Source organism: Falco peregrinus, chromosome 3, assembly GCF_023634155.1.
Source record: "Falco peregrinus isolate bFalPer1 chromosome 3, bFalPer1.pri, whole genome shotgun sequence".
NCBI classification, from domain to species: domain Eukaryota; kingdom Metazoa; phylum Chordata; class Aves; order Falconiformes; family Falconidae; genus Falco; species Falco peregrinus.
This window is the reverse complement of record NC_073723.1, coordinates 82,279,358-82,351,446: the sequence shown is the minus strand read 5'-3', so window position 1 is coordinate 82,351,446 and position 72,089 is coordinate 82,279,358. Positions and strand designations below refer to the sequence as shown.

The 72,089-nt window shown below is 42.9% G+C and overlaps 2 protein-coding genes across 3 annotated transcripts; one reads left to right on the top strand and one right to left on the bottom strand.

Moving 5' to 3' along the window:
* Window positions 1-21,843: 21,843 nt before the first annotated feature.
* UBE2QL1 (ubiquitin conjugating enzyme E2 Q family like 1) lies at window positions 21,844-39,662 on the bottom strand. Of its 2 annotated transcripts, XM_055800593.1 has the most exons (3): window positions 39,336-39,662; window positions 38,077-38,936; window positions 21,844-23,169 (listed from the first exon to the last, which is right to left on the bottom strand). In XM_055800593.1, the coding sequence occupies exons 2-3, from the start codon at window positions 38,905-38,907 to the stop codon at window positions 23,038-23,040; spliced, it is 963 nt and encodes a 320-aa protein (XP_055656568.1). In that variant the 5' UTR covers window positions 38,908-38,936; window positions 39,336-39,662; the 3' UTR covers window positions 21,844-23,037. The 2 variants fall into 2 exon arrangements, with proteins under 2 accessions (XP_055656568.1, XP_005239790.2); XM_005239733.2 differs by having other exon boundaries at window positions 38,077-39,662.
* Window positions 39,663-52,192: 12,530 nt separating this feature from the next.
* On the top strand, window positions 52,193-62,702 carry MED10 (mediator complex subunit 10). Its single transcript, XM_055799886.1, has 6 exons — window positions 52,193-52,258; window positions 53,403-53,473; window positions 58,420-58,881; window positions 59,153-59,236; window positions 60,478-60,580; window positions 61,804-62,702. Exons 1-6 carry the CDS (start codon window positions 52,193-52,195, stop codon window positions 61,897-61,899), a joined length of 882 nt encoding a protein of 293 aa, XP_055655861.1. The 3' UTR covers window positions 61,900-62,702.
* The last annotated feature ends 9,387 nt before the right edge of the window (window positions 62,703-72,089 follow it).

Below are 72,089 nucleotides of genomic sequence, written 5' to 3'. Positions count from 1 at the left end.
GGAATTAAAATGATAGAGTGGTTTGGGTTGGAAGGGACCTTTAAAGATCATGTAGTTCCAATCTTCTGTCATAATCTCATGATCACGTTCTGAGCAACAGTTAAGAACCTGTTGTTCTACATATGATGTTAGCATTATTTTTCCCCACATAAATCGCTTTTATCTGTATTGAATTTCATTTGCTGTTCTATCACCCAGTTGCTCAGTCTTGTAAGGTCCTTCTGCAGTTCTTTGTAGCTGGACCTAAACAGATAGCTGCTGATTGCGTTGTGTCCCAGCCAGAATAGTTTTCTGGAAGTCTGCAGGTTCTTGGCAGCTCTGAAGGGATCCTGAGCTATTTGTTTCATTACAGCAAGATCATAGGAGCAGAATTTCACATCAAAATGCTGATGAGCAGGATGACTAAGCACCAAAGAGTCTAGTGTTTTCTTTCTGATATTTAAAAAATTAAATATCTGTCCACACAACCTCACAGAATGCTTTTCATCTGGAAGATATCAGCTTATTGGAGGGGAAAAGAAGTGTCCTTAGGAACATAGCGGTCAGACTTGCGGCAGCCTCCCCTGAATCTTTTCCAGGGCTCCTCAACCTAGAAGTCTATCTGTGAGGCTCTTGAGAACCACACCCTAAACTCCCATTTCCTATGGCTTCTCAGCCTTCAAATTCACCAGCTAACTTGTTGTGCAACAAGGTGATACCCTGAACACTGTATTGCCAGGATTTCTGAGCCTTGAAGGTCTGAATGTCTCTCTGGCCAGCTGTCTGCCCATATCTTCAGCTGACGCTCTAGAGCAGTGAAGTAGGAGTTGGGGAAACAGGGAACAGCCTGAAATACTAAAAATGTTGGTCTGAGATGTCCCAAGTGATGTTTAAAAGCCATTTTACCCTGTAGAAAACTTTGCTTTTTCAACTCTTCGTTCTCCATCATCTGAACTTTTACAAATGCAAAATCTCCTGGGGAATGAAATTCCAGGTCCTGCACAGTAGCAAACAGCATCATGAACTGAACCTAACGCTGTTATAACATGGTGGCATCTCCCAATAAGAAATGCAGATGTAATGAGAACCAGCATAATTAAAATGTTCTGAAATTTTTTTGAAACCCAGTTGCTAATGTATCAGTATTTGGTTAGTTTCCTCAGCTAAAGAAAAAGGCTGAAGTAATGGAGAGAAGGGAGGGCAAAACAGAAACTGTAAAGTAACACTCATGGTGCTCGATGCAGACATGTAGGACATAAAGCCAGGTGGTGGGTATCTTAACCACCTTAAATGATTCAAGGTGAGCTAGCTGAAGGATGGTTCTCAGCAGCTATTTCCGAAATGCTACAGGAATTGTACGTGAAATTAGGTGGCCTTGTAGGTTCCGCGTACTGACCATGGAGAGGTGAGCCAGTCAGAGCTTGCAGAGAAGACATGCTACAGACAGCAGCTAAGGACAGCACATTAGGAAACAGTCAGTCACAGAGGTTTTTTTATTATAAAACTACAGAAACACAGAAAGATTTAGGTTGGAAGTGGCCTCTGGAGGTCATCTAGTGCAAGCTCCTTCAAGACTGGGCCAGTTTGCTGGCTTTTGAACAAGGGCTAACTTCAAGATTGGGCCACTTTGCTCTGAGCTTTGTCCAGATCAGCCTTGAAAATCTTTAAGGATGGCACTTGCACCACCTCTCTGGTCAAGTTCTTCTAATCCTTAACCATTGTTGTGGGGAAGAAGTTCTTCTGTATGTCCAGCTGGAGTTTCCCCTGCTGCAGCTTCTGCCTGTTGCACCTTGTTTTATCACTGTGCGCACTTGTCAAGTTTGGCTCCATCATCTCTGCAGCTACCTGGCAGAGCTGAAACCCCTGTAACAGTCTTTTCTCTAGGCTGCACGAACCCAGCACGCTCTTTTCCTTGTCATTTGTTGTACACTGTAGCCTCCTAACCATCTTGGTGGGCCTTCACTATGGGCCTCTCCGGTCCATCAGCAGATTTAGCGGGGGCCCTGTGCCGGACACGTGACTGCAGGTGGACCTTCACAAGCAACAAGTAGAGGGGAACAATGATCACTACCCTCAAACCCCTGGCTACTTCATGACTGTTTTATATTTCAAGAAGTTAATGCTGCTGCATTTATTCTGGAATATTCTTGGTGGGTTTCCGTGCCTTGTAACTTCATTTTCATATTTTAATTTTTCAAATTGCTTTTCTCTTGCTGACAGAAAAAAATCTGTGCAGCTGTGCAAAATGTGCTGATTTACTGAACAACAAGAAGTTACAACTGGCTTTGTGCAAATTTCTCTTGGATTCAAGAAGAAAATGAAATGCAGAGATTTTTCAGTAATCGTTGCTTAAGGGCTTTTTAAGTAGTGACACACTCATAAATTATTTTGAATGACAATTTAAAAAAATATTTAATTTGTGGATAGTCTTTAATGCAAAGATACATACCTTCTTCTCTGACTCAAAATACGTACCTCCTAATGCAGAAAAGGACTGGACCTCATGGGAGTGCCTCGTGATCTCCACTCAGTGAAACAATGCATTGGTCTAGAAATATGGGCTATGGAGGCAGAAAACATGTTTCTCAGCACTGCCTGCAGTACGGAATGGAGCCACAGGGCATGACTACATTGTCGTAAAAAAAGTAACAGCCAGTAGCTCCCGGCTTCGTCCGCTGCCTACACACATATGTGCTGCAGGCAGAGTGTTCCGGTGCTTTCAGTCTTGTGGCCTGGGTTGGTGTATAATGGATCTGCTCTTGGGGACAGTCTCAAAGTGCTGGTGACACAGCACCACAGACTGCTGCTCGTCCCCTTATCTGAGGTCCTGTCGGGATTTCTCCGCCTCCGTTTGAAATCCTTTTAAACCTGCAGGTTAGGATTTTAGACAGCGGAGTTTCTGATCCCGAGGGGGGTTGAATCCAACAAACTTCTCTCTCCTAGCAAAAAAAAAAAAAAAAAAAAAGTTAACTGAAAGGATAACTGTGATAGAAGGGCAGATGGAAGATAATGTGTTTTCTTAGGTTTGGTCTGTTGCAAAGACACCTCCAGATAGCCAGGGTGGCCAGAGTACGGACACCATTTGGTGTATGGCCCTCACAGTGCCAACGAGTCTCTCTGGTGTCAACAGGTTACCTATCACACTGGTGAAAAAACTCTCCAGGCTGCAGAGAAAGAGGATATCTTACTTTTTTGAGTTTTCACCTTTTCCTGCAGAAAACGGGTGGAGGTGGATGTTAGTGGCCCATAATCAGATATCCACCTTTTCTGAAGAAACCTCCCTCTGTCTTCTGCAATGTAATTTCTTAGTGCCTATGGGATCTTCAGCGTGAATCCACAGAAACAATGAGTTGACACCTTCTCCTGAGTGGCCGTTGACAAGGACAAGAAGAAAACAACCCTCTGCTTTCCAGTATGGTTCAACACTGCTACTTCTCTTGTGCAACTTTAATTGCTCCTATGGACTTTTTAATACCACCTTGAGTTTTGCAGTCTCAGTCAGTCTGTTCTCCGTTTTTAAGCCTGTCATTTGGATAGGCACAGGCCTTGTGTTGTTTATAGTGAACTTATTTTTTATATAAGTTTCTATAGCCTATCATTTCCTAGCTTTGAATCTGAGGGAGTTTTTAGAAGTGTAAAGGGACAGGTGCACTCAGCTGCTCTGAAGTGGTCTACACCTTAGAACTATGTGTTCTTTTACACCTTAGTAATATATTTTCATGGGAAGTGAGGGGGGTTTTAAATTGATTGCTGAAAAATCAGCTTAGGTTATCTGGATTTCTATTTTATTGTTATGGTAAAAATAATTTAGAGCTTGTGAAAGGTGCCAGACTGACAGCCTTGAAGTTAAGCTGATTTTTCCATTATATCCCAGCTCCTCTCTTTCAGCCTTTCAAAGACATCTGCTCTTTTCTAATCTCCTGTAACTCAGTTTTCAGATGACTGCTAAGGCTTCTGAGACAGTGAGAGCTGCTTCTCTAGGTATTCTTAGATGATGCTTATCAGGCTTGTCTAATTTATTTCATTAGGTCTAACTTATTTCATTACCCTCTCACTTGTTCTTTCTCTGGTGCCTGAGACCTTTTCATCGATACTATGGGCATGAACAGCCTAATCTTTTTAAAGGGCTAGTTCATCTTTTTAGATACATTAATTACTATTTAGAGAGGACAGATTCAAAAGAAGTAATAGGCAATCCAGCTTGAAATCATCTACTGATTCTGTTCCCTTGAATTTATCAGTGTTTTCTTTAGGCCATTCAACAAGGTAAGAACAAACCACAGAGAATGATTTCTTGTTATTCTCTAATTCTTTTGCTAGATTGAATCTCACTGTGCACATACTTCTTCGTTACATGCATGTGTTCTCTTACCTTCACTTTAGCAAACAGAAAAAGTTTCCACTCTTTTTATGAGTCCTTTTTCTGCTTAAAAGGCCACCAGTGAAAGACCACCAACGTGGTTAGGAGGCTGGAGCACGTGCCTTTTGAGGACAGGCTGGGAGCAACGGCTTTGTTCAGCCTGGAGAAGAAATGGTAGGCGAGATCTAATTGCTGTCTTCCAGTAAATGACAGGTGGCTATAGAAAAGACAAAGCTATTTCTCAGGGCAAAGTGACGGGACTCGCCGCAAAGGCTACAAGATACAGCAAGGGAGACTTCAGTTGGACATGAGGAAAATACTATTCCCTGCAAGAGGAGCACTGCGGCAGGTTGCCCAGAGAGGTGGTGGGTCTCCATTCTTGGAGATCTTCAGAACTTGGCTGAGTGAAGCCCTGAGTAAGCTGACCTAGCCAGGAAGCAAGCCCTGCTTTGAGCAGGGGGTTGGAACAGCTTAACCTCCAGCGCCAACTCAAGCCTTAGTCCTTTTCTGATTCTAGGATGGCTCTCCAGGTGAATGCCTTCAGTGATGTATGGGCACTCACAGCCCTCTGAGGCTCCTGTGCTCACCTCTGCTCAATACACCCTGCTTCAGCCACCCTCTGGCTGTTCAGACATCAAAGTATTGCATCTAGCAATTAGGGAAGCATGTGCACATGTTTAACGCAAGTTAAACCAGAGTGCAATGGTTTAATGACGCAGTCGCTGGATCCCCTACTGACTATGTACAGTGGTGTAGTATTGCAAGTGCTTTTCATTTACTGTAATTCAAGTTAATTCAGTGGAACCTGCCAAAATGCAGTAGCAATAACTTTATTGTTAATTCAACTACATCATAAATCAGAGGATAAAAGAGGACTGATTTGAAACTGTTGATGAAATGGTTAATGTTAGATTGCTATGGTAGAGACGAGCCTCCACCTTGGTTTTTTTGTACACTACAGAAGGTACAAGGCTGGTGAATTGGGTCCTGTGTCTCACAATGTTGCATTCCTAGCTGAAGGAAGCTGCGGTACTGCAGTAATGCAAGGCATCTACAGATCTGAATTGTTCCTGTTTTTGTTAAGTCATATGTTCAGCTGTAAATGTTACATTGTCTCTGGAGGCAGAGGATGAGTTGTACATAATGACTATGAATTTCAGATAGAAAGGGCAGATCTGAGCAATTTTAGAACATCTTCATCTCCTGCAAGAAAAACTGAAATGAGGGCAGGATTATCTGGTTATTAGGCAGCATAGGAAAGCCCATGCTCCCTTCGACTTTGGCCAAGAGATGGCCACCCACCCTAACAAGCACCACAGCAGTACTGTGCCCCAGCCTGAGCTTTGACCAGAGGGGATGTAAGACTTTGCCGGCTGGCATGCAGTAAAATCAGGAGGCGCAGGAGATACAGTTTCTCAGTCATTTCAGAAAGGAAGTGTCGATATGAAAGGAACGACAGCCTGTGAGTCACTCACTGATCCTGATGGGACTGACTACAGTATGTTTCAAGGAGATTGGGAAGTTCCTGTCTAGGCAGGAAATAATGGTGGAAAGTGTTGATAGCAAGCAAGTTGTTTGCTCTAGATGGCTCATGAGACCATCTCTAAAACAAATGGCCTGTAGAGAGAAGTAATACATGAGTGGGCTGACGGGCCTCCAGTCAGTCCCATGTGATGTCAACCAGTCCCGGTGGAGATGTTTCTGATGCTCTAGAACATATTAAAGGCTGTTGAAGATGACATTAAGGCAACTGAATCTTACTTCCCTGTGGGTGGGAGTTCAGTGTTTGGCTAATATCAGAATCAATTCAGTTAATCTTGGGGTTTTTTTCGGGAAAAAAAAGGGTGTTTGGTGTTTTTTTTTTTTTATAGCAAAGCCTTTTCAAGCAGCACTGGTATACCTTGCACTGGAAAAATGTGAGCTAGAGAAAAACCTAGAGAAAGCGCATCAAATAACAAAAGGAGTGATCACAACTGACAATTTATTTGCTTCCTATGGATAATCCAGTTGTCCTTCTTTTTACATTCAAATGTTATTTGAATCCACATCCAGTGTTCAGGAAAACTCACGATACCTCACTGAAATCCCTCAAATAAGAACTAACTCTCTAATATTTCATGTGACAAGTTGCAACAGGTCATGGAAGTGGCATGCTTAAAAACTTAAGGTTTTTCAGGGTTAAAATAACATGAAATCTCTGACCATGCTATTAAAGAGACTGTGCTGTTCTCTCTGAGAAGAAATAGGAAGGCTAATGTAATACTAATGGTGAAAAATACATTTTTTTTCTGAGGAGTCTGAGGGCAGAACATTAACATTTTGTACTCCAGTCTGTCTTGGTACAGTGCTCCCAGTAACAGGGTAATGCTGTTGACCTCTGTGAACTACACTAAAGGGAGAGCCGAACTCAGCCCAATTCTTTCCTGAAGTTCATAGAAAAACATTTTAAATCGGATTTAATCTGAAAAGGTAAACATCATGAAACTGGGTATTTTCCTGATACATTCTTTGTAGTATGTCAGCCATCTACAAAAAGCTGACATAACTTTCCGTCTCTAGATTTCTTTCCAGGCAAACGAGGCTGTGTTTCAAATCAACTCTGTCCACTGAACCAAGACCACAGGTCCACAGAAACAGTCTTAACAAGTTGGGTTTGGAAGGGAGGTTGCGCAGTGTGGTCCCTGCACCTCAGAGGGCCAGCTTCCACACGGGAGCTGGCTGCTCAGGGTCCAGGTGGGTCTTGGGAATGTCCTGGGGAAGAGAGTCCACCGCCTCCCTGGGCAGCTGCTCCAGGGTTTACCCACTCCTGCAGGGAAGGCGTTCAGCAAAGCGCAGCTTAACAAAAATCAGCTAGCTCTTTACACAGCTGTACTGAAATACAGTATTTTCCTGAAGTACAGTATATGTGTTTAACACACACACATGCACACAAAAAAAAAAAAAAAAAAGACAGTACATGGACGAACAGAGAGGTCTCGTAGGAAATGAGTGATTACCAACAAATTACCATTGATTTACAGACAGAATGTACAGAGATGTATATGGATGATACCTTTTGTCAGGCTGACTGCTAAAACTGCCAGTGGAGGAGTCTTACTGTGCAAAAATGAGCAGCAGATGCTGATCCTAAAAAGAAGATAAAAAGCCTCAAACAACTGGTAAGCACGACACGAATTTATGGCTGGTAGCACCAAGCAAAGCTGTCAACTGTTGTTACCAAACAAGGTCTGGGGCAGGAGTCTAACAAATATGTTACAATTACAGGAAACCCACTGTATTTGCCTCCAGACCCCTGACGCAGCTTGAAGGTCACAGATAGAAAGGCTGGCCCTAGCTCTCGAGCTGCTCACCCCTCACATTTAGAAGATGCGTGCCGCCAGCCACAAATCACTCTTACGTATGGCGCACATAAGAGATGGCCCAGAAACAACCTGTCAAAAGAAGCTGAAGCATATGCAGCGCATGATAACAGCTCTGCAAGTTATTATGTAAATGTTCCTCAGAGGGGGGGTGACCTTGTTCAACAAACTGTTCAAGAGCACTGTCTCCTCGTCCCCCTGGAGGATGGGACTGGAGGAGCCCAGGATGCTGAAAACCCGCTTGAGTGGAGCAGTGTGCACGAGCAAGGCTTCCTCAGAGGTGGGCAAGCAGAACTATTGCAAACACCGAGTGGAAGCCGCTCCCTCCGAGGGGTGCCCCGGCAGTGCTCTCCTGGCGCAGGGGCAACGCTTGTCTGGCCTTGCTGTGAATATGCTCTTAAGTGGTGTGCCTGCTGCTCCTCACGCCGATGTGTCCGTTCACAAACGGCTCTGGGCTTCCTCGCAGGGAAGCGAAATGAGCTGTGAGTCCCCTGGGGAGGCTGCAAGGGAGAGGAAGCTTCGGGGAGAAGTGATGAACTGGATGGCCAAGGGATAAGCGCTAGGAGAAACTTGGGAGGCGGGGAGAGCTTGCTGGGAGGAACAGGAGCACTGCAACATTTGGACTAACAGCAAATGGAGAAATTGTGGCTGGCTGTGGATCAGAGGAATATTGGAAGGATTCTGAAGGTCAGATATCCAATGTTAAAAGGAAGATATGCACCTGGGGCATCATGTGTATGCATAGCACTAAAGCTGGCTTTCCAGGAGCGAACAACACATTTAAGCACCGATGCACTTACTGGATCCAGCTCCTGAGGGAGATGTGTCCATGCAAGCGCTGATCTCCTGAGTGCTTAAAGGGAGCAATTAAGGGCATTGCTAGCAAGCTGCATCGTTTCTTAATGGCAACTGCCTCTGCAGGCGGTGTTGAACACATGCCAGTTCTGGGCTTGGGAGTGATGATGAAGTCTTGTAAGGACGGGAAGTACCAGAACAAACTGGTGAACAAAAAAGAGTAGCTTCTTCCAATCGGCCCGGTCAGGGTGTGTTCAAGAGCTTGGAAAGGACAAAAGCCTGACACCAAAGAGCTGCAAATGGAATCATAAACATTAATGCATACTTTTTATTCAATGTTTTTATTAAACAGATGTACAAAAAATAAATTTATGGATTTAAATTTATGTTAAATCCTTATGTTTCATTTATACTTCAAATCTATTATTTTAAAATATAACTTATTTATAAACTGTGCATTATATATGATGAATTATATTACATACGCTATATATTCTGTATGTATACTGTTATAGATTTATATGACTCAGCATATAACAGATGTATATGTTAATATTCATAGGTTATGTACTATTAAATTATATAATAGCATCTATTATTTAATATTATTGTATTTCATTTATTATATAATGTAAACATGTTTTCTATATATTTACATATATTACATCATAAATTATATCTATATAAATATGTATTACATAATTATCAAATAATATATATAACACATTTAAAAATTCATTTCTCACTGAGACCTGATTTCGTGCTAGAGGGTTAAAGGCTAAGTGTCTGTTTTGTTCTTGGTTTTTTTTAGATTAAAGAAAAAGCTTTCTGGGTGATCCAGAGCCAGTAAACCTTGTGCCTGCAGCTGGCAAATAGGTTTAATTGATCATTTGAATTAACCCCCCCCAAAAATTAAAAAAAGAACAGATAAAGGACAACATAATGTAATTAATCATTCAAAAACCTTTGAGGAAGTCTTTTCTTAGCATCTATAAAAATGCAGAATCTTCTTATGGCTACAAATCTGGCCATGACACAGGAAACAGTAGGACTAAGAAATCTATTTTCAGGATGGCAAAAGATTAGAAACATCAAAATATTTAAAAACTTTAAGCTTCATGAGTGGATCTGCATAACATATTACATACTTGAAAATCTGGAAAAATGATGTGAGCAGTAAATTAGCAAAATCTGTGGAGTCGACATGGCTATTTGTTTTAGTTAAAACCTGAGAATATTACAAGGCAAGTCAAATGAAGAAGAACCTAATGAAAGACAAGTAACTGGAGGACACTGTGACAAACAGCTCTCCATAGTGGATACAAAGGAAAGAGCATTGGAGGGAAAAGATAGAACTCTTCACTTTTTTGAATTTTAGATGGACAGTACCAACATGGTGGTGAGATCTGGGCGCCACTGTACGCAGCTCAGGGGAGACCTCTGTCTGGTGGGTGATTCCAGGTGGATAAAGCACTGAGATGCCATGTTGAGACAAAAACTGGGAACATGTAACAATTATTTTCTCTTTTTGAACTGGTTTTATTTTCTTCTCCCAAATGCATGCTCCTCTTAGAGGTGCTCATGAAAGAAGAAAACAGCCGGCAGCCATGATACTAGTTAGGAAGAAAAGGTGAATATCCCAGAGGGTGGCTAAGCACTGGAAGAGGCTGCCCAAAGAGGTGGTGGAATGTCCACCTTTTGAGATATCTGGGACTTGCATGGACAATGCCCTAAGCAACCTGATCTAACCTTGAAGCTGGACTTTTTGGAGCAAAGGGTTGAACAAGGTCATCTCCATTCCAGCGTGAATCATTCTGATCCCCAGGACAAGAGTCTGATGCTCCCCTCTGAGCCATCAGAATACAGAATTAGATGACTGTCTCATCCAGCTGGACAATTTATTTGTACTGATCTCGACATGTCTATGTTATGTCAGAAATACAAACCAGGTGCCTGTTTCAAATCTTGCCTAACACAACGTAAACCAGTTGTTTTTATTGCACTTCATGATCACAGAATGGAATTTGCAAGTAATTTTGAAAGATTTTGAGATATAATATATAAATATCATCAGGCATTGTTTAGGAAAAGCCTGTATGTTTGTATAGCATATTCAGAGTCTTCAAATGCCCTAGCAATAAAGTTGCCAACTAGCCAAAGCTGCCCCACACATAACAATATGAAAACTAAGATTCCTCTTTAATCAGCTTTGAGCATGCTGAAGTTTCCAATGGGATCAGGTGCAGTAATAGACAAAATCAGAACTCACTGCAAACTGTAAAGATTCGGTGGATGAAAAGCTGGACAGGCGCCAGCAATGTGCATTTGCAGCCCAGAAAACCAACCGTATCCTGAGCTGCCTCAAAAGAACCGTCACCAGCAGGACAAGGGAGGTGATTCAGCCCCTCTGCTCTGCTCTTGTGAGATCCCACCTGGAGTAATGTGTTCAGCTCTGGGGTCCTCAGAACAGAAAGGACTTGGACCTGTTGGAGTGGGTCCACAGAAGGGCCACAAAAGTCATCAGAGGGATGGAGCACCTCTCCTATGAAGACAGGCTGAGAGAGTTGGGGTTTGTCAGCCTGGAGAAGAGAAGGCTCTGGGGACACCTTACAGCGGCCTTTCAGTACTTAAAGGGGGCTTAAAGAAAGATGGGGACAGACTTTTTAGAAGCACCTGTAGCAACAGGACAAGGGGTAATGGTTTTAAAGTAAAAAAGGGTAGATTTCAGACTAGATATTAGAAAGAAATTTTTTACAATGAGAGTGGTGAAACACCAGCACAGGTTTCTCAGGGAGGTGGCAAATGCCCCTGGGAACATTCAAGGTCAGGTTGGATGGGGCTCTGAGCTCATTGCAGGGGAGCTTGGAGTAGATGACCTTTAAGGGTCCCTTCCAACCCAAGCCATTCTATGATTACCATCCCCTTCAGTTGCTCCCTGAGGGTATGAACAGCTCTGAGGCAGCTCAAGTGCCTTCTGGCATCCTTCAATCCAACACCCCCAGTGCTGTGGCATTCAGAGCAATCTGGAGAAGCCATCACGTCATCCAAATGATACACAGGGCCCGTTGAAGTCCACAATTAAAGCTCACTGATTTCCACAAGGCCACTTTCCACTTTCTGAAATAGTTGGGTCCCTTTACACTACATAAAAGGTTATTTTTGAGCAAAAGGCATGCCTCTGACTAGTGCTGACAAAATGGACTATTTTTTTGTTGTTTTTTAAAAATTACTTCCCTGAAAATGGATTATAAGGTGAATCTTTCTTTTAAGTAATTTTTCAAGTTCAGTCCAAAGTGTTACATTGCTCAGGAAGGAAAAGACTGATGGAAGAGAGGGTGAAGTATTTCCTATGAGCTGAGATTTAAATGGACTTTTGCCTTGCTGATAGAAAGTGGCAAACAGAGTACAGGAGTGACATGAAGGTGGCTCTCTGTCTCAGCTGAGTTCATTTTCTCACCAGCTGATCTTCTGCCTTTGCTCCCTTTGGCTAGATTGGTAACACCTTTGCTAGTTGTTTGGTGCTAACTTTGTTTTCCTTTCCTTTCCTCTCACCCTGCCCTACTCTCCTCCCTCCATTTCCACCCCACCACAAGGAATTCGGTAGGCTTATCTGTTAGGCAGCAGCAGATGATTCTGTTGGAGAAAGCAAGGGAAAAAACATGAAGAAAAAATAAATCTTTTTGATATGTGGCCCATAGACAAAGAGATCTCTCTGGTCAAGGAGCTGTGAAATAAAAAGCAGTCTGCTATCACTTATTTCGTCCTGACGTCAAGAAGGTAAGACAACTTTGTATTTTCTTACAAGTGGGTGTATTTCATCAAAAATAACTAAATGCTTCTCTGCTAGATTGAAAGAATTTAATTTAATTGAAATAATGCCTACAAAAGATTACATTTTTACTAGCTGCTTGAATCAAGGAGGATAATCTCTTACATTACTGATGTTGACTAACTGCCAGTGTTGTCATCTGCTGAGCAATGGTAGTCCTGGCTTGGCTGAGTCTATCAGGGAACCGCAGGCAGGACAGGTCTGTGGGAGCTGGAAGCAGGGCATAGGGGCAGGGGATTCTGTTTGAAAGGCTGTTTGTCCTTAGTGTAAATCTAGCTTCCCTAAGAAGGACATTCCTAAGATCCTTTGAAGACATTTTTCAATTGGAAACAGGGAGGTCCTCTGAGCCTTTTACTCTTTTTTCTTTTTTTTTTTTTTTTCTGTTACATAGAGAAAAATCTGGCCAAACATTTAAAAAACCTTTGGTGCTTTGCCCTGTTCAGTTGAAACTGGATATGCCAGCTGTTTAACTTCATAAGCTAATGAGCATACTTCAGCTTTCATCATTTGTTTTATAGCGTCAGTATTAGAGGACAAGGGGATGTAGGCATTGGGAAATAGAATGCTGCTTCAACTTCTCCATTACATTAGAGCTATTGTTACATGTCATGTGACAAAAATCTCAGATCACTTGAAAAAGTGTCCTGAAGAGAGAATTTATTTCTTGAAATTGGTTTCAGAGACAGAGATGGCATGACCATGTGATAAACCAGGGCTGTATACACTTGGATTCATACATCAGCTGTAACAGGAGGTAGCTGTCACTATTGCCCTGACCCCGCAGATGATAACTTTAAACCACACAAAGGCAGCAACAATGTTTATTTGTGCTTATTAAGCTAAGCACATCAATTTACTTGTTACACTGGCAACTTCCCACTTTCTTTGCAGCTGGTACTGCACAAAACTTACCTTAAAATGTATCAAATCAGATAAAGCCCCACAAAGGAGACGGGAGTCCTGCGAGTTACAGATGCCTGCTGGCTGAGGATGGAGGGATCACACAAATATTTGTGAGGGCTTTCCCTCCCACTAGCACTTACACCTTTTCATTTAAACAAAGGCCACGCTGCCCCATGGTGGTGTCAGTGACCAGGCCTCTTGGATATGATCCACATGTGCCCCAAATCTTTTGGGAAAACACTGGGAAGGTGGAAAGGTGCGTTTAACTGAACGGCTGCTCCAGGCATGTGAAGTAATGTAGGAGGAAAAGGTATGAAGGAGAATTTTCTGGTAGTCTTTCCAATTTCTAGGTACCCTCTGATTTCTCATCTTTCCCAGTCTGGCTTTCTTTACCAACAGGAACTTAGGGTTTTCTCTGTCAAAAGTAGATTACAAGAGAAATCAACACCATAAACTGGAGCTTCTCCTTCAGGAGGCTGCAATAACTTCTGCTTATTTTCTTTCCAAAAACCTCTTAAGTTCTTCCAGGAGCATGCTGACCGTAAGTTATGGTAGGTAACCATGTATACTGGTGGGGACTGTTGCTGACTTTTCCTTTGCCACGTTCTCCATGGTGGATCCTCACCACTCATAAGGAGTTTTTTTCCCACAGGTGCTACGAGCAGTGCCCAGCTGTCTCCTCCTGTCATCTGTCAGTGAAAATCTTGTCAAGAAATACATTCTCTCTTCAGGTTATTTCTAATGGGCAGGAACATTTGAATTTATTACTGCCAGTACAGAAAGAAGAGCATAAATGGCCCGGAGATAAAGTTGTCATGTGTAAGCCAAGTGCCGTAGAAGATGTATATGTAGTTACAGGCCTGGTTTGAAAGCCTTATGGGTGTTACGGTGGAAAGAATACCAGAAGAGTCTGTTTCAGCTTTAGTCTTGATTTGGGTCCAAGCTTCCCTCTCGTATATACACACACACACATATGTGTGTATGTGTATATATACATATATATGTAAATATAAAAATATATATACAAAATTAAAAATACATCAAGAATAACTGAGTGCCTGTAGGGTAACTGTCCAGAAGGTCAGACCAAGAGTCAGATTTTTTCCTACTTGATGGAAAGGTGACAGGCAACTCAACATAGATACACCTTGTTTGCAAGAGACCCTGTAGAGGCTGGGCACCACTTGGATGCACAGAAAGCAGCAAAACTGTGCTTGCAGTGCTTAACATTCAAGCCCACCGCACTTCCAGTGTTACTCCATTTTGCGCCGTGCAGAGGATAAACGAGCTGAATCACAACACTGTTCGCTGTTGCAACGTTAACAGCTGTGCTCTAGGGCTAGTCACTTCGAATACATTGGTCCTTTGTTCGAGCCTTTTGTTTTTCCAAGTGCTCTGACTGCTCTTGCGAGGGAGGGGTACTTGAGAACACAACTTTATCTCAGAAACAGGGTCAAAATAAGGGCAATCAGAGAAGCCTTTCCTGTCCAGGAACAGTGATGCAAAGGGTATCGGGGAGCAGGAAGGAAAGAGAAACCCAGGTCCGTGCAAAGCGCATCAGGGAGCAGGAAAAGAAAGACAGATCCAGGTCCTTACGCTGGCCATCTTTGACTCTACAAGGTGCACAGGGCAAGTATGTGTATCAACCAGATTAGGGTCTACTGTGCATCACAATGGGGACATCAGACGCAAGCAGATAAACTGCACTGTGGTATAGTCCAGGTGAAAGTCCCTGTCAGAAACGCCACCAAAATCCTTTTTGCCTCAGATGTTAATTTGCAAAATGTTTAGAGAATGCAGGTAAAACCAGGGCAAGACTGAGAACTGGGGCTCTGGCCCTAGGAATTCAAGAATAGCTCACCTTAGCAATCATGAAAGCCTCGCAATGTGAGACAACTTCAACTACAGTAACTTGTTTTCCAGAATGTAGAGAATTTTCCTGCAGAAGATCCCATCTGTAAGCTCCAGGCTTGCTTTACGTGGTTTCCTTCCTGTTGTCTCTACTAAAGGAAGTATTTTTCAGTTTTGCATCACAGAGGAACAGACAACATGAAAAACCTGTTAAAGTTCTTCAGGGAAAACAGAATTAAAAGTTCTCTCAAAACACCTGTTTACTTGGAAAATATTTATACCAGTGGACTGGTAGCTGGTGTACATATGCAAAAATTTTAGTGTGGGTATGCTAATCAATGACACCTTCCACAGGTGTTTGCACAACTTCATGCACCTACATCCATGCAGTTAAGTTAGAGCATAGGGGCTTGGAAGGGGTACTTCACACTAAGCAGGGAGTCCTGATTAGCTGGCCCTTCCTGGAGGTTAGCAGCCCTACGAATCAGGTAGAGCTTCACAAGCATATTTTTGGCCATAAAATTTGTTTTCCTGATACCTCCAAATAGCAAAAATTATAATATAAAAAATATAATAGAATCAAAGAAACACTAAGTTTGGAAGAGACCTAAGGAAAGATCTAGTCCAAACTCCTGCTTCAAGCAGGAATAACATCAAAGCTGGATCAGGTTACTCAGGGCATTATCAAGCTGAGTTTCAAAAATCTCCTGTGATGTAGATGCCATTAATTCTGTGCAACTTAAATAATGCTTGCCTGTTCGCACAGTGAAAAGGTTCTTCCCACCACCCAGCTGGGGACCTTGCTTGCTGCAACTTGTATCTGCTGTCTCTTGCTTTTTGGCTCTTCATTTTAGAGGAGAGTATGGCTCCATCTCCTCTATAATCCCTTTCTAGGTAGCAGAAGACTGCAGTCAGCCCCTTCTCAGCCTTCTCTTTCCAGGCTGAGCAGAACCTGCTCTCTCAGCCTCTTCCCCCACATCACAGGCTCCAGACCCCTAACCGTCTTGGTGCCCCTCTGCTGGATTCCCTCCAATTTCTCAAAAAGGGCTGTGTTCTGGGGGGCCAAAACTGGACACAGTACTCCAGATGTCAACTACAAGTGATGAACAGAGGAAAAGAATTGCTTTCCTTTATGAGTTGGCTATGCTTTTGCCAGTGCAGCCCAGTATGTGGCTAGTCTCCATTAAGACAAGGGCACACTGTTGAGCTCTTGTAAATCTGCTGTCCACCCAGGCCTCCAAGTCCTTTCCTGCAGAGCTGCACACTAGCCAGACATCCCCCAGCCCGCACTGATGAACTGGATGCCTCCACTCAAAGTACAGGGTTTAGCAGTGGTCATTGCCAAACTTCGTGAAGTTCCCGTTGGCCCGTTCCTTCAGCTTGTCCAGGTCCCTCTGAATGTGAGCCCTGCCTTCCAGGATATTGATCACTCCTCCCAATTTGGTGGGATCACAATCAATTCTATTAATACACGATAAAATTATACTTATGTAATAATTAAATAAGAACAATCTCATCCAGTATAAGGCATTACCTCTATTTGTACTGTTATCATACGTTCTCAGAACTAAACGATGTCGACATATATGAAGAAATGGTTCAAATTTCTCTTAAGGATGGTCTGCTTTCATTCCCAAGATGCATGCAAATCCATGTCAGCAAGGATTTTGTGCTGAATTTGAAGTCTTGGTTTTGTTGAGGAACTTCGGAAGAGGAATCTTAGTAAAAGTCTACAGATCTTGTTAATGCAAATGGCAGGTGGAGAGCTCCTCTAAAAAATTAGATTTGGTCACAAATTTCATTTCAAAGTTACATTGCACTGATTTTGCTAAAAGGACCTGCAACATACTTCAAATATTTCTGTTAGTAAACCACAAATAATTTAAAACACGTGAGGTCACTGAATAAGAAAGCACAAGAATAATTGACAGCAAAAGATAATGAAGGCTAAGTGTGGTGGTAAACACCAAGTATGAAATGCAAAGTTTTCAGAGTGTGAGGAGTTATCTCTGAATTTCCATTTGGTGAAACACAACTGCAATGAATATTTATTGCCACCTTATTCAGCAGCATGAACAAAAGGAACTGTTATAAATAAACAACACTATGACAGTTTCACTGCTGTTAGTTTGATGTTCTCAACTGAAGTCAATCAAACTGAAAGACAAAGCAATCAGGGAAAAGACTAAGTCAAACGTCCAAATTACACAGTTTCTATTTTTGTGTTAACTACCATCCTCACTGATTTGTCCAAGGCTTACTAGTGTGGGGAAGCTGTTGGTGAAATTTGACAGGTGTCAGCATGGCGTTTGCATGCTTCTGGCTGAAATGCAGGCTTTAGATACAGATTTACATGATTTGTTTTAATGTTTCCTTAGCATATCAGTAGAACTTTGAAGTGATATAAAGGAGGGCCATACCTATAAAGCAGAGCAATGCACTTTAAAGAGGATGCAATTAAGTAGTCAATAACACAAGGGGTGGAGGAAGAGAGAGGCAACCTCTGTTTTTGTAACTTTGTGCAATGTCCTACTGGCTGCTCTTGCTGCAGTACCCCACCTCTACCCTGTGATGCACAAATAAAACCACCCCTCCAGTGCAGCTGTGCTGATAATAGCAGGTGACTCACTTTCAACCGATTTGTCCTCAGACCTAGTTTGACAGCCACTTTATTCTTCAGAGTAAGTAAAGCAAAACTTTAAATGTGTCACTAACTTACGCAAAAACTTCCAGGGCATATTTAGTAACCCATCTGCTCTGCAAATCTGAACTCAGGTCAGAGATGTATTGAACCCTTTGACTCAATCCAAGTAATACACGTATTTGCAAAGTATCTGCAAGATTGGTACCTGAACGCACATTGGCCTAGGTAATGTTGGCCCCAGCTTCCCACAGCTGGCACTTTGCAGGGCAGTGCATGCTCTTAGTGCATGTGCACAGCCCTCTCAGTCTCTCTTGGTTACTTGAATCAGAGCTGCATCTTACCCCCAGGAATGCACCAGAAAGGCTGGAGGAGACACATACCCAGGAGTTTTTCTTCAGCATCTCCACTGGCTGTCATCTTCTGAAATGTGACATCTATAGCAGGCTAATATAGGTTGGTGCTTTTCAGGGAGGGGATACGTAACTGCAAAAAAATTGCACCAGCACGTTGGCTTGCTTAATTCCATTTGTACAGTTCATAGTACAGTTTGAAAGGAACCTTCTCCACCAGAAGTTACCTACTGCATGGAAGAGATAAACCTTTCACACTGACTCCGTGCAAATGCTTCCCCATGTAATTTCAGCTAACCTTTCTGATGCCTAAGCGTGCATCAAATTTGCTCACGTAACACTAAAAAGTAAATCCCCAGTACGTCAGACAAGCTCCACACCCAGGCATTTAGCTGGAAGACAGTTATCCTTTAAAAACTTCATCATCAAGAAGTGTGTTTGTAATCAATCACCTTGCTGGAGTCACGTAAACAAACATGCTGGCTGTAATGCTAGTGTAAAACGAAGACACTACAGCTCCATGTTTGTGCCTGAAAATCTTCAAGAAAAAAAAAAAGTAAAACCTAGTGAAGAAACCCCTGAGATTTAAATTGCAATGCCAATTCTATAGTGTTCCCTCTGCACAGTCAGCCTATCATGATTAGATTTCTCTCTATTGCAAGTTCCTGTGGAATGGAAAGTACGTACACATCAGAGCACGGGCCAACACAGCAATCCCTGCTTGGCAGCTCTAGCTCTGAATGTCTTTCTAAATGAGTTTTCTAAAAGTACATATATTACAGAGTCATGTCATCTGTATTTTTTATACTAGAAAGGCTTTGTCCCAACCCTGCTGTTTGTGCAAGAAGCTCTGCTTTAGGATCTTAGGTACTGCTTTGGACAAGGATAATGGAGTCAATCTTTTTATTTTTTTGTATAATATAGTGTCATAGCACCAAACAAACAGACCATACCTATTATCGTTCTTTGGACTCGGGACTGAAGTTTAGGCTGGAATGAAGGGAACATGTTGCCTTTGGGAAAGAAAACAAGGCAAGTTTAAGAGGTCTTTGCTGACTTTTTGATTGTTGAACTTTTATGACCAACTTATAATGACACAGAAATACATTCCCATATAAATAATTTCTTTGTTCTTTGTGGAGATCTTTCAGTGCTCAGGTATTCAAAGACAGCTTTCGTCCCTTACCGTAAGCTTTCCTAGTTCATGCCTGTGTTCAGCCATGGAGCTTTTTTAGTGTTCATGTCCTCCAAAAGGACATATTCTAAAAAAGCCATGAAGTGACTTCCTAATACAACTTCACACCTCCCCAGATGCTAGTTTCAAATTAATCATCTGTTCTGGAGACAGCAGATGGAAAATAATATCCCTGATAAAATGGGTCTAATGAGAGCTGGAGGACCTGTGCTGACTGCTAATTTTACAAGGAGTCCCGAGGAGATTTTTGACTGGTTAAAGGAGAAATATTGATGTTTGCTGTCTGCAAAAATAATCCTCCCACTTAGTTGATATTGAAGAACTTTGACAGATAGGAGACAGATGGGAGACAACTGGCCAATCTATTTTGATTTTGGCCTTCCTCGAGTTCAGGATCTGGGAATGACACTTGGCTTTATTTCTCCGTCACAGAAGTGAGGCGACGGCCTGATTTGAGTGCTGTGCCACAGCTCCAAATGTTAACATCCTTCCCCGCTGCTAGGAGGAGGACGGAAGAAAGAAGCAGCACATATCACTTCCCAGGATACCAACAAAAAGGCCACTATCTTATCTTTTCAACTAAAGGTCCCTCAACACAGGCACCAGGAGCAGCTCTGCAATCAGCTCCTGCAGTAGGTCCTACCTAAACGCTGTCCTTCAGCCCTCCTTGTAGCTTTTTCTGGTACTGTCCTCTGCTTTTCTCCCTGGACCCCTTCTTTTCTACCCTTCCACCCTCAGGCCTTTTTTAAACTGTGTTTTAGCTGCCCGGTTCCATCCCCCCTGGACCACACTTCTCCCTCCCTCAGGTCTCGCTCCCTTCCTTCCTCTCACCCACCTTTCCTGTCCCAGTTTTCTCATTTACTTTTTCAGGCCTGTCTGTTGCGGGGAAAGCATAACCTGTCTAGCATACAGCTAGACAAAAGCCATGAACTAATTTCCCCTAAAATAGATCAGCCCCCTTTCTAAATCTCTTAATTAACTATGTTCCCAGCCATCTCCCTTCCTCCCTGGTCAGAAGCATAATGCTTCTGTGCTCCCTGCTGTCCTCGTTTTCCTGCATCTCTCCCAGCACAGGCTGCTACTGTTACAAGCCATCATCTCTTCAATAGGAGCAGTCTTATTTTCGGTACAGCAGGAACTTCATCCTGCCCTAGTTCACGCCGTGCACTTTTCCTTCTTTCTTCCTTGCACAATTTGTTGCTGCAGCTTATCGCACACGCTCTGCTCCCTTCCTGCTACAGCTTCAAAGCGCTCCAGGTTTTTTCATGTGCCTCTCCCCCTGCTCCAAGACTCTGAGCGATACAGAGAACCTCCTACAGCCAGAAAGTAACTGTGATTTTTAGTGATGATGTTTGCTGTAACTATTTAAAGCGCACTTAAGAAGACATATAATAAGTAGGTTTGAGGGAAGTGGTAGCAATCCACCCACTACGTTCCTTTTAGCTAACCCTTTAATTAAATATTAAAGATACGGTTCTCAGGAAGACTTAAAATACCCCACTGACAGAAAAAAGAGACAGGTTAAAAAACAGCAGAAAAAGATATAATCCCCCTCCAAAGACTTACCACACCTTCACACAGCTTTCAAAGTCATTTTACTGTGCTGATGAGAGAAGAGCTTTTCCAAAGCCAAATAACAAACCTTATGCTTTCCAGTGCTAGATCCCTCTATATGTTCTCAGGGAGTACCACTAGGGATTGCAAGTTACTTGATACCTAACTAAATGTACTAGTTTCCTCTTTCATAAAGGATAGCAGGAAAAAAAAATATAAACCTGAGTAAATAAATTACTTGAAATGTTATTCCTCACTCAAAAGACATATTCTGCTGTTGGATGCACAGAATTGATACACTGAGGGAAAAAGTACATACGCACCATTTACAGCATCATCTCCAAGTATAAAGCAGGGTGAGATAGATCACAGCAAGATCTGTGCAGATTTGTGGTACGAAGCATTTCCATTTATAACTGAGATAAGGCACACCAGGTGGGTACCGCAAACAGTTGGAGGAGAAAGAGAAGAGGCAGCTGATGGAGATGAGAAGTGTAAGAAACCAGTTATGTCCACAAAACTGAGTGGCTCTGACCCGCATAACCATTTTAGGGAGAAAAACAATCAAAGCCTCCACTATCTAGCTGACAAGCTGCTACGCTGGCAAAGCATCTACAGATAAACCGAGTGATGTTTTTGCATCAGTACTGCAAGAGGATCTGCTGCTGCTTTGCTTGTGTTTGAACTCCATTGTCCTTCGGTACTCTTTTGTTTTTCTCTGCTGTGTGTAGTTTTAAATCAAACTCCAAACCCCCAAACTCTCTGTATAGTTTCCACTGTTGCTATAATACAAACAGAAACTGGTCAACCACTTTAATTTGGTCTTGTGTTAAGCCATACAATGGAAAGTGTTTTCAAACACAGTTTCCCCCCTCCAAATCAGTCTTACAATCAATACCGTCCTGCTTTCAATTAAAATATCACCACAACAGATATATCTACAAGGCGCCTAGAATTTCACAATAGAAAACCTATTACTTTGAATACAGAAGTTGGCCAAAATGATTGAATTCCTGAGGCAACAGAAACGATACTGGTGATTTTATTCGGCATGTGTCCAATACGATTTTCCATTCGGAAATCCACATTCTTTAATGCTTTTCTTATACCGTTCTAAACATTACCTTCAGCTTTTATGGAGTCCCTTGGAAAGTTTTTTTTCAATTTGTTTACCAGAAAACGTAAATCTTAACGATTAAATAATAGGACATTTATATACATCAGTGGATTTCTCAGATACTGGGCTCTAAGTACATACAATGTCTATTGAGTGAAAATAAAAAAGAAAATTCCAGTCATGCAAATCATCTTACAAACCATGTTCCATTTGACTTGAAAACTTTTACTCTGTTACTGGCATATCATTTTAAAATGAAGCAGATCATTTTAAGGTTGCTTTGTCCATTTCCATTTGTTTGTTTTGCCATTTGAAAGAACTGACAGGCCACATGCTACTGCAGAAGGTACCGGCAGGGTAATAATGGTTCTGCTACCACCAGCCAACCACTCCAAGCCCTGGTGCAGATGTGTTTAAAAAAACCACCTAACCTTCAGCTAACGGCACTGGTTTATTTCTGAACAGCACATCACAATATCGGCATAGATAGCACATTGTAACTGGTTGGGTGATTCCACTTAATTTTTCAACACTAGGACCTTTCAGCATTTTAATTCTGGTTTCATTTAGGAATTAAAGGTCATATATAGAGCACAATGAGGTCTAAATTTAGTCACAGCAGACCACAGTTCCACATAAAGACAAATCTTCAAGTTATGTTGACCTGCTAGGAGACAAAGATAAACAGCACAGCAAACATGTACCTGCAATGCACTGCTTCCCTATTAAATATTAACTGTTTCATTTACATTTAAATGAACTGAGCAGTAATGGATAGACTTTCCAGTACTGCTGTTTGGTGCTGCTGTCATGGAAAGAAGCTGAAGACAATGTGGGCTGTATGGGGGCAAATGACGCAATCTCAGCATCCGCTCAAGTGACTTCAATGATGAGCATTCTCCAGTCTTGAAATATAATCCTACACAGCATTTTTTTTTCTCTCCCTCTGTAAACACATCTGTTCATAAATAACTTAGATGTCTCCTTGACATTCATGGTATGTAACTGAAGCTGAAGTAGAAAAGGATGGGTGGTGTACAGCACTGAGGAGATGTCACAGTACTTTTGTTCAGCATTTTTGTCAAGTGCAGGTTGCTAACATCAGCCATCAGACACGGGTGGGGTGACCCACCCGTATTTTTCATGGGTCTTCACCAAACTCTTAAATGTTGCTTCAGCTTCCTTTCGACTGAATGACTTTTTTGATTTGCCAGCTTTTCTGCAGATACGGCCCTGCACCAAACAAAAAGAAAACCTTCATTAAACATATGAACATGCAGCTGGAAACCACAGCTTAACTTTTCAACACATCAAGCCGAGACGCATTCACTTACAAGTACCAGAAAGCAGAGTTCCCAAGCTGGGGAAAACAAATGCATTATTAGAGATGATAAAAAATTATATGCAGTAAAGGGGAAAAAAACAACCCACACAGAAAAAAAGACATCTGCCGGGCTGTTTCTTCCCAGCGAGCCCCTGTGTTGGCATGCTGCCCTGCATGCAGCAACCAGCGGCTGCCGCTGCAGCCGCACCACACAGCTCGCCTCCCTCTCTGCTGCGTGGGGACCTCTGCAAGCAAACGAAGGGACCTCTGCCACACATTTGGCACACCTTGTATGGTCAGGGCTGCAGCCCTGAGCAGCCAGGGGCCACAAGAAGCACACCAATATGCCACACACAGAGCACCTGGGCATGGCGGGGCACCACTTGCCAATGGCTCCTGGGGACACACGGGTTTTGTGAGCGTCCCCCACAGCCCTTTTCAGCTGCAGGGGAGGAGAGGGCTCCCCAGCCTCCCCAGCTCCTTCTGGTCCCCCAAGGCCAGTGGCTGCAGGTGGAGAAGGCATCTCTGCTGCAAGTGGTATCAAGGCACCAGCTCAGGGCTGGGGAAACAGAAACAGGAGGTTTCAAACCAGTTTTGATACCACACATAATATAATCCAAGGTGCTCAGTACTACGGAGCCAACTACCTTGGAGAACCATCACAAAATCTGTGTGCTATGTCTCAGGGTTACCTGCATCTCATACAACGCTCCCCCCCCCCCCCGCCCCCAACACAGAATGTCACTAAAAATTACATCCATCCAACAAAACACTCTCCGTTCTTCTTATCTGACCCATGAGAAGTTAACAGTTCTGGCATTTCTCAAAAGCAGGAGCACCTTAAAAACAACTTGCTTCCAACCTACGTAAAAAATTCTCGGTTATCACCACTTCATGACAAGTCTGATAATAAATGAAAACATACACATTTAAACATACTGCATCTTTATTACTTTGCAATTAAACACTATCTCTAAATGCATGGCAGTATATAATTTCAAATACTTGTTTTGCAACAGAGATATTTACTGAGTTATTAATAACTTACTTCACTTTTCACATTGGTCCATGTCAATTACCAACTAACAGACACGAGAAAGATTTATTACACTCTACAACAATAATACCCTTCAAAGTATTGACGCCAATTGGATTTGTCACAAAACAGAAGTTTAATTATTAAAGTCACAAGTCTAATAATTTTATAACTGTTTGATAGACTGCACTGAAAGCCTTTTTTAGAATAAATGGTATTTGATGAGTGGATACCATACTACAGTGTTACAATTATTAAGAACCAAGTTAGTGTGTTCTCCTTTTTTCCATTCTTTTCCTCAAAATGATGCATCAGGCTGCATCTTTTGCCCCCCATATTTTACTGTCAATTTGGAATTTAAATCAAAATTTGTCATTCATAATCTCATGCAACAAATAATACTGAGACAATAGTCAGGTATATGGAGGGGGAAAAAAGAAGAAAAAAAGAAAACAAACTGTCCTCGGAGTATCAAAGTTATTTTTACAGACTAAAATGAGTAAGATCAGTCTGCCACGTGGACAAATCATTTCACTATAGAAAGCTGTCACAGTATTGCACAGATACGCTTTTGTGTTCAGCTTCACTCCTATTACTACAAAACTATGGACATGTGACAAAAAAAGCTGTTTCCTACTCCTGTTCTAACAAGTCATTTTTCTGTGCAGTTTGACTTCTCTTTTAGAGCCTACCTTAACTAAAGATTAGAAACAGCCTCTAATTCCCACCTCGATTTATCCACAGCCAATTTATACCCACTAGGTTTTCACAAGAATAGCTATTTTACCTTTTGATGCTTTTCCATGCCTTTCCCTAGTCACCATTTACAGACTAGCAATGTATTTCCTCTTTAAATACCCCCTGATCAACTAAACAGCAAGACACCTTCCCCATCTCCATACTAATCTGGCAATTAATATATCCCAAATAAGGATGATGAATGGTACTTGATTTAACACCGCTAATAAATTCTCTCAGAAAATGTTCCTTTTTAGTTATGACAAAAGGAATAATAAAACTAGCTAACATTTTTCCAAAACCTCACTGACTAATTATCTTGCATCTCCTGCAGGAGTATTTTTGTTGTTACAAAACATGTTTTCCACTTTCTTCTTAATCCGAGCCTTTGTTGGAAGCATACTTAGAGAAACACAGGAAAAGATAAAGCAACAGAAGATGAAATCAGTAGAGAAAATGCTGTATTCAAAAGCTCACCAATGCAATACTTCTGAAAGTAAATATAAACTTACTCTACTACTAAATTTCTGGATTAGGTCCATTTGCCATCTCTTGTCTTACACGTTATTTTTTATCAGTTAAGGCTTTGATACCTTTTTGAATTTCATGCATAGCGCCTAGCACAGTATGATCCACATCTTCCTCAGCTTTATGAAGGTATTAATACTAATCTGTACCTAGAAATAGGATCTTTGTATGGAGAACAGCTATCGCTTATGTTCAGTGTCAGCTGCGTATTGCTTTCAAACAAGGAAAAGTAGGAATCCTTCCGTGTTGAAATAACACAATTAATATCATTACATCATCTAAAATGTTTCTGGAGCCACAGCAGATGAAATGAGCATCTTTCTGTGAGTTTTTTTCTCATACTTCTTTGTTATTAATGTAACGGATCATTAAATCCACTTCCATTCTGGCACCACATGCAGGCTGTATGTAAACTGCATCATCAAAGATCAGCTAATTCTACCCCATTGTAGCCCATGTATTTCTATGTTTATACAGAAACCATGGGTGGCATGGTTAGCACTGTCTCTTATTAACCAATATCCTGCCAGGTGTTTATAATTTGGATAAAATTTAACCTTGTGGACTGAAAGTTACCCTTTTTGGTGCCTCAAGTAAATCTGATGTAAAAGAAAGGAGGGTGGAATTTCAGTCAACCAGTTCAGATGCTTTTGAGCCTATACTCGGGTGTGTCTACCATCTTCATGATTTTTAGCTTTTTGCCATTCCCACAAAGCTCTTCCCAAGTTCAATTGAAAAATGGCATTTTGGACCCAAGTGTCAAATGTTTTAGCAGGCACCGTTACCAGCTCTAACTACAGTTTATTTTCAGACTGCTACTTAAACATGCAGTCATTTTTAACTCTGGTCAGAAGACTATGAGCTGCTACATTCTGTGATAAACATGGTAAATACAGTATGTAAATATGGTGCTAACCATAGGTCGACTGCGCACAACTATATTTTGACCAATCTCTAAACTACGCGTGTCACTACTGCCATGGTAAGGAATACGGGTCATTTGCATGGCCAGTGTTTTGATGTGTCCAGCACCGAATCAAGAAAAGGTATCAAACCGATACCTGAACAAGATCAAGATACTCCACAAAAGCTTAAAACCAACAGAGATAACCCAAGAAAGCCTTGCATAAATATATTAATGTCGATTTACCTCTGAGAAGTCACACCAGCAGCTTATTTAAATACTTCCAATATTTTCACTCACAGAGTACTTTTCATAAAGCGATAACTGAAAATTAAAATAAAGAGTTGGAGAGAACATTTCAGATTCTGCCATCTGCTGTGACTTCATGTACTTATCAAATGTAATTTTAACAAGCTAGAAACATATGAAAGGTGAAAGTAATGTCACAGCATCCGACTGATTTACACAACGATGCTGAAATGCAGGGGGACAGGTACTGCACTCAGCTTCCTCACTCACTGGTGTTCCTATTGCGCCCAGTTTGCATGGCACAGTAAGCAACTGCATGCCACTCATCTACTCTTTGCCTAATGGGTTTGAACAAACAGCTGATAAGGATCCAGTCTATAACTGGTAATTGCCAAAAGAAAGATCTCCTGGAGCACCACCTACTGCGGGTAGCCTTCTCAGGGCCACGGCCATACCCAGGGACTGCTCCCCACCGTCACGTTCAGCAAAAAAACTGGGGTAAATCTCACGTGATTTGGCACCCACCTTTACAGACCAGTGTGAGCAAATCTGGGAGCTTTTCTACTTCTCAGCGATGCCACAGCAGTCCCCATGTTTTTTTACAATCATGAACCCATCAGCATGTCCTCCCTTTGAGGACACTATGTGACACTGAAGCACATCCTCAAAAACATTCAACTCGACATCTAGCAGCTCTTGAAAGTCCTTCAGCGTCATTATCAGCAATGTACCATATCTCTTCTTCCCCAACACCACCACATCACAAAGTGGTCTGAGACAAGAGTTATGTCCTCTACAGAGATACCAAATACGAAGCCTGAAACTCTTTAGCCCTGTAATCCCACTACAGCCATGTATCTGCCCACGTCTGGCCTGTGTGTCATGAGAAACAGTCCTGACATTTCTTCTGGTATTTCCAGAATCAGGATGGCCTCAAGGGGATTTCTTTGGCACAGGAAGGGCTTTATCTCTTGTCAAACCAACTATAGTAGCTCCCAGGTCAAAACCCAGCAGTGCTGGCACAGCACACAGCATCAGTTGTGCTTCCACGTCCTATCACTTTTGGCACTACCTGGCAGGACAGGACCATGTAACAGTGGCCAGCCTCTCACAGGATCATGCAGTCACCCAAGTGCTGCCTGGAAAGGACCTACAGAGGTCTCCAAGTCCAACTTAGACACCTGGAGCTGAGCTGCTGACACAGGTCAGTAGTAGCACTGCGAAGCCAGGTCCTGAATCCTTCAAGGTTGTGCTCAGTCCTGATGCAAGTCCCTGTGTTACTAGGTCCCAAATTTTCAGAGATTTATTTTATGCAGTCATCAGCCCTTACAGGACTCTGTTTTATTCTGGGAACAGCATAAGGCCCTGTGCTACGCATCCTTGACCTACCACAGCAACCCCTTCAGGCACATCCAGATATTTTTTTCCTGGACTGGTTAACCAAAAGTTGTATCCATTGCAAACAGGACCCAGCTAACAGACTTGGAAGCAGGCAAGGCCTCACGTTATTAGTGCTGGTCTTGACCCAAACGCCTCAGCCTTGCATTCCTTTCATTAATCCTGGATATGCAAATAACTCAAGGTTGGTCTTCCAAGGGCAAATCATACCTGCCTTCCACACATGCGACTAAATGTGGCCCATCATTTAAGCCAGCATAAGGATGCACGGCTACATTTTCATTTTCTCCCTTCATCTCTTAAGAGACCTCTATGGCAGGCTCTAGCGACCCACTTCTACGTAAATGTCAAGAGACAGAAAACAAGCAAAGGTTTAGAGAGGTACAACACAAAAGACTAGGAAGTCACTGTGCCACATGCTGCAGCTGTAGTGATCTCTCCCAAGGACAGGAAGGAGACCCACAAGGACATGCCCATTTTCCAAGTCTGTTGTCCCAGGCTTCTCCGTGGATGATGCAAAAATTGTGGGTTTTCTAAGAGCTGGAGCACACTATGAGTCTACAGCATGTAATGTTCCACTAACGTGCCAGTGACTAACGGCTTCGGGCCTCCACTGTTCAAAGTCACGTACTATGCAAACATAATCAAATCTTTTCTGGTAAGTAACAGAAGAATACAGTGTTTAAGCCTGAACCGGCCTTACGCTAGAATATTTAAACAAGTTTTCAGAGAAAAATATTTCCACTGGCTTTATGGAAGCAATCAAAAGTCGAGTAATGCTGAAGTGAGCGACTGTCATGCTCTCAGTGCAATGATTGCAATGTGTCACAACATCACTGTTACAGTGCAATATACACAGCCTCTCCTCCCAATTACATGGTTTATAATTTTTTTCCTTCATGTACTGATGAGGCACAGTTAAATCATGTCTCAAAAACTGCACACAATTTATATTGCACTATATATAATTATTAGCTATAGCTAAAACAAAGCAGTATAGATAATGATGCAGACAAATACTGCTAATGTTGCAGCATAAGTGAATTAAAAATGGGATGTTTTCCTGCAAATGTGTAATTTCTGAAGCAGTATTTCCACGCCTTTTTTGGTCTCCTTTTTAAGAATAATCCACACAAAGAAGTGAAAACTCAGCAAGTTCTGGCTTTAAAGTATCCTATAAATTGCTCCTTCTGGGAGTGTGACTGTTCTTTGCCCAGGATCTGAGTTCCAGCTGAGTAATTATTAATGTTCGCTCATCTGTGTGCAGCCTGGTGAAAGTAGCTCTTAATCAATACACACCTGCAGCCCCAATCCCTGTTTGACAGTTGCAGAGCACTGCGCTGCTCTTCCTCCCCTTTCTCTAAAGTCAGCACAGAGTCAGCAGCTCAATTTCAGTACAGACAAGGGTTAAGAATCTCCCTTACTGCATATTACAGGTGGGACAAACTTGGCCTTGCCAAAAGAACAAGAAAATTTTGGCAGCCGACCACATTCTTGGAAGGTGCCTCTAGCATCTCCAGGGAAAAAGGTGCCATCTTACAACACGGTGGGCTTCTGTCAAAAGAGGTCGTCCCTGTTCCCTGCCATCAAACGGGCACCTGCTAGTCTAGATGACAAAGGGAAAACTGTTTTCTTTCAGTCTTCTGCTGGACTACCTGTCTGTGGAACCAGGTATCAGCAGAGTTACTGAGGACAAGTCCAGGTGAACAGGCTGCGAGCGTGACAGCCCCTCTTTGCATCAGCCCACAGGTCCTCCACATCACGAACCTGAAGTTATCAAAGCTAAAGACACCCACAGCTGTAAAGCCAACCAAAACAAACAATCTGGTGTGAAGGGTTGTAAAGACAAAGGAGCCAGAACCCCGACAACGTCTATCACCACATTTCCCAAAGTTTCACCATACTAAAAAAACCCTGATGAGTAAAAAGCAGACCTACCTCTGGGCACACTTTCATCAAGCTAAGACCAAATTTGGCAGGATTAGAGTCACAACCCAATGCGCTTTTCCCCCTCCTATTTACACAAATGTGTCAGCCTCTTGAGTATGATATGTTTCATACTGATGCACACAGACACCTACTCACAGAGCCCCCACTTCTGAGTGCTTTCAGTACGTATCCTCAAACAACCTTTGGAAAGAGGATTATCTATGCTTCACAGGTAGGACAGACGAATAAAGTGAAATTATATGACTTGCCCATGACTGCACCTGAAGTCAGTGGCAAAACCTGGAAGCTAAACTCAGATCACCTCCCCTCAGCCTAAGTGCTCTAACTGTGAAATGTCCTCCTCCCCCCAAATAATTATAGAACACTTCAATACTAGGTATATTTTAACAGAAATAATCTTGTGAAATTTATAGAAAATTTGACATTTATAGAAATTCATAGAGAATTTGAAAAATCAGTAACATCAATTTCTTCTGCTTTGTGATGCTGTAGGTTTTTTTATGGACATGTTGGTATGGAAATAAGCCCTACACTTTTTAGTGCAGCTGGGGGTTTGTTACCATTTGTAACACACACCTATAAACAGGAGATATACTTGGTCATTCCACAGCTCATAAAGCCTGACCACGAGAAGCATCTGAGTTCCAGGCCATGTCATAACACAACCTTACTCTTCCTTCCTCAGGTTTATTTTCACTTGTCTTTGAATGCAGATTTGAGACTGTGACCGACTTGTAACTCTTATCAAGGAGTCACTGCAGAGGTTCCAGGGGTTTTGGAGAGCCTGCACACAAAAGGATTAAATCAATGAGGATCATAGATTCTAACAACACATATGAAATCATGAAGCAGATAAAAAAAACATTTTCCAAGGACAAGCTCTGCACGTGCACGAGGCAGGCACACATTTGCCACACATGGCTGAGTACAGGCACACCTGATGTCAAACTCCTCAGTTTGACTTTTAACTGCAACGGGCCAAATCAGACTGGCACCTTGTTCCTGTTTCAGAAAGGGAATCACCTGAACGCCTTAAGTGTGGTGCCCACCTCCCTGTTTTGTGCAGATCAATAAGGACTGCAAATCCATTTTCATCAAAACACACTTACGCTTCTCCTCAGCTTATGCTCTTCCGATTCCCAGTGCACTGCTGGTTTCACTGCCAGCCAGGTTAAAGAACAGTATCATGTCCTTCCCATGCAGCTTGTCCTGCAACCTCCAGGATGCACTCAATGACCGCTGTTTCCAGCCGGAGTTAAAGACCAACGCTGTGGAGCACTCAGCACCCTCTATAAATGGCTCTGTGGAGTACAACTCAGACCAGCCACACGCTTTTCAAAAATACAGTGATGTTCAGGAGGAACCTGGTATTCCATTTATAAGTGAGACAACTGGATCCTGCGCACATTAAATTTAAGACATATTTTGAGCTTAACCACTGAAGTTCCCCCTGTCTAAGCGCAGAGTAATTGCACCCAGCAATTCTCTTATCCTCCCACCTCCCTTTGCACCTAATGTCAGCATTGCCTTTTTTGACAGTTACAGAAGAAGATACTTCGTAAACTGGAAGCTGCATGTGAAGGACTGAATACATCAAGGAAAAGAAGAGATCTTCACTGACTATCAACTCAAAGGAGCTTAGAAGGGAAAAAGAAACACAGCTAATATTACGTTACTTAACCAACATCCCACCCTGTGAGAGTGGATGCCCACTCAGAAGACATGCCTCAGATTGCAAGTGGCAATAAGACTCCCACAATACAAGGACCAGAATTACTGTGGAGTTACATATCTTTGATCTGGAAGCCTCTGGTCATGCACGGAAATCCCTGGGTATTATGTAGATGCTAGGAAATCTGTCTATTTTCAAGGTTACCCTGTGTAAGGAAGAGTAAATCTTCCTCACAATAGAAAGTGGGTTATTTAGGTTACTCCTCCAGGAGGAGGACACAACACAACCCCTCGGGACCAAGCTTTCTGCACTTGAAAAAATACAGCTCTTCGGCAAAATATCTGACAAAACACCCAAATACTACACACGTCTCTCTAGCGAACACTTTCACTGAAGAAAATGAGGACTTCTTTTATAAGTCAGGGAAGAAGAATTTTGCTCTTCTGAGCAAATGATTTTTTTTCATGATGCAAAGCAGCAATTCTTTTAAATTCTTATTTAGGAGATCAGCCAAGTATTGCCAGGAAGAATTAGTTCTACTTGCCATAACAGCATGTTTTAAAATAAGCAGTTTGTTTCAATTTAGTGATTTAACTTATTTGATGACTATTTTAACAATAAGGATGATAGCTTAAAGTATTTTAAAATGTTCCTTTTTATGCTTTGAAGGGGTAAAATGTATATTATGTTCTCCCTGCTTTTTGAAAGAATTAAAACAGCCTCCTACTTCAATGAGTTGGAATCCCTGTGTCTTCATTCCTCTCAGCAGAATATATTTGCATAATAATAATGGATAGTCAGAACAGCAATATATCAGAGGACACATGAACAATATTTTTTCCAGCCCATTCATCAGTCCCAGCATCTCAACATAGCAAATATGTATGCTCCCACTTAAACTTCCAGCCTAGCATTTATACCTTTTCATGGGGAACAAGCCCCATAACACACTCTTTGTCTCCTCTGTAATCTTTGTATATGAATCAATGTGCTTTTCAACCACGGACCTAAAGCAACATTTCTTCCTTTGACAATAACTGACATCATTTGCTCGGGCAACTAATAGAAAGCAAAAAGCCAGTTTTATTTTGTAAGGCCCTAATATGATACAATGGCTCCAAATAATTCAGAAACCACTGTGTTCTCTATATATTTCCCCAGCCTTTGAGATTAGCTGATTTATTCACGGCCACAGTCCTCAAACCCAGCATCTGGAGTATGAAAACCCATGGATTTGCAATTAATTTCTGCTATGCATATCTGAAAGACCTGGAGTCTGCTGACCTCCTGGACACCATGCAAGTCCCATCTGCTATCTGCTCACTCATACTTTTGTTTGAAAGGATGAAGAGGGAGTAATTTAGATTCTGATTAACAGCTACCTTCTGTATCTGTTTTTCATAAAATAAGCCTATTTCTCCTGTTTCAATCTGGTAGAAGTCAGATGGGACACTCATATTTTTAAAATGGAAGGACAAATTAATCCAATAGTCACACTAGGCACATAGCTCTTGAAGTAAACTAATGATTTTCCACTGAGGTATTTCTAACATTACAACACAAGGGATGAAAGTACTATACACCAAAAAACTTTATTTAAATTCAGGGAATTTTCCAACAGAAAATGAAATCTTAATTACAGATTATATTTTGATTTTGATTTAAAGCATCATACAGAAGCCCACCACAAGAATACTCATAACTAGGGGTTCCCTATTCCTATTTTAGTATGTCCTGACAAATTTTTTTATGCTCTTTCTATTCATGGGAATGGTAAGGGAGTATTTTCCTCAAAAAGGAAGAACTTTTTCCATGACATATTCTGCCGTCACCAGTTACCTGACAGCTGTCTTTGGCGGGCAGTCCTGTCCCCAGCATCCACCGAGAGTCAACAAGTGACTTGTAAAAAAGAGGACACAGCAGCTACTGGTGAGCACTGCTGCAAGTCCTCAAGGCATCAGGTGCAGCTTCAAAAAAAAAAAAAAATTAAAAAATCCGGATGCATTATTTGGACACCAGCATAGGTAAGATTTGTCCTCTTAAACTTCTACAAAACTAGTGTCAAATCATTCCTCTCCAGTGAGAAACAACGTATCTATTAGAGGACACAAAATCTCCTCCCACTTTTGGGCAAAGTCTGCTCTTTTTCATTCGGCACAGTATTATCCGCTGTGTTTTCAAAGGAGAGAGATGACTGCTCCCTGAAACACAGGCGCTGGCCTCAGCCGTGTGCGTCGCTCAAGGAGAGCCATGACAAACCTCCCGCTGCTTCACCTCTCTCCTACGACCAGCACTGTTCCTTCTTCCTTCCTTCAGTTATTAATATTATCATGACAATGGCACTGTACCAGGATGTGGAGAGCAACAGGCTCATTTTCAGATCTCTCTCTTAAATTATCAATAAATTATTTTAAGGGTGCTGCTAAGAAGGAAGAACACTTAACGGGCCACTTCCACATCCCAGACAGAGCCAGACAGACATGGGAGGCTCTGCCTAGACAAGCATGTTGAACAGTTGCCTCCAGGACAACAAACAACTGGTATTTAAATTATTTTGTTAGCATCACCCCACCTCCTTGGCTGACACTCCAGCTCCGTCGCGTCTCACAGCTACCATTTCATCGGCTCGGCAGGGCCAAGCATTTCGCCCATGACGACGGGAGCCAGTGAGCAGCTGACTGACCGTGCAGGAAGCAAGAACAAAGTCATCCTCTTAAAACTAAGGCTACAGTTGAGCTAAGGACAACACCAAGTTTTTTAAAATAAGATTCCGGATCTCAAACAGTAAACAAACTTAGGCCTTTGATGTACTGAAAATTCCCCTCAAGATACTGACTAGAGCTGTGTGAATAATTGATTTTCTCAGCTGAATAGCTGAAGCAACCAACCAAACAAACCCCAACTTGTTTGTTAATTAACTTTTTTTTTCCTTGAAAACTGAAATAAAAAAAAAGAAAGCGTAGTTTGGGACTGTTGAATTGTTTCATTCAAACAGAAGTTCTCTTTCTTCCATTTTAAACCTTTTTTTTCCAGACAAAAAATGCCATACTTGGATTCATGATAGGAAGCAAGGGTATGCATCCCATAAGGTGGGACATCTCTAAAGCAAGGTCACCTGAGGCGTATGGTTCCTGCTTGGTGAAACCTGGAGAAACAGCCACCCTGCTTTAAAATCCAGTCCCTGCTCAGGTTTGGGAACCTGGACCCAGGTCTCCCCACATACAAGGGCAATGCTGACAAGGAACCAAAAAGTGCTACCTTTCAATTTCTGCATTGCACGCTAACATCTCCTTATGGATGTAATTCCTGAGTGAAATGTTCTACCTTGAGAGACGTCAGAACGACTTCTCAATTTTTCTTTTACTCTGCTAAAAGGTCTGTGAAATCCTTTGAAAAAAATCTGAATTTGCCAAGAAATCTGACTGCCCAAAAATGTATTTTCAGTGTTAGTTTTGTCTGCTTTTTGATTGCTTCATCAAAAAAGGTCACGTAGGTTCATAGGGTACTATTAGCTCTGACAAAACAACAGACCAAGAGCTATGTTTCTCTCCGAAGAGCCAGCAGAGAACAGCAGTGTTACAGTTACCACAGCAAATGGGACTGATAAAAACCATTGAATTAAATCAGCCACCTCAGTTTTATCACTCGAAGTGCCAAGAGGAGGAACGTACGCTGGCGGGAAGCTCAGCCCTGCCCACTCATACACCACCGAGCCCACGCTGGTGAGGTGCGCTTTCAGATGAGTCACTGGCTTATTCAGAACGATTTCATGCCAAATCATGGTGCTGCACGATGGTGATGCTTCTCTGGAAGGTCCCATTTACCCACCGGTGCCGGCAGCGCCACATCTCCCACTTGGCCTCGTGGCTGCCGCCATTTGCTCGTGCAGGGTCGTTTTGAGGCTGTGCAAGCCGGACCTCACCCTTCCATCTTTCCTGATTAATAGCAAGCATGCTGAATATTTCATGCTGGTGCAGGCTGCTTACAGAAATTATACAATTAACCTGGAGTAAGCCATTGTTGTTTGTTCAGGACGGCTCCTCGCAGGCACTGAGGCTACCCACAGCATGGCCAAGTTACCCAAAACCAGCCCTGCAGATCTGGGCAATGCTGCACCTCGGTGCTCAGTGTTCGACGGCAGTTTTCATTTAAAAAAATAAAAATGATCAAAAGTAGATTACCTGTAAAATAGGGGAGTGCCTGTCATATCCTGAGCCCTATTATGCAATGGAGTGGAGATTACATAACGAGGGGAGTGCGATTACAGGAGCGTGGCTCCTGTGATGCCGAGCCCGGCTGCGATGACAGGCTGGCAGCCCATCACAGTCTACACCTCTGCAACCAAGAAATTACACTTATTGTCAGTACCACCTATTAACCTTTCCACTTGGAGTGAATGATCCAAGATGTTGAAACGTACACGCAACGCCTATTTAACTACTAAATTACTGGCAGCAATTTATTCCAGCTTTTTTTTCCTCTCGCACGGATTATCTTTTTTTTATGATTAACTTTGTAAACTTCTGAAAGAATGTTATTGAAATGCCTGCATTTTAAATGTATTTATTAATGATGCACACATAAACACTCTTATCAGAAATTACTACCACTTTCTGGAAATCTCTTAAGTGGTTTCGGGAAAAAAACTGTCAGATTATATAGCTTAATATTCATTGCTAATAAAACAATTTAGTGGTTTTCTTCACTGAGCTGTTTCATGATCCCAGTAAAACTTAATTTAACCCTTTTACATTCAACATTCAATACTGCAGAAAGATGCTGAATTCTTAAGAAAATTGAGAGAATTTAGCATTGTCCTTCTAAATTCCTGTTTAAAATAATGAGAACTATGATCTCTATTTAAAAAGAGATGGATTAACAAATAGTGAGATGCAGCAAGAGTAGCTACATAACTCCAACATACCCTGGGCTCAATGTAAAGTAAGCCTTTTTTTTTTTCTTTTTTTTTTCTGGTACATTTTTTTTTTATACCCCAAGGTGACCTAGGAAACTTGACCTCTTCAAACAAAGTGCAGAGAAAAATACTACCTGATTAAAAAAAAAGGGAGCAGTAGCCCAAATCAAACTGAGAAAAAGGAGGAAAACCCACTTACAAAAGAGTCCATTAAATAATAAAAATTAATTTTCAGTCTTAAGAGAAACCAAGACTTTACTTCTGCTCATGCAAGCGGTTCCATGGAGGCAAACAGGAGTAACCTCCTTTTTAAACCAACGGAACGTATGTTATTATTTACTCTTCCTCCCCTCCTCCTTGCCAAGATATGAATTCAAGTTACCTAGCATCATTTACTGACAGATGTGGAGCTGTGCATGTCCCCTGGGTTCAAGGGCATTCATGAAGTGAACAGGAAAATCACCCTGTCACCAGCCATGTGTATACTGCCCACTACAATAACCATAAAGGACTGGCTACACTTTTCACGGCAGTATTTAACCATTTATTAAAAACCGCTTATTAAATACTTCTCTTCTAAGGATACTCTGCAGGAGAGAAAGGGAAAAAAACAAAACAAAACAAAAAAATCCATAAACCACATTGACTCAGCTCAGGCGAGATCCTCTGCCAGGGGCACCATGCACCTCCTCCGGAGAGGAGAGCTGGCAGGAACCGTCTGGCCGCTGCAGCTGCAGCACGTACCCGAAATTATGTGTTCCTTTCAGGCAGGGAGATTCTAAAGCGGCACAACTTTGCTGGCAGCTCACGCAGCAATTCCAAGCGTGACCCTGTGCTGCACCTCTGCCCTGTGTGCCAAACCCCAGGCCCAGGGTGGCCTCTCCTCCCCCCCACCCCCTGAGGGATGCTGTGCAGGACAGCACCAGACAAAGACCCGGGGGCAGCAGCTCCAGCATCGCGCCCTGCACCAGAGGCAGCACTTCATGCAGGAGACCAGCAAGTATGGCTGACGCGCTGGTGAAGGGCAGGAGGCGGAGGACCTGAACCCCAAACCCCTCTGGAGCCTGAAGAGCCCTTTTCACTTTGTGGTGAGGGAGGTGGCCCTCGGGGGCAACGAGAGTGACATCCTGGCACCGCACACAACAAAAGACACGCAGGAGACTGCGATGGATGCTTGTGCTCCCTGCCCCTCCACGCTGCCCCGTACCTCCACCGCACCTGCCCGAGACGGGCAAAACACGTGTGTCCCTGCCTCCTTCCCACCAGCCACGCCGGGTCCTCGGCGGACACCCGTCCCCCAGGCCCGGCCAAGGTCGGCCACAGGCGGGGCCTGACCCACCGCCCTATGGGGTTCCCATCCAAGTAGGCGCGCAGGCACATAGCCCCCTGCCCCACGCACGCAGAGCGGAGCCCACCGACCCCCTACCTGCCCCTTGACCAAGCTGGCCGCAAACTGCCTCATGACGGCCTCCACGGTGTAGGCGCTGGACCAGCCGCGGGGGGTGAGCAGCTCCATGCAGATGGCTCCGCCGTCCAGGACGTAGCCGTTCTCCAGGCGGGGGCTGAGCACCCTCATGAAGGGCGGCGAGAAGGGGAAGTTGTCGGGGAAGGTGAGGTTGAGCAGGATGTACTCCGTGTTGGTCTCCTTCATGTCCTGCCACAGCACCGAGTCCTTGTCCACCTGGTGTAGCTTCACGTTCCAGTCGAAGAGGCTCTCGTCCACCAGCTCCACCGAGATGAAGCGGTCGCTGAGCCGCGCGATGTCCTGCAGCTCCTTCATCAGCCGCCGGGTCCGCACCTGCGTGCAGTGCTGCTGCCGGCCCGCGGGCGCCAGCGGCCCCGACCCCGACGGCAGCGGCACCAGCGGCGCCGGCCCCGACCCGCACCCGGAGCCGGGGCCGGGGCCGGGCCGCTGCGCCGCCTCCTTACCGGCGCCGGGTTCCCTGGCCGCCTCCCGCGGCTTCTCCCTGCCGCCGCCCGAGCGCGGCTGCGAGGGCTGCTTGGAGAGCTCCGGCGCCTTCTTGTTCTTGTGGCCCCCGGGGCTGCTCTCGCTGCTGCTGCTGCTGCTGCAGCCGCCGCCGCCCCCGGGGGGGGCCTGCGGCTGCGGCTTGTTGCTGCTGTTCTTCTGGTTGCCCCTGCCCCTGAGCGAGGAGCCCTGCTGGCTGCTGCTGCGGTGGTGGTGGTGGTGGTGCTTGGGGTCCTCCGTGTCCCGGTTGTGCAGCCGGATCAGCCCGATTTTCCGCAGCAGAGTGGCCATGTTGTGCGCGGCTCCGCTCTCCCTCTCGCCTTTATGGGTCGGTGGGGTTTTATTATTATTATTAATTTAAAGCCCTGCTCAGCGGATTTGCTGCTCGCGGGGGAGGGGGGCACGGCGCTGGGCGGGCGGGGAGGCCGCTGCCGCGGGGAGGGTGTGCGGCCGCCGGCCGCCGTTCAAACGCCTCCCCTCGCTACGGCTGCTGCGGGCAGCATTGCAGCAGCGGGGCTGCTCCCAGGGACATCACGGCCCCGCTGCCGTGGCCATGATCCCGTGAAAAGGAGAAGAGGAAAAAAGACACCCCCAAAAAAGAGGGAGAGAGATTAAAAAGGAGGGAGAAGAAACCCCAAACCACCCGCAAGGGAGAGCCCCCCTCCCCCCCACGCACAGCGGGCGAAATCGCCTGCGCTGCAGATGGCTTCTCCCAGCACCTTCGGCTCGCAGCCGGCCGAGCCAATCCCCGGCGGCTCCCCGGCGGGCCGGTCCCCGCGCCGCGCCGGGCGCCTCCCCCGGGAGGGGGGTGGGGGGGAGGCCGGCGGCACCCCCTGGCTCCGCGCTCGCCCGCAGCGGCGGAGCGCGCTCCGGCCCTTTGTTCGGCGCCGCCGGCGGGGGGAGAGGGGCCGCTCGGGGAAGCCCTGCCGCAGCCCCCGCCGCCGCGCCGCGCACCCCGCGCTGCCTACGCGCCTGGCGGCACCGCCGCTGCGGGCCTCGGCGGGGCGGGGGCGGGGCGGCAGGCGGCGGGGCCCCGACCGGCCCGGCCCGGCCCGGCCCGGCCCGGTCCGCAGCGCCGCCGCCCGGCCGCTCCGCTGCGCTCCGCCCCGCGCTGCGGCAGCACGGGCAGCGCGGCCCCGCCGGCCGGACGGCCGGGGGCGGCGGAGCGGCGGCCGCGGGTGGCGGGCTGGGGCGCGGTAGCCACGGCCCGGGGGCAGGTCCGCAGGTGTGGGGGGAGGTGTGGCACCCGTGCGGGTCTGTACGCGGGTGTCGTCGCTCCCAGGGCCAGGAGATTGCACGCCGTCAGGGTTTAGTGCCCATGTGTAGGGCACACATGTAATGCAGATACACGGAAACTGTGTGGTCGTGTGTAGGGACATAATTGCTTTTAAATGCGTCTCTGTGAATGTGTTTACTGTGTGTACATCTACCCACCTAGACAGATAATCGCATATATAAAGCATATACCTATAAAAATCGATACATAAATGTGGATGAAAAATAGATACAAATACAGATGTGTGCGTGTGTGTGTGTGTGTGCGCGTATTTCTGCATTTTTTTGTGTCAGGGAATGATGTGACAATCTTGTTTCTTCAGCACAGCAGGTATGCATATTCCACCCCTCTTACACCTGCTCACCTCCACACCGGGTATGTCCATCCTCCTGGGACTCTGTAGTACAGGGAGGAAAAGCTCATTTCGAAAATCTCGGTCCCCACAGACTTTCTTGCCTTCAGAGACCGAAAAAGGAAAAAAAAACCCTACAAAAACCGCCAAATGCTTTGAACGAGGGAGTAGTGAAGGCAAGGCCCAAAGCATGATGACATCTGTTCTGCAGAGGACATAAAGCAATGGGCAGTGTGTGCATATAGCAGCATTATATTCCCTAACACCTTTCCAAAGCAAACACCCCCCTTGCCAGCAGCATGCTAAAATACTGTCTGCTGTGATTTTGAAGAGCGGCCTATGCTGGGAAAGGGATGCTGTGCTGCTGTAAAGATCTCCAGAGAAAAACGGCTGAGTTTCTTGAAAGCTATCTGCAAGGCACTTTATGTTTTTGTCAAAACTGGGCAACTGACTCACTTCCAAAAAAATACTGGGGTCAGTTCACTTTTCAGCTTGTTTTTCCCTTTCATCTTCCTGTTACTTGAATCACTCCACTTTTACCAACAGGTCCATGTTTGGGAGGTGACCATTTGCCTGCGACCATTATATCAAACTGGACAGTGTGAAATGTAGCCTCTTTGCCAGGCTTTACAAATGGACCCAAATGATAGGTCAGTCTGAACTGCCACAGATTAAAAAGCTTGCTGATCATAAAATCAAGATCCTAGAGGTAGTTATATTTGTTTTTCTAATATGGAGTTATCAAAGGCTCAAAATCATCTTCATAAAATTGCTGAGAAACCTTCTTACTATGTTGTTCATCATTTTCATTTATTTTACCAGTTTGTGCAATGCACACAATGTGCAGAAGTATTTATTTATTTTAAAATCTTACCTAATAAGGTAGCAAGAAAATTCACTGTATGGGATCCGTATTTGAGGAGATCACAACAAATGTAAACCGAATTATGGGCCACATGGTGTAAAGAAGGAGGAGGGGCACAGCAGGACTCCGTGGCCCAGGCAGGGCCGCACTGCTGTTGGCTGCACCGTGATACTGAGGGACTGGCAGGATGGTGGCACCGTTCTTCAGCCCACTTTGGGGGAGCAGGGTTGAAGGAGTTGGAGGTGGAGGCCTTCTCCTCTTGCCTGCAGAAGACCCTGTACAGAAAGGTCAGGAGATGCTAGCAGAGCTGACCCACATGTGATATCTGCTGCATCTCTCATTCGCCTCCTTTGAACAGAGAGAAGATAGAGAGCTGTGGGCTAACTGTAGGTGATGGCTCAGGAAGCACAGATGCCACAACGCAGTCCTTGTTTGCTCCTGCCCTCCATGCTGCTGACCTTCCCAGTCCACAGGCCTGTCAGTGTGATAACCCTTGGGGTTGCCTTGATCCTTCGTGATGTGCAGATAGCCGGGGTCTCTTGCAGAAGGTGTTTGCTGAATTCCCTACTTTGAGGAGATCTGCATGTGAAATACTGTTGACAGAGTATTTCCTGGGAGGTCAGAAGTCCTGGGGAATGTAAGGTCGGTGGGCTGAAGCATCTGGGAACATTCTGTCCATCTCATGTTCCTCTCCTACCTTCCTTCTCACCATAGCCCACCCTTCCTGAGTGAATGAGGAACCTCCAGTTTATAGGCTATTGGGAAGTGCGTCCAAGCCTTCCGCTAGTGACCTTCTGGAGTGCCACACGTGCTGCTCCCTGCCGCTATTGATGGCCCATCCCTGGAGTTGAGAAATTTCTGGAGTGCAGACAAACTGCTGGCAGACATTTCGTGGTGTGTGATGCTTCCATGTAAGCAGTGATCTGTGCTTTGATGAGCAAATGACTCGAGCAGGACTTGCAGGGGGAGAAGCTAAGGCACAGAGGGTGATTTCTGTTCCTTTTGTTAGCAGATGGAGCAGAGCACAGAGAACGTAATGGGACAGGTCAGCAGGCTGCTCCTGCTTTGGGCAAAAGCTTGAAGTCACAGAAACTTCACCCACAGCTTCAGTCCTGGTGGGTGGTTGTGCAGAGCAAGGCATTAGGTGGTTGTCCCTGGCTGAGTATCTAGCACAAGGCAGGCTGGTGGGGCACAGATGCTGAACTGAACGAGAATGCCAATTAGCAACTTGAGCCTTTGTGTTGGCTACATTAATGTTTTACACTGAAAGCTCTCTGCATGGTGTTCTTGTGACAGTTGGCAGCAGGAGCCACTATCATAAATGTAACATGATGAAAGTTACTTTCCTGTCTCATACAACTGCTGAGGTATCTACCCAGTGGTGAAGCCATAAAAAAAGAGCAAGGCCTCTGCAAAGGGAGACCAGGGCCAAGCAGCCCTTCTGTGGCCTTGTGCAGTTGTTTCGTAAAACGGTACCAAATTAACAACAGAAGTGATGAGAAAGCTGTTCCAGCAACTCGGAAGGTGTAATAGGTGTGCCCAGCCAAGCAGTGCTCTGCTGTAACAGGGGACTGCTCTGATCGTGCTGGAAGTAGTGAAATCTGGTACCACCTGTGTCCGTACTGTCTGCAGGGTAAAAAAGCTGAAGTGATGTAGTGAACTCTTTTTCATACGCAGGCTCCGTCAGCAAGGGAATTAGTGGGTTAGTCCAGGATGGCCTCTGGGGTGGCTGCAAATCTAGGGCCTTTGCAGAAAAACAAGAAGTAAAACAGCTTGCAGGGGAGACTTCCTGTATCATCTAGACCATCCTTATCCACTTATTCATTGACTGACAAAATACTCCAAACAAATTTGGTCCATGATCTCTCTCTATAGATACCTCATTAATTCTTCTTCCATAGTGTCTTACATAGTAGAAATATATATATTAACTCTGTTCGTTATTGTACATTCTCACCAGTTTGCCAGGTGCAGGAGTCAAACTGAACTAGCCTGTGATCTCCCAGAAATGGCCCTCATATCCTTGTCTTGCAGCAGGACTGGTTGATCCACTTACAGTACATAAAGATACCCTAGAGTGATGCAATGACTTCAGAATCAGGGAGGTGAAAGGGCATCTGGGTATGAAAAACAGGCTGACCTCTGGCAGATACTTCTCTTACATATTTAGCTGGAGAGCTGCTTTCAGGCTCAGCCATTGTACGCTGATCAGTGAAACAGGACAGCATTCAAAGCTCAGGTCTAGCAGCAGCCGTCAGCCTCACGTGGAGCAGACTGCAGCTGATGAAGGGCATCTCAGACTCTTCTTGCAGTAGAGAGGCATCTGTCACTAGCTGGAGATTCAGAGCCCCGAACTCCTATTGCAATACCAGTTTGGTGTTCTTTGGGGCTACCAGGAAGGTGCTTTTGTCTAGCAGGGTAATACTGGCCAGTGATTTTTCTCATTTTTACTGAATTTGCAGAAAAGGAGTTACTTGGGGCTCAGCAAAAGCTCAGATTTGTATTCATAGAATCATTTAGGTTGGAAAAGACCTTTGAGATTATCAAGCTCAACCGTTAACCCAGGGCTGCCAAGTCTATCACTAAACCATGTCCCTGAGCACCACATCTACATTTTTTAAACACCTCCAGGGATGGCGATTCTACCACCTCCCTGGGCAGCCTGTTCCAATGCTTGACCACCCCTTCAGTGAAGAATTTTTTCCTAATATCCAGTCTAAACCTCCCCTGCCATAACTTGAGGCTGTTTCCTCCTGTCACTTGTTACCTGGGAGAAAAGACCAATCCCCACCTGCTTACAGCCTCCTTTCAGGTAGTTTTAGAGAGCAGTAAGGTCCCCCCTGAGCCTCCTTTTCTCCAGGCTGAACATCAGTTCCCTCAGCTGCTCCTCATAAGGTTTGTGCTTTAAACCCTTCACCAGCTTCGTTGCCCATCTCTAGACACGCTCCAGCACCTCTACGTCCCTCTTGCAGTGAGGGGCCCAAAACCAAACACAGCATTCGAGGTGCAGCCTCACCAGTGCCAGGTACAGGGGCACAATCCCTTCCCCTGTCCTGCTGGCCACACTGTTTCAGATACCAGCCAGGGTGCTGTTGGCCTTCTTGGCCACCTGGGCACACTGCTGGCTCATGTTCAGCCGGCTGTCAGCCAGCACCCCCAGGGCCTTTTCCTCCAGGCAGCTTTCCAGCCACTCTTCCCCAAGCCTGTAGCGTTGTGTGGGGTTGTTGTGACCCAAGTGCAGGACGCAGCATTTCTCCCTGTTGAACCTTAGAATAGTCCTCAGCCCATCAGCCCAGCCTGTCCAGAACCCTCTGCAGAGCCTCCTGCCCTCCAGCAGATCAACAACCCCACCCCCTTCTGCTGCCCCCCCCCCTTCTGCTGTTTGCTTCCGTTTAAATGCAGCAGAATTTTAGGCCTGTGTGTGTTAGAAAATGTTACTTACATTGAGTAAGTGCAAAGAAGCATTTCTAGGATGATTAGGGGAGCAAAATACACATCTTAGGAGAATTAGAAGATCATGTCTTGTTTAGTATAGCCCAGCAAAGACTGAACGGGGGTGTGGTAACACTATAAATATATTTGAGAAGTAAATGTCAGCGAGGGGTATTGACTTCATCACATGATCAAATGTACAGTGAGTAATCCTGAATACATTTGGACTGGAAATCTAAATGCTTCCAGCTATCTGATGAATGAAGGGCTTGAATACTCTCCCGAGCACTGGAAGCAGTAGCTTTCAGTCTTGTAGGATGGAGCCTGAGAAGCTTATGGATGTAATTGTACAACACAATATAACAGACAAATGCCTAAAGATAGAAAATTAAGCTTATGTTATGAGTCCCTGGGCATCTGATTTGTCAGTATCCCCAAATGTGTGAGAAAATAGATTAGATCACTGTCAATTTGCATTATACTTATAATAATTCCATGCCTCAGGGCTTCCACTGGAGTTGGGAATGATTTTATTTTATTCCTCTTGATGCATGATTTATCCTCTACTGGTCTTTTTTTGCCTTCCTCTGCAGGTCTGCAGATAGTTATAGGTGGCATTAAAATCTTAGGGTGTATGTGTCCTGCTCATATACTCAGGATTAGGCCAGCTTTTAGACCTGGACCTCTAAAATTACAGTTATTTACCTAGATCAGCTTGGTAGGCACCACTGATTTCCTTTATAGCATGGGGGACAGCCTCCTCTCTAGAATTATTTATTATTATTATCTAGGTTTTATTTAGCGACTTCTGTGTAAACCTGCAAACACACACTTTTTCAACAAGCAAGTTACTTATTCATCTCTCCCTCCTTTGCCTGACTGCATTGTCCCAATGCTTACTAGCATCTCACTGGGCACCTTTGATTACTCATTATTTGTCTACCTCCTTTCATATTCCAAAGTGACAACATCACTTATTTTTAAAAGGATATTCAGAGGAAAGGCATTTCCAGCAACAAACACCAAGAATGAAGAAAACCTACACAAGTGTTCACTCCTGGTATGTGAAAGCCTGTAGAGATACACGTGCAGTCCCTGTCACTGTTGATACATCCTCCAAAGTTACCTTCTTCTCAGTGTTGGAAGTCCATCTGGCATTTCTAATCTCTTTCACTGAGTTAGATAAACAAAATTCTTGAGGTAACATCCACTCCGTGGACATGATAAACCCAGGTAAATGCAAAGGCTACCTGGGTAAATGAATAGCCATTATATCACAGCAACGGCATTTCAGAATGGGTGAGGTAAGCAATATCCTTGGAGAATATGATTGGATGTCTGCTTTTTAATGCCGCACAACATTGGAAATGTTCAGAAGAGGCTTTTATGTTCATGGTGTTCGCCTTCATGTATGGCTACTTATTGACTAAAAGGGATTTGCACCCAAGAATTCTGAATCATAGAACTTTGTGTCAGAGGTGACCATCCCATATACACACAGGTATTTTTAAATCCTTGCACTCATACACCAATGCAAGATATGGTCATGCCATAGTTTAATCCTGAGAAAAGTCTTACTGTAAAGCACAGAAATAATTCATAAATCTCTCCAGAAGTAATGCATCCTTTTACTTTGTTCCACCTTCAGCCTTGACATCTTCTGGCCATATTTTCATCTTACAGTACCACCTTTACAGTCATTCTGTAGCTGCTCAGTGAGGAAGCTGTATCTCATGGAATGGCTGGAGGAATGGCAACTATATGATGGTCACACTACCCTGGATGCAGAAATTCATTTGTCATTGCAGACAGTGACTCTGGATTTTCTGACTAAAATTTCTGAAGTTCTGAGATTGTGAACTTTTCCGGGCTTCTGTATATAACCGGAGAACCAAGGCTATCACTGAGGCCTTACAGCTCTCCTGTTTTAACTGGGAGCAAACAAAATGCTTCTGAGCCCTAGGTAGCCCCTTTTTTGCAAAGTCTCCAGCTGGTGATAGATGGCTTTTTTTCCTTACTCCAGGAAGAGTCTGATGGGTGTCTTGCATTAGCTGCAGTCCACTCCACATGAAGTTGAGGGCTGGTGGCAGACCTGTTTCACTAGGTAGTGCACAGTGGCTGAGCCTGAAAGCAGCACTGCAGGTGCTCCAGTACTCTGGTGCTCAGCACCAAAGGGACACACAAATATGGCTTATTACCAGCTCAGAGCACTGGGTTAAGCCCCAGCTAGACAAAGGCACTAAGACTCTAGGTCACCTAAGTAACAGGTGGATGTCAGTGTGGAGCACACAAAATTAACACAGGGAGACCAACTTTACCTTTGTGTTCCCCTAAATCTCACCATATTTTCTAATTTTCTACTTTACAGCACACAGCCACAAGAAAGGTCAATTGCAATGCATTTATGGGTAATGAACTCTTCCTCCTTTTCCCTAAGATCTTGACATCAGCATTGTCATAACAATAGTGAGACATGCTTTAGCTTCCTGTTTCTCAATGACAATTATAAATCCCAAGCTACCATGGCAAAAGTTCAAAAGGGGTGACAAAGGATTAGAGAAGCTAAATTATTTAAAAAATAGATTAGTTGCAAGATTACTGGTAATGGCTCAGTTCCTCAAAAGTGAGGAGTGTGTGTTTACATACACTGTCATACACTGTCACCAGGAATTGTGATCAAGTCCTCATACCCTGATCTTGGAGAAGCTGCTGCTGCCACCAGCTGGTAGTTCACTGGTTCCTTGGCTGGAGAGATGAGGAAGTCCAGGAAGGCAGGTAGGCCCTGAAGGAGGTCACATCTACAGAAAGTTACAGGAACATTGGTCCAGCCCAAAGTACATTTTGGAATTTGACAAAAGACAGGGCCTGTATTATGTTAATGGTATCAACCAAAGACAGAATTCACAGTCGGCAGTTACCCATGGGCATGGCTAGAACAGCAAGCATACTAAATTCATAGCATCAGACATGCAACACTGGTCCTTTCTACGATTAGATGACATTCATGTCCTTCACCACTTAGTTTCCAGAAATACATTTTGGGGTAGCAGCTCCTTTGTCCTCTGGAAGAAGAAATGTCACTTTGCTTCTGCAAAGCCAGTGTAAGGAGGAATCTAGTCAGCACCATATTATATACCATACAAAGAACAAATGGTTTGTCACCCTGTGGCTGCAGTCATAGATGTTGTAAGAGCAGGGCTTTTGTCCCAGCTATGGGATCAGTGCAGGTCCTCTCCTGCCCGCTCTGTATACATGAAGATGCACACGGAGATTGTGGATTATCAGATGCTGTAGATAGGCTGCTGAGTTTGTCATTAGCAAGCCAAAAGATGGAGGCTTCTCTCTATTAGGTTTAGCAACAACATTCACTTTCTCCTTCAACATCTGCTACAAGAGGGCAGTAGGAACAAACCTGTGCTTGGGTCCTGGAAGCACCAGGAGGTACTACAGTCACTGGGCTACTGTGCAGTTCAGAAGATGTTTGCCAAGACTGGGATGGCTGTACTATACAGCAAATTTCAGCTGCTTTTTCATACCTGGTTGTTCCTGTGAAAGCTAATATGTTGCAATTAACTATAGCAGAAGAAATCAATAACTCCTTTGGTTTCTAAAGCATACTGCTCTATCTGGATGTCTGAGACAGAATGGATGACCCAAGACACTCTTGTTTCCAGACTAAGATATGGAAAATAGAAACAGAAAATCATCTTGGGTTTAAGACATGCCTTCATAGCAAATTAAATTAAGTCTGTGTACACCAAACCCATGAATACAACAGTGGTGCTTATTCTAAACACAAAAAAGATGGGTAGTGCTTATTCCAAACACAACCACGCAGTCGTAGCTGGCTATCACAGCAGAATCACATGCAACACCACTGCCTTCATAGTTTGACTGACTTACGTTGCCTCAATCTTTCTTTCCCAGTGAGGCCAAGCTCTCTTTCTCACCCACTGCCATGAGCCTTCATGACCTCTGAGTGTATCTATGCTGTACCAGGTGTTGCTTATCTGCTTCGGCCATTTTCAGATGCATATGTAGACTGACTGATCTCTGAATATCTGCAATCTCTGTGGCATATTCATTTGCCCAGCGATTTGTAAGGTGGCAACAGCCAGCAAGCCCCCAGTGTGCACTTTGTATTCCCACTGCACCTTACACAAAAATGCTGCTTGGCCATTTCAGATTTTTTTTTTTCTGTTGTTGCAAGGTGAGCTTCTGCCACTTTTAATACCAAGCCTGGTACTGCCATTGCCAGGGTTGCCAGATCTAGAGAGGCCACATGAGCACATCTGGCACTGAACCAATGCTCAGCAGCATAGCAGCAGTAATCCAGAATAGGATTGGCCTCCCTTCCCTTTTCCCTGCTCCTAGATTCTGTCTCCGTACCTCTATAACAACAATCACAAACAAGATGCACAATCCTCCATGAACCCTGGTAAAACCGGTGCCTTTCCTAAGTAAGACAGATAGTCTCCTGAAAACTTTCACTATTATTTCTGGTTTTCACCTGATTTCCCTCAGTCCAAACAAAATTTTGCCTCAGCTTCCCATGCCAGCCTCTGAGAGACATATCCACTATGATCCATCCACCACAGCAGGATCCGGGAGCTAATGCCTAGTGTGGGGCTTGGCTTACAGGGAAGTCCAGGTTGGGAGGGACACAGAAGGCCCAGCACCGTTGTGACTGCATGGGTGAGCTGGAGGCTAAATGTCATTCTTACTGGGACCACAGGAGATCAGGGGAGGGAGAAGGCAGGGGCTGCACCCTGAAGAACCTTCTTTGTTTCTCCAAGGCTGGACCACTCAACCAGCTTCCCAGCTTGGTCTCCTCTCACGCCCTGCCAAACACAGACAGACATTTTCTAGTGGGGAAGAGAGTTGACAAGTGCAGGTTGGTTGTTTACTTCACCTTCATGGCATATAGTCATAGTGACAGAGCTGGACAGGGGTTTAAATTGGGTCTTCATCCACTTCCACCCATCCTAACAAATCTTGCCACAAGAATCACACATATTCTTGGACTCTGAGCCAGTGGTGGCATTTGTATATGAAATGAAAAAGCAGAAAAATATGTGAAAACCAGAAGAAGAGGATCTATCCAGGCTTCTAGGTAAGGTATGTTTCTTTTTGAAAGTGTCTCATGAGGCGTGGCCAAGGCCTCATCCCTGTACCTGTGGTACCTGTCTAAAGGAGACTGTAAGCAAGTCTGCCACTGTGGTTCTGGTGATAAAGGAAAGAGAGAGTGGAAGTGTTGATGTCAACCCAGTAAGCACCAGGGTCTTGAGCAGGCAGGAGACCAAATAACTCCTGAATCAGTTTGTCTTACTTGCTTTCATAGAATCATAGAATCATTTATGTTGGGAAAGACCTTTTAAGATCATTGAGTCCAGCCACTAACAGCACTGCCAAATCCACCAGTAAACCAAGTCCTCCTGTTCTGAGAACAGATGGTCCCTTCCTCTTCCCTCAGCCTTCTCCTGGCAGCAGGGCAGGCTGTTCCCTAGCTGTGCACAACCAGCCTTCTCTATCACGGCCCCTGGGACACTCAGTGTCTTCTGTTTCTCCATCCTCTGCCAAGCAGCATGTGTCTGCCAAGGTGAGATCAGGCAGAACTTGCAGCTCCCTTTCAGAATTGTCCGTGGAGGGCAGAGAACCAAAGGAGATACGTTGGTCCCCAGCATCAACACACCACAGTGAATTTCATTCATATTGATTTTATAGGACAGCTCATATTGATTTTCTCTGCCAACACCTCCATCTCTAGGCCACATTTTTTTTCAGAGGTATTTTGCCTGGACGCACTGAAACCACACCTCAGAAGAACTGCTGGGGAAGAAGGGCCACCAGGCACTCCCCAGAGGGCTGAGCACAGTGGTGCTCTGAGGTTTTGTCTAAAAATCTGTGCTGGGGGGCAAAAGAGAAGCAGTAGGCACAGAGAAGAGCCAAGCTATATGTGAGATGGTCAGCACAAGAGGGTGCTTTTCCTACTCCATCTTTTCAGCCTCCATGCTACAGAAAGCAGTCAGAGAGCCTGTGCTACTACTACAGCTGCCCTCTTGGAAAGTGAGGGACACTGAATGACCATGAAAATGGTGTTTTTATAATAAGATGATAAGCATGTACATGGTATAGCCTGAGACAGGGCTTGTGGCGACACGCAGAGACATAAGGCCAGTTGGGATGGTGTTGAACTAGTGGGCTGAGCAAGGCAAATCTGACACAATCTCATCCACACAGTTTGTAAGAATAGGACCCTGGAGCAATCCCTTATGCCAGACTTCAACTGGAATATGTCTCACATCAAGCTGGTCTAATCATTCTGAAATCACTTTTGGGAGCAATGTGGCAGACCAGGCGTGATCTGCTCCTGGAGCCACTCACGAGTAGGATTTTATTTGACAATATAGCCAGCAGAGTTCCCCAGGGGACTGCTACTGGCTGCTGGCATAATTTAATAGTTATATTGACTATCTGGAAGTAAATATAACACTGCAAATAAAAGAAAGAGTGTACGGAAAGGCCAGTGAAGTCATAAATAGTGGGGAGGCAGACTAAATTGAATAGTAGTGTTTGTAAAATAAATGCATTTTAATAAAAACAATTTGCAAAGTGATCTTACTAAGACCAAATTGTGCGAGTTCATGTAACTGGAGACTATATTCTCTATAGCAGCGAACTTTAAAGGAAGTTAGGGGTTGTAACGTACTGGATCAACACAAGCTTCCCATGGAATCTTGTGGCAAAGAGGAATTTTGCAGTCCTGCAGTGCATTAACAAGAAAGGATATGTGAGCAGTGCAAGGCATGGGACAACAGGGACCAATACCTCTGCAGAGACCAATGCCAGATTTTGTTGCGCAGGTCATCTTCCCTTTGATATTGAAAAAATAGAAACACTGAAAAAGCTGAAAGTCATTAAAGAAAACGATGTAAAGAGTTCAGCGTGTTTAATTTATCATAGAGAAGTCTGGATGATGATTCAATTATTTGATTAAAGCACAGAAATGATATCTGAGAACAAAACTAATGGGGCAATAAAGCATTTCTTCATCAGGTGGACAGGTGTTGAAAGAATCGATAGCTATAAATTAGAGTCTTCCTCAGGCAACTTCTGTAAGTCAAACCTGTTTAAAGACCCTTCATGTTGATCAGGCTGAAGCCTGCAGTATTCACTGATTCCAGCCCCTCCTGCAGGACACCAGCACAAGCCCCAGGACTATTCCCAGCCCCAAGGCAACAGTGCTGGTAGCTCCATACTGGCCGTAACCATGGCTTGGCACAACTTGGTTGTTTAAACACTTTTCACCACAGGCTACAGGTATGATTCTTATTTTCTGATTTATTTTGGTTTGAACCCGTGTAGGCATTACTTCCTTTTTCTTGTGCACCATGAATAATAGACCCACCTTAGAAAAATGAAAAGTGCCAGGGAAGGGCACAAACCCAGGAACACTGGCATCCACACTGTTTAACTGTTACAAAGGTACCCAGCCAGCTTTTTCATCCAGACCACCAATATTCTTCCAGAACTGCTTTCAGGCACATTTCAGGAGTTGGAATACAAATACAATACAAATAACTGCTTCATGCCAGTTGGACTCAGTGCTGGAGAGTGGTTGGTCCCGGGTCCATTTCACTTGCTGGCACACATGGTCTGGGATCTTAGTAAATTTTGCTGCCTGGGATATTCTGATGCTTTCTTTACTGAATCTCTGGTAATGAAAGAAGTATTATTTTTAAATACAGTGCACTAGTTACTCTGAGTTACAGGTAGCAAGAGGCAAATCAGCCTTACTTGTTGGTATTATATAATGAGAAGAATATTTTTCTAAAAGTACAATATATGTTTGTATTTCCCACACCTGTGGAAAAAAAAATCACATGAAGCTACTTGGTAAATATTGAAAGCAACTCTGCATTTTGGAAGAATAGATCTTAATTTTGCTTTAAATGACATATGACAGCAATATAGATGCAATATAAACTGAGTCTGATGAATAAGAATAATGCTCCAGCGGAAGAAACCCAGATAATTCTGTTGATTTCTCAACACATTTTTTAAAAACAAAATTAATTAATCTTTTATGGGAAATTAAGGGTAATATGAAATAATTTTTTTATTTATGGTAGATCTAGATTGTCATTACACTATGGAAATAACATTCTTGTCCTGAAACATACATATAAGTCTTTTGCTGTGTCTTGCTGACCTCCTTGGAGCCAGAGTTGTGAGAACAGACTGTCATCCAATATCCTTTGCCATCAATAGAAATAGTCTCACGGGGTTCAGTTATCTTTGGATCAGGTCCCAGAAGATCTCAAGACTTAACAGGACTTGGAAGAGCAAAAATTATTGTATGAACAAAACCCTGCTCCTGCTGCTTCTTAAATAAATAAATTTAGATGCTCTCAATAAAACTGAGATCCAGCCATGATACATAAATGCATCATCCTGCTAATTTGTGTAAGACGTATTATTTCAAGTCATTAATGAGCCAGTTGCTAGATACCAAATCTGTACGGAAAAAATAATTACACTTCTTATTCAGCTGAATAGTGGGATTTTAAAAATTGTTTATTTTATTGTATCACATTATTTTTATGCAGTAAAATGTGAAAATACAGCATGCTTCTGAGTGAGTCAAAGAACATCCTAAACATAAATACCATCAGCCTGATATATCAAGAGCAGATAAGTGGTGTTCTCTGTGCTGCTTACATCTATATCTCTGCTTCTCTTTTGCTTATCATCTGTTGTAATTAAAACAAAGAATAGCTGGCTCATAAAATGGAATTCTTAGGCAGGTGATGCTCCCAGTTAATGACCTGAAATTTCAACCTCTATTTCTGGGTCTGCAGAACGAGAAGGAAGCAATTGGTGCATTAGATACAACCACGCAGAAGAAAATAGCAACAAAGTCAGACAGAAAGTGAGAAAGACAGAAGGAAAGAAGACATGCATCATTGGAACTCCATGTGTTTTGTTTTCTTTGTTCAATTCTTCCACTTTATTGGCCAGCAGCAGAAAACAGGAGCTCAGAGGAGAATCACAGTTCCAGAGGTGGACAAACAGATGAATTATTTTCCACTTTTTAAATTTCTGAGAAGAAAAAGTGACAATATCAGCACTTTCAGTAATTAATCTTAAACACTGCATTGTGCCATATTACACTGCAGAATTCATTTATCTGGTGTATATATACCACCAAATAAGAAAACAGTGATCTGAGCTTTTTCCAGACCTGAAGGCCACATAAATCAACGGCTTTATGCTCTGCTTGGTAAGAAACCACTATGCAATTGGTCTGCATCCTGCACAGCACAGGCCATTGTTTGAAAATTCAGGCAGGCAGATCTTGTTAACAGTAACCATGCAGATTCAGATAAAAGCTCCATCTGGGCCAGTATCCTGTGCTCAGCAGTAACCAGAAGCAAATGCTAAAGAGATTCTGTGAGACCTCTCCTGGGCTTGGACTACCTTTGGCTCATGGGATTTCCTGAGCCAGGTATGGTTTATCTTCCTGTCTCTGATTCTCTCTACCAAGCAATAGTCCCATTTCCCCTTTGACCTGGCTAAACTTTTGCTGTCCACAGCATCCACTGGTAAATAGTCCTGCAAGGCTGCTAAACCTTGCATGACAAACATCACCTCTTTCTGCATGCTTTGAAGCTGTCTCCTGTTGGCTGCAATTTGATGGCTCCTAGTTTTCATTCTGGAAGACAGTTTAAGCTCCAGACCACTCATGGCTTTGTAGACACAGCAAAGTATCAGCCATAGCTCTCTTCAGTGGGCTCTCCCTCAAGCCAAAGATTCCCCATCTATTTGTGTTTTCCTAGTACAGAAGCCACCTCACACCTACAGTCATCTTGGAAGCCCTTCTCTGACTTTGTTCCATCTCTACTCCAGGGAACCAGAACTGCACACAGTATTCAAGGTTGGGATGAACTGTGGATTTATGCAGTAGCACAATGACATTTTCTACTTGTTCTCAAATTCCTAACAATTCCTAATGACCACTCCTGAGCTGATGTTTTCATGGGACTTTATATTTCAGTCTTTGAGTTTGCTCCTGTATGGTAATGGTCAAGAGGCCACGAATCTTCATGTGAAACCAGGATCTTTTTGCTTGCTGTGTGTTTCGCTTTACATTATCTGTCTGCATTTCTTCTGAAACTCTTTCCTAGCCACCAAACCTTTTCAGGTCCTTCTACAGTTTTCTATAATCCATATTCATCTTCACTCTGCCAACTAACTTTCTTATAAGCCAATTTTCTCATTGCACCTTCTGATCTCTTTTCTGGGTCATCTATGAACACATTGAAGGGCACAGTTTTCAGCTTAGTTCCCTGCAGATCTTCTCTGGGAACGATTCTCCCCTACAAAAATTAGATGTTTGCTACTATCCTGCATTTCCTATCTGACAATTGGTTCTTTATTCAGTTTAGGATTTCTCCCCTTATTCTGCTGCTTTAGTTCCTTAAATACTTTGGTTAAGGATTTCACCAAAAGCTGATGGCAAATTCAAGTGGATTGTATCAATTAGATCACTCTTATCTACATGCTTACTGACCCCTTGAAAAATTCATTAAAGGTTTGCAAACCAGGCTTTTCTTTTATGTAATCTGTGCTACATTTCCCAAATGGGTCATATTGATCCACATGGCCTCTCATTCTATCCTTTATTACAAACCCTACTTAACTGCCCAGTGCAGATGCCCAGCTTACAAGCCAGTAATTGCTCACTCTTTGTATGGAAATCAGGGTAGGAGTGAAATATGCTTACTTACACCATGAATCCTGATATTTCCTTTCAAAATCCTTCTGTCTCTATGTACCTATTAATAATTTTCTGTCTCCTCTTTCTCTCTCTCTCTTTCCATTGGAACATGTGTTTCTTTGTTTTACTTTCCCCCCCCCCCCCCTCAAATAGGAAAACACTGCCCAAGTTGGTGATCAAGAGAAAAATTTAACAACTGGTAATAGATTTATAGCAATTTTTAATCTTAAGAGCACTTCACACATTTTTCTAACAAAATTCATTAATCTAACCTAACCAGCCTAGTAAATATAGATTTAAGATGGGCTGGATATCTCTACATTTCAGGTTCAACTTCCTTTTTTTTTTTTTTCTGTCAGATACTTTACCTGAGTTAGATGTGGTAATGGACATCTATAAGATTTCAATCATCACAAGCAAAGTAGAAACCACGTTTGCTCAGTTCCAACAGCCAAAGGCTTTCCCACAAACAGGAAGGAGAGGCTGCCTTAACAGTACCTCAAAGTCCATTTTTCTGCTGAATTTAAAGCAAGTTATTCTGCTCCGTGCTTCTGTTGAATGTGTTTGCCTATAAGCAAAGATGAATATACAGCAACTCTTTTTGTTTGAAACCCAGCCTCTTGTGCCTGCAGAGTCACGTCTGACACAATCACATGTATTTAGACTGTTCTTTCAAAATTTGTCCCCCACCCCCACTTCTTCAAATGCAAATCTAATCTGGTAAGTACACCATATTCTACATTCTTCCTTCCCAAATATTAGAAAAAGCTATTCTCTTCCTCAGACCAAAATCTCTCATGTGATCAGTGCAAAGTACTTATATTAAAATCTCATGATCTTGGGACTTCTGCTGCCCAGAGAATGTTCTACCAGCTATGGAAGCAGGATGGTCAGCAACTACTGATCAATAGACAATGGATTTGTTTTATCATAGGATGGAAATACTTGTCAAGGCCTAGAACTGATTAAATGCTTTTTGCAGCCTAGGATTGTTTTCACAATTTCACATTTACACAGTACTTTATTTTCCTTAATATTTAGTGCTCTCTACAGTCACTCACTTTTCAGTTTTGGGTTAGCGTACTTAATCATATGAACTCCTGAATATTCAACAAGGACCCAACTAGCATGGTAATCCCGAACAGAAACTGACCATTAGAGCACTTCTTACATTTTTGTTGTTGTCATTGATATAATAAATGGAAAAATAAAACTAATAAAAAGATAACATCCAATAAATTAACAATTGCTGAATTTGATGGTTCTCACTGTGGAACAGAAACAGTCACAAGTTTTAGCTACAAATGCATAAAATATATTAAATCTGTTGATTGAATATAATATCTATTTATTTTATTTTAGCTCATTTCAAACATTCATTCAAATCCTTCATTGTGAATCAAAGCATCAGATTCTTATCTGCCTACATTACTGGACTGATCTAAGATTCAACTGGAAAGAGACATACTGGAAATATTTTTAAAACATACAGTTATTGTGGTATGCCACAAGAATTTAAGCATGTCAGATAATCTTCCCACAGAGAAGATGATAGCTTGATTATTTAATATAGACTGTTATTTTGTCACCAGGTAATTTCCATCGTGGTTTTTATTACCAAGTGAACTTCTGTCTGTTACCATTTCTATTTCTTACACAGTTTAGAAAAAAACACTTGTAATTAGCAGACATAAGACAGGTGGGGAAGGTAAGGAACCCTTATCAGACATAAGACAGGTAGGGAAGGTAATGAACCCTTATCAGATAATCAATCACGAAGTCCTCCATTTCTTTTTGTGTGGTATGCCGAACTCTGTTTTCCCATTGCTCAAGCAATACTTCATTTTGGCACAAAGTAGAACAGCCCCAGGGACCGAACAGACCCCACTGCTAAATATATCCTAGCCTCTGAGGTCAGAGCTTTTTGTAGGCTCTGATCCTTGTGGATAAAAAAGAGAGGTTAGAATCCAGGTGTCCTGAACTCTGGGTGTACATTTTTGTTACCAGATAAAAGGGAAGTCTGAGAGCTCCTTTAGTGAGTGGGATCGGGCATGGGCTGGGCATATCTACTGATCAGACACGAGGTGTGAAACAGGCAGAAAAATATCTGCTCGTTAGATCTATGCAGTTACCCGTATTGCAGTTGCATGTATGGCCTTTACCCACGAGTTGGGTCCCTTTGTGCTAAGGACATCACAGAGATGATCCCTGACCCTGGCCCTTAGCAGCAAGACAGCAGCTTGCAGTTGTGTATAACGAGGCAAGTAATTTAATGCGGAATTTGGTGGGACTTAGTGAAGTGATAGGACAGCCATGGGCAGACCTCACCTAGCAGTGAAAGGGCAGCCTGTGGAAAAGCACGAAGCCACATTTTTGAAAAGCTTTCGAGAAGGGAGTGGGTTCTGCGCTGCAAATGGATCAGGTTCAACCAACATCTGGTACAGGGTGGGGGTGGGAAGCAAATCGGAGCCAGGCACAAGTTTTGGATGGGTCTAAATATGATGCACGTTTTAATGGCTACACAATGCAGGAAGGGGAACAGCTCAAAAGCGGAGAAATTCCAGATGGTGGTCTAAAAATACAAGCAATGTGCTACTGTTTGTTGAGGACTGAGAAAAGGGTAATTGACCAAAAGCCCCAATGAGAGTCAATTACAGCAGTTCTACAGGAGTGGACTAGCAAGAAAGACTGGAACCATAAGTCAAGCAGAGAGGCGCTTCAGGACCTGGATGCAGCAGCCCACCTCTGGCAGGCCAGAGCGATTAGGGAGTTTTCAGGACCCACCGTTTCGAGGGGGTGCTGGCAATTTTTTTCGAAGATGTTATTAATCACATTGTGTGCTTCCTGCTCCACTGGGATCTACTGAAAAATTCCTGGAGATGTTATATGGTAACAAAGGAAAGGAAAGCAGTGCCAAGGGCTACTGAATGATCCCTATTGTCAAACTCCAATTATCTGGCATTTATAAAAGGTGCTAATTATAATTGAGTATTGATTACCTTCAGGGTAAAACATATTTCTCATTATTTACGATCACGTGTTTGATGACCCCGGGACGCCCAAAGCAAATAATGACTTGCGCAGCTTAGGGTTTATAGATCTCATTTGTGTCTCGAATTCATTCCCCGCCGGCCCGGCCCAGCCCCCCCACCCCGCGCAGCGAGGCGCGGCACGGAGCCGAACCACCAGCAACGCCAAACGGCTGCCGAGCTGCGGGCGGGGGCGCGGCGCGCGCACTCACCCGCGCGCCGGGGCAGCCGCCCACCGAGCTGCGGCGGCGGGAGGGGGCGCGGAGGGCGTGGCTCGCGGGCGGGGGCGTGGCTTCCGGGCGTGGGGGCGCGGCCTGGGGCCGGCGGGGCGCCGCACCAGCTGCCCCGCCTCCCTCCTCCCGCGCGTGCGCGAGCGGCCGGAAGCGCGGCGGCGGCGGCGGCGATGGCGGTGGCGGAGAAGTTCGACTCTCTGGAGGAGCATCTGGAGAAGTTCGTGGAGAACATCCGGCAGCTCGGCATTATCGTCAGCGACTTCCAGCCCAGCAGCCAGACGGGTCTCAACCAGAAACTGTGAGGGGCCCGCCGCTCCGCCGCCCCTCTCCGTGGCCAGGCCAGGCCGCGGGGCTCTTGCCGCCGCCCCCAGCCCGGTGCCTCAGGGTGTCGGAGGCCCTGCCGGCGGGCCGGGCACCCTGCCGCGCTAGCGGAGCGTGGGGGTCGCGGCAGGGGGGGTCGCCAGGGTCTCCCTCGCTGGGCGTCGTGTCAGCGGCCTCGCAGCCGGGTGAGGGTGAGGGTGAGCGCCGCGCGCCCCTCTGGCTAAACCCGACCCGCTTTCTCCTTACAGGAATTTCATGGTGACGGGCTTGCAGGACATCGACAAATGCCGGCAGCAGCTTCACGATATCAGCGTGCCCTTGGAGGTTTTTGAGTAAGTAACTTTGTACCTGGAAGGGAAGGTGCTGTGGTCGGTGTGATTTGAGGTGGCGTGTCTGTGCGGCAGGGGTGTTTTCCTTGAGGGCTGCCTGTTTCTTAAACCCCGTCTTCTGAATGCCTGACGGGAATGTCAGCAGGCAGGTGAGAAGTACCTGCAGCCTGTGAGAAGGTGGAAGGGTAAAAGAAGTGGTAAATTGTACACCTGCTTTTGGACCTCCTTTTTTTACTATTATATATATATAAAAATATAAATATAAAATTTACTTAAATATTATTTATATTATTTAAACTGTAATTTGTATTTACACGTGTAGGCAGTCAGACAGATTCTGTCAAATCTAGTGGTTCAGTAAGTAAGCTTTCATTTTTGAAATATACTTTTACACAAGATTAGAATCAGCACTTTAAAGTTGGAGGTGAAAATGAATTAGGCCAGTACTTAGATGTTTAGTTTCAGTATTGGTAGTCTTGTTAGCAGAGAATTAGAACGTTAAAAAAATCATGAACATAGAGGGAGAGTGATACAAGACCGCTTTTACAATATAGCTGACAAGTTAATTTACTGGTGTTACTTGTAAATCCAAATGTCACTAGCTCCCTATATTCTAGTGTATTAGTGGCTATACAGGACTCTTTGCAGTTGCGCTTTCACTCTATCTGTAAATCTGTGATGACAGTCTTAAACGTTCTGTTTTCTTCATTCACTGATGTAATTTCCCTTTGTCAGACACACCACAAAGCAAAAAGACACAGGTTTGTTAATACAGGTGTGTTAATTTTTACTCTTTACTATGGCATGTATTCTTCCTCTTCGTCCTTGAATTGTTGGGTGCTATATTCCTATGTGCTTATTGCTCACCATGTACTAACTGAAGTACTTTATGGTTAGTGCCCTTTCAGTTGCTTGGAAAAGGGCCATCGTTCACCATTCATGTGAATGGGTGCCTGTGAGGAACTAGCTAGTTTTACTTTTTGTTTGCTTTTAATACTTTTTCCAAAGCTTCAGGCTTTCTAGAAACAGAGATTTAAAACAGTGTACCAAGATAGACGTTTGCTGTCCATGGCCTACTCCTCCTTGAGCTATCTTTTGAAAATGGCTGAGTTAAACTGTGTTTTTTAAAACACACGTTTCAGATAACAGTAGTAACAAAAAGACAGCAAGGTGAGTAATTCTGTACTTTGGAGAACATCCTAGTAGGAATATGATCGTTTAGGTAGTATCTTTTCTATTTTCAGATACATAGATCAAGGCCGCAATCCTCAGCTTTACACTAAAGAGTGTCTAGAGCGAGCTTTGGCAAAAAATGAGCAAGTAAAAGGAAAAATTGACACAATGAAGGTAAATCAGAAATGGCAATGCCAATGTAATAGTGTATTTGATAAGATTTTATTTTTCTATAAATATGTGGGTGTTTTTTCACTTTTGCAGTTATTCCCTTATTAGGTGATTTGTATTAGGAATTGCTCTGCATCCCTGTATCTTAACTGATGCTAATATAGCTGTTCTGGAAAGGAAATAGTAATTCATCCCACAGCTGGAGATGGAGATGTCGCTATGATTTTATTTTGATTAAAGATGTATGTAGCATTACAGGTCTTCTTTTGTGTGTGTGGTTTGTTGTTTTCATTTGAATACTAGTGAACCCCTCGCACTGTTTTAATGTACCTTGTAGCTATGATGTTTGTAAATTTAGAAACAAGCAAAACAGAAGGGATATTGTTCCTGTCTTGAATGGATCTTAGAGTATTAAAATATCAAACGTGCTATATAAGCATGAGTTAATCTTTATAAAAATTACTGAAAAGGTATGCCAGTGTTCAGGGTTTTCTGAACTTGCACTTTCATTTAATATGAACCTAAGCATTCTTTTATACTATTTAACTGCTGGAATTACTGCTGCAAAACACAGAAAAGGAAGTTTAGTGAGATTTGAGAAAGGGCTGTTTGTGTTTCAGAATGTTCTTTGACTGAACTTAAAATTAGTGTGGAGGATGGCAATTTGTGCTGCAGAATGTAGATGTATCTCCATACATTCTAACCTGCTCTTTGTTTTGGTATGCTCTGTGCTTGTAAAATTGTAGAAATACGTAATTCTTCCTAAGCTACGTGTAAGTTCCTTTTTGGAGGTGGAGAGTATTCCATGTCAAATCAAGAGGACATGTCCTTTATCAACTTTGCTTAATAAAGTCAGACAGATATTGATGTACTGGAGAGGTCCAACTACTTTGTTTTTCTTAGGTGAAAATAGTTAATTTATGGGAAATTAAAAGCATTTTAGTTTAGTGCTTTCCTAGTGGATTTCACTTGAGTATTTTCTGTGAATTTTCTAAAGAGTAACTTTCCTGGTTTGTGTGTGGGGGTTTGGGTTGGTGTGGGGGTTTTTTTGGTTGTTTTTTTTTTTTTTTTTTTTTTTTATTTGGGGGGGGGGAACAACCATTCTCTTAGGTCACTGAAATGTAGAACTGTGTTGTGTGCAGATGTTCCTGTTCATCAGATAACATTGCTTGATGAAATCTAAAGAAATTGTGCAGATGATGTATATACATTTTTTCTCTTTCCAGAAATTTAAAAGTCTGTTAATTCAAGAACTGACAAAAGTGTTCCCAGAAGACATGGCAAAGTACAAAGCTATTCGAGGAGAAGATCCTCCTCCTTAAGCTGGTCTTTGATAGGTCTAAAAATGTCAATTCCATAAACTGACACCACTCTATAAAAACATTGATGGGAGAGAGGGGGAATCCAAGCTGTCATAACAACTGTATTAAAAATGGCAGTGATGGACTGTAAAGGAGCTTGATGATTGCTGATGGTTCTGGTCTGAAGCTACTGAATCTTTCTGAAGAGTTCTACTCAAAAGATTGCAGTTGAAACTTCCTATGGTAATCTCTTCTTTCCTGAAAGGTTTTGGAGATACAGGTGCCTACAGGTCATCCATACATAGCACTTCCCACAAAATACGTTTCCAGAGCAGATAATCATGTTTTTTGTCTTCTGAAAAGTGTGCTCCAGGGTTGTGGGCTCATCTGTTTTTAAGAGAAATGTATTGACTGTTTTTCATTTGTAAACTGCTTTGTTTTTTATTACAGTACAAAACAGTTGACTGCTTTTGTCTTGCCAAATTCTACTGAACGGGAGCCTGTCAGGGGCTGCAGTTTTCATGTGTCATAATGAATTGCAGCCAAGAAAGCCTTCATATATTCTTGTTTTGTTCAATGAACTGCAGTGCAGATGGCTGAGAATATAGAAAGTGAGCATATTCGGGGACTAGCTCAACAATGTTAACATTTTCTGTAGTATTTAATGTAAGCTTTTGTTCTATTCATTTTCTGTAAGCGGATTGTTGAATAAAAATCTGGAAAAAAAATATCCAGCATTTTTCTGTTGTCTGCTACTTTCGTAGCTTTCAGTTCATTCTCCAAACAATAGCCTTGGAGTGATAGAAATAAAATGTATGTCAGAACTTGGCTGTTAAAAGTTTGTGTCTGAAGATAATGTTAACTTGGTATTTTGGTTTTGGAGAAAGCTTCTCTTGTAGTACCTGTAGCAGGCGATCTTGGGGGTCAGCAATTGTCACCTGAGGTGTTTCTGGTTAGCTGCAAACTTAGGTGAAATCTCTAACTGTGCATAGATAAGAGTTCCAACACAAAACAGCATGTTGGGTGCACTACCCGTGGGCATAGTGCACGTGTGGAAGACTAATTTTACAGTGGAAACAAGAGGACCTCTCTTGATCTTGGGGATTTGTGAAACTTGAACTATTTGTGCTTACATTTGTCCTTCCAGATGTAATTTGGCATTTTTTTGCCCCAGCAAATGAATTTATTAACTCTTTCTAGTTGCAAAGCTTTGTGGTTTTGGGCAGGAGCTTTAAAATTGCACCGTGTGCGTGTGTTCTGTAGCAGACATACCTAGCCCACTGAAGGCCTTAATGGGGATTTCGGTATGTTAATGTTGTTGGCATCATGGCTTCCACACCTGAAGTACTGGCTGTGCTCAGTGCCTAGCTGAAGCAAAGCCCGTCCATGATGCCAGGCAACACTGTGTCTGACCTAGCTCTGGCATAACAAAAGGAAAAAAATTAAAACCCCCAGAAAACTAGGTGTTCCTCTGCGTTAAGACTTGTTACCTGACAGTCTAACCTAATTTCTGCCTCGTATTCTGCCCAGTCCTAGTCTCCACACATGATTTTCCTTGTATTTTTTCCACCACTAATCACTCCCTTTCACCCCCTTAGTTTCACTGTATTAGCTTGGCAGAAAAGAACGATGTAATGCACCGTACTTGCATTTTGCTCCGCCTGGGTTGCCCTTGATCCCCAGGAGATGTTGAAGCAAGGCTTGTGATTGGCAAGTGGGATGTATACAGGGCACAAGCAAAGAAGGTAAGAGTATTTTTCCAGTGCATATAATGTGGCAGGAAGCAGAGCTCAAGAGCAAAAGCATTGGCAGCAGGTAGCTGCAACTGTTTTAAATGGTAGTTGAGAGAACGATTGTGGGACAAGAAGCCAGCAGGTACTGGTCTGGGTACTGGAGTATTCTGGCTGCTAGCGCTGGCACCAGATTTGTGTGTCAGACTTGGGGGAGTAGTATGCTTAAAACTGGTGCTTCTAGGAAGTCTTATATCTACTTCTTGTTACAAAATACATTACTCTTGTTGTGCAAATTCTCTTAGGAATTCATATTAAAAAAAAAGTAGATTATCCTTGCCATTTGCATTTTTGGATCTGTAAACTTTACAGGGTGAGTCTCCTAATACTTTAGAGCATCCTTGGTAGATTTAGTTTTTGTGACATCACCTTCAGAAAAAAAATGAAAGCACTCTGAAAAACAAATTAAAACATACAGGATCCCTCTGCAGAAAAGCTGGCATTTTCTTTCAATGTAGGCAGATTCCCTGAGGAAGCACTGGAGCAGGTTAACCAGACAGGTGGTAGGATCTCCGACCACCTTCGTGGGTTTTTAAGGCTCACTGGGACTAGGTCCTGAGCAGCCTGATTTAACTTAGTAGTTGGCTGTACTTGGAGAAAGAGCTGGGCTAGGTGAACTCTAAAGGCTTTTTCCAATAAATATAATTCTGCTCTTTATGGTTCAAATAACAACAGTTTGTAAGTACAAAAAGGATAAAGGTTAGAGTCTAAAACTACTGAAAGAGAAATTTGGATTATGCATTCAAAACCAATCTTACTGTAAGGCTAGCAAAGCAATGGTGTAGTCTTGTTGCATTTCCATCAGAACATTCATGAACTATTGGTATAGTTGATCCTGTCTTAAAGCGGAGGGTGAAACAAGATGACTTCTTGAGGTCCCTTCCAGCCCTTTTTTGATCATAGGATTTTGCCATTCAGGAAAAAAAGTACTATATCCGTATGGATTCATGTAAAGTGTTTCTTGAAAAGAGCAGGGACAAGAGGCAGTGGACCTGAGCTGCGATGAAGGAAATTAGATGGACAGGAGGATGAAGTTTGTCACTCAGACACTGGTTAAGCACTGACACAGGTGCTCAGAGTGGCTGCAGAACTGCTGCTGTCAAGAGATTTTCCCATCTTGCCTGAGCAATTAGACACATTGTCTAATTGAAATTTAGCCTTTCTTGGGACAGGCAGCTGAACTAGATAACAAGCAAAGGTTACTTCCAGCCATTTTTTTTTCTTGTTTTCTATGATTCTATTACCTTAACACAGTGAAAGGTTTTCAACTTCTCAGTCTCAACAATGAATTTTTTTATTCTTGCAGTATGCTGCAGATGATAGTAGGTATTTAACCAGTGCAGGGACATTTGCTTTTATGGAACGCAAATTGTGATTAGCACCCATGCCTGTAGGTGAAGTACCAAAGAGATGCTGCAAGAAGCTTTTTCATTTGCTTTTCAAGGCATTGGGTTGTGAGCATAAATGATTTAAAAGATGTTTGGAATCAGAGTTTAAGGTATGTGTAAAGTCAAATTTACTTTGAAACAAAGGTGAGGCCTGGAGGAACTGAACTCTTAAGGTAAATCTGTCTGTGTAGTGCATCTGCTCTCTTCGTTTCTAAGTCCACTACGTTTAGCGGGCATCTCTGTACCTGTTTCCAATTCCTCACGCTAATGATGATTTCTCCATTGGTAACTTTAGAGACACTAATGTTGTTACATAAAAGCCAGGTTTTCAACCAGGAGAGACCTTACCTTTTTGGTTTTTTTATTAAAAAATCAAATACTTAGTTTTACATTCTGCTTCCTTCTTTGATTCAACTCCTTTGCTGTGATGCCATTCAAAAACATTTAGCTTATAATTTTTGCTTTAAACACCATAGTCTAAAATGTAGTCCTCATTTTCGAATTAGTTTTTACACATATGGTTACTTTGAATTTTGAGCCTAGTGTATTCATTCCTAACAGTATCACACAATGTTTGGCTGGTTACTGTGAAAATACTACCACAGGGTTTACACTCTAGATGTTGTGTGAAGCTTAGCACCACATATATCTCCATCAGTTTATGTGCTAATCAGCTCAGAGCTAATGACCTTTATATAGTATAGGGTTTTTTTGTAAAGTGTTCTTTCCATATCTATATTCCATGCTATATATTCCATAGAAACATAATGGATTAGTAGAGCTTGTAATGTATGGATTTACTCCTACTGCTGATAGGAAAAGAAGGCGTGAGAAGGAAAGGAACACTCACAGATTTGCTGGAAAGAGTATTTGTTCCTTGAAAATAAAAAAAAAAACCTGAACAGAATTAAAAATTTAACATTCTGAATATTAAATATTTCTCTGTGTGCTAAAAATTTCCCTTACTTAACAGGAGAAATGCAAGTTCTGTGTGTTGTTTCAATGCGTCACAGCTGCCCTCTGCCTGCTATGCAGCTGAACCATTTCCCCACGGCTCTGCTACTTTCCACCTCTTCAGAGCACCCTCAGGGTAGGGTGAGATGAGATTTTTTTGGCAGAGGATGGTGAAAGGGAAACTCTGTCCATAGAACCTGTGAATTTTCTATGCTTTGCTGGGTTTAGTGTGGGAAGCCTTTGAAATTGGTTGAATTGTCCAGTACGCATCCTTTCTGTCTTGGCTACAGCCATCATGTCACTCCACAGATATACCAGTGCACTTTTGCATTAGGCAGTCTTCTGTGCTTGGTGGAAAAGACTGTTCGTTTTGCAACTGTTACAACCCCATCATCCTTTTAGAAATGCTGGACCAAGGACTTGAAGTAAATCTATGCATTTGATTTGTTTGTGAAGCATCATTCAGTTTTGGCCACATTCTCCTCATTTTGGGACCATGTCACGGGTTTGATTATGCCAGCTGCATAATGCCCCAGCAGGGCCTTGTCTCTGCTGTTGTTATGCAATGCTATTAAAGTAGTTGAGTAAGCTGATTTTTGCAGAATAAACAGCAGTGGCACAGGATTCTAACAAATAACAACTCTCACACTTCCAAAACAAAAATTACAGTAGCTTCCAGGGTCTTTTTTATAAAAATGCAATAGGAACTATTAATTTTAAAGTTCACTCTATTTTTAACCCAATTAACAAAGATTTTTCTATTCTGAATTCCAGTATTTAACAATTATTTTATTGTATAAAGGGTAACGTTTTCCACAGGTAGTGCATTTCCCTCCACATCTTGCTTTTCTCCTTCATCTCATAAGAATTCGTACCCAATCATATTTAGTGGACATTAATGAAGAATATTTTGCCAAAATAATATATTCTTCCCTTTCCATGTGAGAGGACCTTTTTGAGAACTGTTTTGTCCCTTTTGGCCAGTGCATCTTTCTTAACTGCTATTAGCTGTAGAAGTGTATCTGCTTTTGGCTTCTCCGTGGGCTGTGAAACTTGCCTCCACAAGCTCCTCTTTTGTGAGGGATGGTGAGCAGGTGAGATGGAGCAAAAAGTAGCTGGACCTTGAGCAAGCATGTGGGTATGTCTTCGTGGCATGTAGTCAGGGCCTCTCCAGATCTGACAGGCTGGCTCTGGGGCAAGTTAGCCCTGGCCAGCTCCACTTTGATGGCCTTGGTCAGCCCTAATCTGTGGTGGAAAATAAGCGCTTGTTTTACCCATGCAGTTTCCGCAGCTAGGTTTATAAACTGAGTTGTGCCTGTCAGCAGCCATCTGAGCCCCTCCAGGGCTCCAGCAGCAGCCTCAGTCACAGCTGAGCAACTGTGCCCCCCCTAAAACAGCTCTAAAGTGATGAACAAGTTGTCAGGGTGGCAGAGCAGGGTTCTGGTTATGGTGGTCCATACAGGGAGTGACACAGTCAGAGGGTGTTCATGAGAACCAGGGTGTTATAACTGCTGAACAGCTAGCTAATGCCTGCCAGGTAAGTCCCTGCACAGGCACTGAAGAGGAGCTGCATCTGGTTGATAGATCACCATATCCCTGTCTGATCCCCTCTCAACAGTCTGGGGAGCTGGCATCACTCCAGGTGCAGGAGGTATTAAAAAGGCTGAAGGGCTACAGTCTGCGTCTGCATGCTGGCCATAGCTTCCCACAGGATTTAGAGGTTAGGCTGGAGCAGTGGTGGAGTTGTGGGGGCCAAGCACCTCCACAGCCCCAAGATCCTGAAAACGTGTGAAATGTTTGCTCCTTAAGTGTATAATTTGTTATTTTTGTTGTTAGTTACTAAGTACCCAGTGCTGGCCACAATGAAGATGGTTACCCCTGTGACACCAATGTCCATGCTTGCTGATGGAAGGTCCCAGGCTTCCTTGGCTCAGAGAAAGGCGATCTACAGATGACACATGGACCACATACTTCCCCCTGGATATCTAGGTGGTCATGGTAAACATGGTGACTGGGATAGTTAGTGGAGATGGAGGATTAGGCTATAATATTCCTTACAGGTGACATCATCATGGGATCCCAGCAGTGTGTGTTTCGTGGGCAGTCTGTGTGAGAAAACATTATTTTTTTTTGGCTTGGGGGATATATACATCAGGAATAATAATAACAACAACAATAACAAAAAAAAAAACCCCACACCAAAAAACTCAGGAAAAAAACCCTGCTAAACCATCAAGTTTTACATTCTGCTCAGCTCCAGTTCTATATTTGTGACACTTTCTTATGCTATTTTATGCTTGCTTCGCTTACTGTTTCTAGGCCAGCCATGCAAATTATTGCTATCGCTGCAACTGCCCCAAACAGTCCGTATTTAACATAATATGGAAGAGACATAACTGTTGTAATTTATGCATGTTTTAGAGAAGGAAGTTAGCTCAAACAAGTGCATTTGAATTTATAGTGTAGAATGAGAATTGCTAGAAACAATGGTGTTTTCAATTTCTAGTTGCATACGGAACACAAAAATCTAAACTAATTTTTCTCTAGTTTGTTAATTGGTTCTCTGTAAAGGAGCACATGTATAAATTACACTAATGTATGCTCTGGTTAGATGATAACTTTCAAGACATTTGTTAAAGGAGAATTTACATCTTTGCTCTTTGCCGTTCTGTTACCTGCATTGCATGGTTGGAGGTGATCTGGAATTTTATTTAAAAATAACATCAGCCAGGCCACAAATCTCTATAATAATTAAAGGGCAAAACAAATTTATCTAAAAGGAAGGTATGAAAGCCTATAAACAGTGAGAATTTCAAGTGTATCCTTAATTTTTAGTAAGATTTTGGAAATAACAGAGAATATGTAACTACAGTTAATTGCTTATATTTTTATGTTTATTATATATCTTATATTGTTATCTTTATTATATACACTATGAAATGAAGAGATTCTAGATAATGCTGCTGAGTATATACTTCTTTAAGATGGAGACTGTGCTCCTATACACTGTAGGATAAACAAAGACAGTATAAAACTCTTTTGTTCGGGCTTGAAAAGAAACTGATCAAGAAGGTGCAAAGGATTTTATTGCAACCTGCTAAGGTTGAGCATCTTCTCTGTGCCTTTTTCTACTGGAAGTAGCAGCAGTTGGCTGCCCAGCCTTCCTCCATCCTTGAGACCTTTTAAATCTCCCTATGAAGAATGCCTGACATCAAACTGTGAAGTCTAAGAGGTAATGACAATACCTGTTACAGGAGTTACATGCTGCAGCTGATCAGCTGTTTGTATATCTAACCCCTAGCTCTTGCTAGGATTTTCCTTGCTGATCAAGGCACTCTTGTTAGCCAGTTATCAGAATAAGATAAAGCACCAGTGCACCTGAAGCAATCTGTTACTCATACTGTTCAGAAAAGAGTTCTTGATGCAAAAAATCATTCTAGGCGGAGCAGTTTGGTTTTCATTGACCTTTCTAATTCATTTGGTTGATAAAGTACTGCCGAGTGGTGATTTCCCAAGTATTTTATAGTGTGATGTTTTTGTAAATTACTCTCTTTAAGTGCAGCTCCCAAGAGGTTGAAAGTGCTTATTGTATGCTTCCAATAAAGTTATCCCAGGTACTCTGTAATCTCATCTTTGACTTCCTATGATCATAGAATTATAAACCATGCAATCTATTTTTTTGCGCTGAGTGATCTTTGAGACTTTAACTAGATCAGTTAGAAACTACTAACTGAGTTTGCAGTTTTACTGAAACCTCTTTAAATCAATGTATTAAAAAGGTAAACTACATATACAAAGACTTAAAAACTGTAATTGTTCCAAATACTGAGCTTAACAGCAAGTTAATAAAAAAGAAATATTGCTGTCAAGAATACTTCTGGATTCTCATGTTTCAGCACAGTTATTTCTTACTTTACTATGATTAATAGCGGTAGCATTTCTGGGCAGTTGCCAGATTTCCTTCCAGCTCTGCAGAGCACAGAGTCAAGGTGACAGGAGAATCTGCCCTGCTCTGAGAACACTGTGTTTACTGCATGTACTTCAATTACTTCCACATGCATAAGATCCTTCTGTATATTTTCTTAATTAAAGAGGAGCACACATTGGAAGATACTTCTATTAAAGCTCTTGTAATACTATTAATTCAAACCAGAAATCTGTGTTTTCTGTATGGCGACATATTTCATGCTGAGAACTAGATTGTGTTTAGTCTCAACAAGATGTAATGCAGCCAACAAAAAACATTTTTCTGCATAGTATGAAAATTTTCAAAACAATTCTTTCTTTTCTCCTGAAAGAAGGTCCCTATATGAGCCAAGAAACAGCACGTAATATTCCCAGTCCTAAAGATCTGATCTGAATCGAATTTACTTGCTATGTGTAATGTGGTCATTATATTAAACAAACTTCTCCAAATATTTCAAAGGAAGATGAAGCTACTTTTATATATAATCTGGGAAAAGGTAATTGGAAATTATTGTGAAATAATCCAATATGACAAGTTGCTTTGTGGGAATCTGGGCCATATTTATATCACTTCTGCTGCAAACCCAGCATTTACTTTTCATGTTAATTGTTGGCATTCATAAATGTTTACTTGGAATGTTGCTAGGGATTCAAAATTCCTGTGTTTATATAGATGTAATGGTATATACCATTTATATTTTTATATATATATACACCATTTATATATTTTATATATATATAAATATACCAAGCCACTTTTGTACTGTCATCAAAATTTTCAGTCCTTGTCAGTAAAAAACCAGAAGTTTATAATTGTCTGTCACCAAAATCACTGGCAGGTGCCATTTTTGTAGTGAAAATGTTTTACCCATAGGCACCTTAGAAACACACTCCTGAAGTAAGAGATTATTATTTAAATATATAAGAAATTCCATCTTTAACCTTACTATTTGTTTCAAAATATTACCTTTTAAATAATAGGCTATTATTTTATTACATTTGACTAATACATTCTTGAGATATTCTTTTATAGAGTCAAAGTTCAGGACCCAAGAGGTTTCAACAGACAAAAATGGCTTTGAATAGATCTCTTATCAAACATGAGATGTTACTTGGTTTAATACTATTTAATATAATTTATGGTGATCATGTATTAGGTTACAATACTTAGATGAACAATTGAATAGGCATCTGGTATGCAATAAAACAAAAGATGGATCTAGTGATAGAACAAATATTACTTGAGAAGTATTTTAAAAAAAAATCAACAAAACTTCTTTCAGAGTTCTTTCAAATTAAGAAACCTGATTAACTTTCAAATCAAGAAATGTTTTCAGAGAACAATAAGCATAAATTCTGTGACAGGTTTTTTTCATTGCTTTTTGCTTAGCCTGGGAATTTCTCCTCTTATGCAACACATTGCAGAAGACACAGCTTCACGGATGCACTTTTTCATTGGGCAGACTTTCTGCTTTTATGTAGATGAACTTCCTGGGGTTACTCAGCGTACCTCTAAGCTCTGTCATCTCTAGAGGCTGATACTCATGGTTGCAGAGCGTTAAGATTGCAAGGAAAATCTAATTTGCAGCTCAGCAATGATCCTTTATTTTGATCAAGTGGAGGGGAAAGAACCATTATGATTACATGTTGGAACTCCTCGAGATTATGGTGAAAGGAAGCAATTAGTGAAAACACTTTTGTTTATTGGGCTCCAAAGTTTACAAAGCTTATCATGGAAATATTGCTGCTGCCGTTATCTTTATTTGAGGACACAAATAGAAGAAATGCAACAGATATGTGAAGAGAAGATTCCCAGTAGACAAAATTGTGACTCAGAACAATTTAGCAGTACACAGGTGACTGTATTATTCTCCTCTAGCCTCCACTGATTTAGGATGTAGGGACATCCTCATCCTAGATATATATTACCTTTGAGCTTTATAAGTCTCCATAGATTTTTTTTTTTCTCCATGAATTTGTTGGGCTGCACTTTGAACCCCATTAAACTTCAATATCTAATAAAATCTCACGGAAAGGAGTTCCTCAATTCATATTAGCATTATATGAAGATGTCTGCTTCCATTTGTTTTGAATCTGCCATCCACTAATTTCA

Bases quoted from the DNA above. Each gene is read 5' to 3' on its own strand.
- UBE2QL1 (XM_005239733.2), bottom strand. From the start codon at position 38,907: ATGGCCACTCTGCTGCGGAAAATCGGGCTGATCCGGCTGCACAACCGG. The intron at 23,170-38,076 runs GTAGGGGGTCGG...TGTTTGGTGCAG, and splicing joins CCAGCTTGGTCAAGGGGCAG to GGCCGTATCTGCAGAAAAGC.
- MED10 (XM_055799886.1), top strand. From the start codon at position 52,193: ATGGTCTGGGATCTTAGTAAATTTTGCTGCCTGGGATATTCTGATGCT. The intron at 53,474-58,419 runs GTGAGAAAGACA...TAGGGTTTATAG, and splicing joins GCAACAAAGTCAGACAGAAA to ATCTCATTTGTGTCTCGAAT. The intron at 59,237-60,477 runs GTAAGTAACTTT...TTCTATTTTCAG, and splicing joins GTGCCCTTGGAGGTTTTTGA to ATACATAGATCAAGGCCGCA.